General features: G+C 43.0%; 1 long non-coding RNA gene and 1 pseudogene across 1 annotated transcript; one reads left to right on the top strand and one right to left on the bottom strand.

Annotated features, from left to right (window-relative positions):
• Positions 1-17,496: 17,496 nt before the first annotated feature.
• On the top strand, positions 17,497-52,769 carry LOC112255411 (annotated as a pseudogene).
• A 9,740-nt stretch (positions 52,770-62,509) lies between these two features.
• On the bottom strand, positions 62,510-68,191 carry LOC112255410. The gene is made up of 5 exons (XR_006083681.1): positions 68,001-68,191; positions 67,154-67,521; positions 65,919-66,060; positions 65,176-65,272; positions 62,510-63,158 (listed from the first exon to the last, which is right to left on the bottom strand). It is a non-coding gene; the product is annotated as an uncharacterized LOC112255410 (long non-coding RNA).
• Between the last annotated feature and the right edge of the window lie 3,898 nt (positions 68,192-72,089).

Genomic DNA, 72,089 nt, shown 5'->3' on the forward strand with positions numbered 1-72,089 from the left:
CGTTTTGTTCAGTGTTCAGTTATTTTATAAAAATTATGGACACTTACCACGCTGCGCATTGGTCCTCCTCGCCTTCTCACAACGAATATCATTACAGTAGATGGATGGAACACTCCTTCTAGGCCCGGGGAGAGAGAGAGAGACCCAGAGAGAGACTCAGAGAGACAGTGTAGTCTTTTTAATTGTTTGTGGTGTTAGTTGGCCTGGCTCTATAGACTCCACGCTGCAGGCTGGTTCTCAGGGGACCGGCACCCGAAAGCAGGTCGTGACCCCGGTGCTAGCGGTGGAGCCTGACACACGGCAGGATCGAACTCAGGTACATATCAATTAACTCCCCAATTAACAGACACAAACAGAGATGCTGGGCCCAGATACTGAAGGGACAGGACAGGAAGCTGGGTGCAGGAGAACAACACTGAGCTGTTTGTCTATATGGAACCAGTATGCTCTTAAGGGCTGTTCAGCTCTAGCCGAGGTGACATTGATTGTGAATGGAGCATTGGTCTTGAGAGGGCAGGTACATGAAGGTTAAGAGATAGACTCAATCTGGCCATTAGGAAATATATGCTTCAGCTAGTGTTCCAGAAGCTTTTTTGTCAAAGAATGGCCAATAAATTTAGCCGACATATTGAGCTTGTAGACTACAGCCTATAAAGGACAATGTTGCTATGCTAAAAGCTGAAACATTGTTTACCATGTGAAGATGCTCTTTAAAATACAATCTATGCACTTTATAGTCACTCTATGTGACAGGAGGTTGGGTACTCAGTTAAGAAGCACTGCCATTTCTGTGGGACATTCAATGCCCACGTCTGTTGTTTGGAAAGGCCTGTCTGTCAGGGAAGCACATCTCCTGGTACAGAGGAGAGGGTCATGTGGCTGACAGTGCTCAACTAGTAGTTATGGCAGCCCTGCCACGGCTCACTGACTCCACACAGTCACAAGGAAGGAGATGAGAATCATCAACGGTGTCCTCTTCTGCTCCCCACACACAGGCACGGTCGTGCGTGGCACACACACAGAAAGACAGACATGCATGGACGGATGCATGTCCCACCCAAGCACACACATACTAACAGACACGCGCACATATATGCACCAAAGTAACCCACAGGCAAACACCTTGACTTTGTCTATCAAAATACAAATAAAAATGGCTTGAAATACCTCATCAATATGCCGTAATGAATCAGAAGTATTTAACTTTTACTTTTGCCATTTTCACGGTAAACCACTACACTTTTAAGGCCTTTATATTAATTCAATTGTTTAAGCCAGGCTGTGGCGTAGTCGGCAGACTGCTATCAGACTGAAAATATGTCTCACCCCATGAGTGAATGCCCCAGTTATTAAGAAAAGCCAACAGTCCTTTAATCTCCTTTACTACTTAATGCTCCCAACTAAACGCTCCAGTGTGGAAGGCAGCGAAGCCTTCAAGTATGAAACATGAATATCTGCACTCAGGGGTTGGCCAATAAACTCTATTATAATGCATCGGGATCTATCTGGGGACCACTTTGCACATGGTTCTAAATGTATCATATCATCGCTGTTCGAGACATGACTTCACAATCTTGTGATGTAAGTATTATTGCAATTCATGAAATTCAAATACTTATGTTGGGCCGTTAATTTCAACTGTAAGCCGCAGGGAGAGAGATTTACAACTGGATGCTGTGTGGAGTTGAGGGTCGTTTTAATTTTCTTCCATTAAAGGAGTCAGTAGAAAGAGGGAGAGAAAAGGGGGGGAGGATTGAGCCGTTGCGAGGTGTGACTGGCTGTCTTACTCTGAACTTCCCTATCCATGTCACTGAGGCATTTACTTACATCTGTTTGAATTGCAAAGGTCACATTCCTACACATTTACATGTAGTTGTGATCAAGCAGCTATCCTAGTTAAGGCAGGCTTCTCCTGGCCTCCTGGTGTAGCTTGCTCTGTAGCAAAGCGCTGCATTTTTAATGAGCATTCTATAGTTTTGTTTCCTGTTACGTCCTGAAGGAATCGCGCTACACACACTCTCATGCCTGACAAGACGTGTGTCCTTGTAAGACATTAGAACAGGAACACACAGTGTCCTGGGGTCAAGACAAACAGACAAAGTTCTCTGTTTCAAACTGGCATCATCAGCCACTAGATTAAAGAACCCACAGTGGAAGCTCATGGGTGTTGTGGCCAGCCTATCACAAAACCACATGTCTTCTCAAATCAACCAATAACAGATGATTTCACCCTTGTTAGTGGTAGAAATGATTGTTTGAAGGTTTTAGCCACTGTTACTGTTGCATTCACAAAGTGCGGAAAGAATACACGTGAAGGGCAACATCGTCTTTCAAATTCATTTGTGCTGCTGAAGTTTTACGGTATCTTTTCACAGATCTGTGCTCTTCTGCGTGATTAAAACGTCCCCCTCAGTGATTGCCTTGCAGACAAATCAGCTCATTCTATACCTGCACTGCACCTCCACTTCAAGCCGTGCTCATCCTCCAAAACATTGTCTGGACGGGGATTTCCCGACGGCCTCACCTTAACCCACAATAATCTCCCATAAGTGGCCTGTGATCTCACATTAGCAGTCATTTGTCGGATGACGCGGGCCAATGCTACGGGTTCAAACTGAAATTGGAAATGCCTCAGTGCGCCCCAACAGCCCAGCTGTAGCCTCTCTTTACTCTCTGTAACCCAGGCCAAGATACCATTATCTTCAAGGTATTCTAGGAGAAAGGGCTTCTGAATCTTTTGGTCATTTCAACTGTTTTGGTGAGCTCTTTGTTATCTCTCCAAGGTTCTTTCATTCATGTTCAGGCTCCGAGAGGAATATTTTTAATGAGCACAGATGCAATTCAGAAGTCATTTTGCAGAGAGGCTGGAGAATGAAATCCAGCGGGGTTTTTGAATGTCGTCTCTGGTAGCCAATAGCACTATGGAAAGAAAGGCGTAGCCTAGACTCCATACAGTATGTGCCTTGGGTCCTTTTCTACAGACAGCCTTATGACAGCATGATAATCATCATGAGACTGTGAGTCGTTTAAAAATCAAAAACAAATGAAAATAGAATCAACTGGAACACTCTCCACTCATACAAGGAACATATACACTTGAGTTCAAAAATTTGGGGTCACTTAGAAATGTCCTTGTTTTTGAGGCCAGCGTCCCGGAGTTGCCTCTTCACTGTTGACGTTGATTGACACTGGTGTTTTGCCTCCCACTCCTCTTTCTATTCTGGTTAGAGACAGTTTGAGCTGTTCTGTGAAGGGAGTAGTACAGTACACAGCGTTGTACGAGATCTTCAGTTTCTTGGCAATTACACAACTAGTCTAAAGAACGCCAGTTTTATTGCTTCTTTAATCAGGACAACAGTTTTCAGCTGTGCTAACATAATCACAAAGGGGTTTTCTAATGATCAATTAGCCATTTAAAATGATAAACTTGGATTAGCTAACACAACGTGCCTTTGGAACACAGGAGTGATGGTTGCTGATAATGGGCCTCTGTACACCTATGTAGATATTCCATTAAAAATCAGCTGTTTCCAGCTACAATAGTCATTTACAACATTAACAATGTCTACAATGTATTTCTGATCAATTTGATGTTATTTTAATGGGGGAAAAATGTGCTTTTCTTTAAAAAACAAGGACATTTCTAAGTGACCCCAAACTTTTGAACGGTAATGTATGTTTCTGGTGAAATGTATTATCACTGATTATCACTATAGCAACATTATTTTTCTTTATTTAATCACATTGTATCTACTCCTAGTGTTGCAACACCATTGTTGTTGTGGTTGTGTCTGTATACACATGGTACAGTGTGGACACAGTAGTAGGACACTATCTGAAGACCAGGTACCTTCCCGCTGTGGACCTGCAGCAGTGTTGTACTTTAAGCCCTGTTGAACAGCAGTCTTCATTGGGCCTCAGATATCTGATAGAGTCCATCCAAGTGGAGCGCTATTGAATCAGGAGAGTAAACCTCAGGGACATGGTCTAGCACACCCTGCTATATATATATACACTGCTCAAAAAATAAAGGGAACACTTAAACAACACAATGTAACTCCAAGTCAATCACACTTCTGTGAAATCAAACTGTCCACTTAGGAAGCAACACTGATTGAAAATAAATTTCACATGCTGTTGTGCAAATGGAATAGACAACAGGTGGAAATTATAGGGAATTAGCAAGACACCCCCAATAAAGGAGTGGTTCTGCAGGTGGTGACCACAGACCACTTCTCAGTTCCTATGCTTCCTGGCTGATGTTTTGGTCAATTTTGAATGCTGGTGGTGCTGTCACTCTAGTGGTAGCATGAGACGGAGTCTACAACCCACACAAGTGGCTCAGGTAGTGCAGCTCATCCAGGATGGCACATCAATGCGAGCTGTGGCAAGAAGGTTTGCTGTGTCTGTCTGCGTAGTGTCCAGAGCATGGAGGCGCTACCAGGAGACAGGCCAGTACATCAGGAGACGTGGAGGAGGCCGTAGGAGGGCAACAACCCAGTAGCAGGACCGCTACCTCCGCCTTTGTGCAAGGAGGAGCAGGAGGAGCACTGCAAAATGACCTCCAGCAGGCCACAAATGTGCATGTGTCTGCTCAAACGGTCAGAAACAGACTCCATGATGGTGGTATGAGGGCCCGACGTCCACAGGTGGGGGTTGTGCTTACAGCCCAACACCGTGCAGGACGTTTGGCATTTGCCAGAGAACACCAAGATTGGCAAATTTGCCACTGGCGCCCTGTGCTCTTCACAGATGAAAGCAGGTTCACACTGAGCACATGTGACAGACGTGACAGAGTCTGGAGACGCCATGGAGAACGTTCTGCTGCCTGCAACATCCTCCAGCATGACCGGTTTGGCGGTGGGTCAGTCATGGTGTGGGGTGGCATTTCTTTGGGGAGCTGCACAGCCCTCCATGTGCTCGCCAGAGGTAGCCTGACTGCCATTAGGTACCGAGATGAGATCCTCAGAGAGACCATATGCTGGTGCGGTTGGCCCTGGGTTCCTCCTAATGCAAGACAATGCTAGACCTCATGTGGCTGGAGTGTGTCAGCAGTTCCTGCAAGAGGAAGGCATTGATGCTATGGACTGGCCCGCCCATTCCTCAGACCTGAATCCAATTGAGCACATCTGGGACATCATGTCTCGCTCCATCCACCAACACCACGTTGCACCACAGACTGTCCAGGAGTTGGCGGATGCTTTAGTCCAGGTCTGGGAGGAGATCCCTCAGGAGACCATCCACCACTTCATCAAAAGAATGCCCAGGCGTTGTAGGGAGGTCATACAGGCACGTGGAGGCCACACACACTACTGAGCCTCATTTTGACTTGTTTTAAGGACATTACATCAAAGTTGGAGCAGCCTGTTGTGTGGTTTTCCACTTTAATTTTGAGTGTGACTCCAAATCCAGACCTCCATGGGTTGATAAATTTGATTTCCATTGATCATTTTTGTGTGATTTTGTTGTCAGCACATTCAACTATGTAAAGAAAAAAGTATAATAAGTATAAGTATTAGTATAACTATTATAATAAGTATAATAATAAGAATATTTCATTCATTCAGATCTAGGATGTGTTATTTTATGGTTCCCTTTATTTTTTTTGAGCAGTGAATATATATATTATACATATATATATACATATACACACACACACGCTGAACATACACAGCCCCTTGCTAATTGTGTAGACACATTGGTGACCATGAGATGTTGTGGAGTGCTGCTGTCTGTGCTGCACCAAGCAAAGTAAATATAATACTGTGCTCTCTGTGACCTGTAACCCCCTCGCTGTAACAGCAGGAGGTACACATTCCCATACTGTATGAGCTAGACCTGCAGTGAACTTGTAATAACGCATCACTGAAATACTATATCTCTAAGGACCAAGATGCACAATCCTATAATGTACTAGAACGTTACCTAAAAAAGGTTGAAATTACACATACATTTGGGGCAAGTCAGGATTTGACCCTAATTGAAAGATTTGAGTGTGATACTGTCAAGACAATCATTCACTCACACATTGTTTTATCCCTTGAGATGTTGACCCATTACCAGGCAGAGAATATACAAGATGCCAACTGTTTCAAAGGACTGCACCACGTCTGCCAAATGGCATATATTACTGTTGTTATCATATGAAAAGGCCAGAGCAGGACTGCATCATGTGAAAAGGCCAGGCCAGAGCAGGACTGCATCATGTGAAAAGGCCAGGCCAGAGCAGGACTGCATCATGTGAAAAGGCCACGCCAGAGCAGAACTGCATCATGTGAAAGGCCAGGCCAGAGCAGGACTGCATCATGTGAAAAGGGTCAGGCCAGAGCAGGACTGCATCATGTGAAAAGGGTCAGGCCAGAGCAGGACTGCATCATGGGAAAGGGCCAGGCCAGAGCAGAACTGCATCATGTGAAAAGGCCAGGCCAGAGCAGAACTGCATCATGTGAAAGGCCAGGCCAGAGCAGGACTGCATCATGTGAAAAGGGTCAGGCCAGAGCAGGACTGCATCATGTGAAAAGGGTCAGGCCAGAGCAGAACTGCATCATGGGAAAGGGCCAGGCCAGAGCAGAACTGCATCATGTGAAAGGCCAGGCCAGAGCAGGACTGCATCATGTGAAAAGGGTCAGGCCAGAGCAGGACTGCATCATGTGAAAAGGGTCAGGCCAGAGCAGAACTGCATCATGGGAAAGGGCCAGGCCAGAGCAGAACTGCATCATGTGAAAAGGCCAGGCCAGAGCAGAACTGCATCATGTGAAAAGGCCAGGCCAGAGCAGAACTGCATCATGTGAAAAGGCCAGGCCAGAGCAGAACTGCATCATGTGAAAAGGACAGAGCAGAACTGCATCATGTGAAAAGGACAGAGCAGAACTGCATCATGTGAAAAGGACAGAGCAGAACTGCATCATGTGAAAAGGACAGAGCAGAACTGCATCATGTGAAAAGGCCAGGCCAGAGCAGAACTGCATCATGTGAAAAGGCCAGGCCAGAGCAGAACTGCATCATGTGAAAAGGCCAGAGCAGAACTGCATCATGTGAAAAGGCCAGGCCAGAGCAGAACTGCATCATGTGAAAGGCCAGGCCAGAGCAGGACTGCATCATGTGAAAAGGGTCAGGCCAGAGCAGGACTGCATCATGTGAAAAGGGTCAGGCCAGAGCAGAACTGCATCATGGGAAAGGGCCAGGCCAGAGCAGAACTGCATCATGTGAAAGGCCAGGCCAGAGCAGGACTGCATCATGTGAAAAGGGTCAGGCCAGAGCAGGACTGCATCATGTGAAAAGGGTCAGGCCAGAGCAGAACTGCATCATGGGAAAGGGCCAGGCCAGAGCAGAACTGCATCATGTGAAAAGGACAGAGCAGAACTGCATCATGTGAAAAGGACAGAGCAGAACTGCATCATGTGAAAAGGACAGAGCAGAACTGCATCATGTGAAAAGGACAGAGCAGAACTGCATCATGTGAAAAGGCCAGGCCAGAGCAGAACTGCATCATGTGAAAAGGCCAGGCCAGAGCAGAACTGCATCATGTGAAAAGGACAGAGCAGAACTGCATCATGTGAAAAGGACAGAGCAGAACTGCATCATGTGAAAAGGACAGAGCAGAACTGCATCATGTGAAAAGGACAGAGCAGAACTGCATCATGTGAAAAGGCCAGGCCAGAGCAGAACTGCATCATGTGAAAAGGACAGAGCAGAACTGCATCATGTGAAAAGGACAGAGCAGAACTGCATCATGTGAAAAGGACAGAGCAGAACTGCATCATGTGAAAAGGACAGAGCAGAACTGCATCATGGGAAAAGGCCAGGCCAGAGCAGAACTGCATCATATGAAAAGGCCTAGATAGGAGACAGAGAGCCATGGCGGTCAATGACGCCAGCACTCTCCCACTCTCAATTAAGGACGAACTCAAGAATAGACCTTTCAAGTAGTTAATTAGATGAAGCCAGTCGTTCATTCAGCGGAAGACTTCGCCACAAACAATGAGGTGGTTACCAGCCATGAGCGGCGTTCAAAAAAAATATGGCTTATCACCATGGAGATGTGAGTTGGCTTCGATATCCCAACGTAAAAAGAGTCGTCAGGTTGAAATGCAGATAGGATGTCATTATAATTTTTGGGGGCCTAATGATGGTCATTATGTGCCAGCCCTGATTGAATTCCATTTGTTAGTTCCACATTTGAGCCGAGTTGGAATAATTACCATTTAAGTGTCTCCATTAAAATTAATGTAAAATTGTTCATGGCCCAGACGTCTCTGGCTTTTTTGAGACTAACATGTTATTCTTTGATTGAGAACTGTTAAGAGGATGTACTTTAGTTTTAGTTATAATATAGAATGAAGGAGAATGTGAAATGGACAGGTGGTTTTATGTTGATTTAATTTGAATACATTTAAATTATTGCATAGTGTTAAATCAAATATCATATTAATTAATGTAATTTAATCATTAAAGCATACCACATGGAAAACGTTAGACTATTTAAATGTCTGCAATGATGAATTTACTGTGTTAAATGAGGCCTCACCTCCTGGTTACACCCGTGCATCCCGCTAAGGCAGAGGTGTTGCTAACATTTACGATAGCAAATTTCAATTTACAAAAAAAAACAATGACGTTTTCGTCTTTTGAGCTACTAGTCATGAAATCTATGCAACCTACTCAATCACTTTTTATAGCTACTGTTTACAGGCCTCCTGGGCCATATACAGCATTCCTCATTGAGTTCCCTGAATTCCTATCGGACCTTGTAGTCATAGCAGATAATATTCTAATTTTTGGTTACTTTAATATTCACATGGAAAAGTCCACAGACCCAATCCAAAAGGCTTTCGGAGCCATCATCGACTCAGTGGGTTTTGTCCAACATGTCTCTGGACCTACTCACTGTCACAGTCATACTCTGGACCTAGTTTTGTCCCATGGAATAAATGTTGTGGATCTTAATGTTTTTCCTCATAATCCTGGACTATCGGACCACCATTTTATTATATTTGCATTGCAACAAATAATCTGCTCAGACCCCAACCAAGGAGCATCAAAAGTGCTATAAATTCTCAGACAACACAAAGATTCCTTGATGCCCTTCCAGGACAAAAATCAGTAACTGAGGAACTTAATTTAACCTTGCGCAATACCCTAAACGGACCCCTAAAAACTAAAATCATTTGTCATAAGAAACTAGCTCCTTCGTATACAGAAAAAAAACAGAGCTCTGAAGCAAGCTTCCAAAAAATTGGAACGGAAATGGCGCCACAACAAACTGGAAGTCTTCCGACTAGCTTGGAATGACAGTACCGTGCAGTATCGAAGAGCCCTCACTGCTGCTCATCATCCAATTTTTCCAACTTATTTGAGGAAAATAAGAACGATCTGAAATGTATTTTTGATACTGTCGCAAAGTTAACTAAAAAGCAGCATTCCCTAAGTGAGGATGGCTTTCACTTCAGTAGTAATAAATTCATGAACTTTTTTGAGGAAAAGATCATGATTATTGGAAGGCAAATTACGGACTCCTCTTTAAATCTGCGTATTCCTCCAAAGCTCAGTTGTCCTGAGTCTGCACAACTCTGCCAGGACCTCAAGCTGCATACTGGACCCTATTCCAACTAAACTACTGAAAGAGCTGCTTCCTGTGCTTGGCCCTCCTATGTTGAACATAATAAATGGCTCTCTATCCACCGGATGTGTACCAAACTCACTACAAGGGGCAGTAATAAAGCCTCTCTTGGAAAAGCCAAACCTTGACCCAGAAAACATAAAAAACTATTGGCCTATATCGAATCTTCCATTCCTCTCAAAAATGTTAGAAAAGGCTGTTGCACAGCAGCTCACTGCCTTCCTGAAGACAAACAATGTATACGAAATGCTTCAGTCTGGTTTTAGACCCCATCATAGCACTGAGACTGTACTTGTGAAAGTGGTAAATTACCTTTTAATGGCATCAGACCGAGGCTCTACATCTGCCCTCGTGCTCCTAGACCTTAGTGCTGCTTTTGATACCACCAATCACCACATTCTTTTGGAGAGACTGGAAACCCAAATTGGTCTACACGAACAAGTTCTGGCCTGGTTTAGATCTTATCTGTCAAAAAGATATCAGTTTGTCTCGGTGGATGGTTTGTCCTCTGACAAATCAACTGTCAATTTCGGTGTTCCTCAAGGTTCCGTTTTAGGACCACTATTGTTTGCACTATATATTTTACCTCTTGGGGATGTCATTTGTAAACGTAATGTTAACTTTCACTGCTATGAGGATGACACACAGCTGTACATTTCAATGAAACATGGTGAAGCCCCAAAATTGCCCTCGCTAGAAGCCTGTGTTTCAGACATAAGGAAGTGGATGGCTGCAAACGTTCTACTTTTAAACTCGGACAAAACAGAGATGCTTGTTCTAGGTCCCAAGAAACAAAGATATCTTCTGTTGAATCTGACAATTAATCTTGATGGTTGTTCAGTCGTCTCAAATAAAACTGTGAAGGACCTCGGCGTTACTCTGGACCCTGATCTCTCTTTTGACTAACATATCAAGACTGTTTCAAGGACAGCTTTTTTCCATCTACGTAACATTGCAAAAATCAGAAACTTTCTGTCCAAAAATGATTAAGAAAAATTAATCCATGCTTTTGTTATTTCTAGGTTAGACTACTACAATGCTCTACTTTCCGGCTACCCGGATAAAGCACAAAATACATTTCAGTTAGTGCTAAATACGGCTGCTAGAATCCTGACTAGAACCAACAAATTTTATCATATTACTCCAGTGCTAGCCTCCCTACACTGGCTTCCTGTTAAGGCAAGGGCTGATTGCAAGGTTTTACTGCTAACCTACAAAGCATTACCTGGGCTTGCTCCTACCTATCTTTCTGATTTAGTCCTGCCGTACATACCTACACGTATGCTACAAGATGCATGCCTCCTAATTGTCCTTAGAAATTCTAAGCAAACAGCTGGAGGCAGGGCTTTCTCCTATAGAGCTCCATTTTTATGGAATGGTCTGCCTACCAATGTGAGAGACACAGACTCGGTCTCAACCTTTAAGTCTTTACAGAAGACTCATCTCTTCAGTGGGTCATATGATTGAGTGTAGTCTGGCCCAGGAGTGTGAAGGAGGAACGGAAAGGCTCTGGAGCAACGAACCACCCTTGCTGTCTCTGCCTGGCCGGTTCCCCTCTTTCCACTGGGATTCTCTGTCTCTAACCCTATTACAGGGGCTGAGTCACTGGCTCTGTCGCAGCCAGCCGCGACCGGGAGGTCCGAGGGGCGACGCACAATTGGCGTAGCGTCGTCCGGGTTAGGGAGGGTTTGGCCGGTAGGGATATCCTTGTCTCATCACGCACTAGCGATTCCTGTGGCGGGCCGGGCGCAGTGCACGCTAACCAGGTTGCCAGGTGCACGGTGTTTCCTCCGACACATTGGTGCGGCTGGCTTCCGGGTTGGATGCGGCTTGGTTGGGTTGTGTTTCGGAGGACGCATGGCTTTCGACCTTCATCTCTCCCGAGCCCGTACGGGAGTTGTAGCGATGAGACAAGATAGTAACTACTAACAATTGGATACCACGAAATTGGGGAGAAAAGGGGGTAAAAAAAATAAGAAACAAAAAAAAGGAATAAGGCTGGAACGTAACAAAATGTGGAAGTGGTCTGGATACTTTCCCTAATGCACTGTGTTGACTTCACTATGCATGCTTAACAAGTCTGACCTTATCATGTATGGATTAGACTGCAATCTAATTGGCAAACACTTCTCAATGTGATCATCTTTCCACTATGCTCTGAGTGATCCACTGTGCTGTATTGATGCCATGTGCTGTATTATAAATAATCCAATCAACAGCAGCAACGACACTTATTAGCTACCACCTGAAATCTGACTGACACAACATGTCTGCATGTTTATGAAAAGGACATGTTTTGTCTGTCTGGTTTCGCAGGCCTAAAAAGCATGTTTCTATCGTGCAGCAATAACAAACAGCAGCATGTATGTTGTCCTTGCCCGCTGCAGTGGGAGTCCTCTCATGAGCCTGTCCACCTGAGTGGATGTAAGTGTGTGTTTGTGTAGCAGGCAGCGTTAACACACACGCACATGCACACACACACACACACACACGTGCACACACACTCCCCTAATACAGCCATTCCCTTGCACATTCACACTGCAGCAGCAGCGGGCGGCCAGCCTACCAATGCACTCGGTGAGGGGATTTGGCCAGCACCTAATCAATCAATGACAGATTACCTCGAAAGCCACTTCCACAGCCATTAAGGCAGGACAAATGCAGAAATGCAACTGAACAACTTGGAGTTTTAAGCCAACAGTGGGACTTCCTGGTTATTTGTCAAAGTCACTACTGCTGAGCCGCATGACTGGGTGCACAGAATGAGTGTGTGGGGCGACTCACGTAGCAGACAGAGGCAAACCAACCAGGCGGGAGAGAGAGCGAGTGTGTGTGTGCCTGAATGTGTGTGTGTGTGGGTGTGTGCGCGCGCTCGTGTGTCTCTATGTGTTTGCGCCTCTATAGCCGTGACTCAGTGGGCCCAGTGGCGTTTACAGTAAATCACATTGCCTTTATTGCCAGATTTAGTAGCTTATTCTCAATAGGCTCCGTTCAATCTAAGCTCCGACCCATCAGGGTCTTAGTCTCAGTCCATAAAGGACAGCAGACCACACACCAGCAGAGACACACAGACCTTTCAGCCTGTCTACTCAGTCTATTTACTTCCTGATTCTCTGAACACTAGGCACTATGGAACAGTGACTGGGTTTCATTGTAAATACTCTCATTTTTCTCCCTTAGGCTTTCATTGCTTTTTGAGGGGGTTCTTTTTATATCAGTGTTCTCTATTCACTGGGGGTTTCTATGCAATGTAACTGCACTTAATAAGACACACCAACACAATCTTATTTCACATAGGTACTATTATCAAGGGAACGTATTGTATTGTAGGGAATTTAGAAAGGTGAGATTTTTATGTTAGATTTCAGCTTCATTCAAATTGTACTTGACATCTTTATTTGTTAATAAGAATGGCAGGTTAAATGTTTGCATAATGATTTATAAATGAGGAATACAATTATATCTGTGATTTGAGGATTATAGACATCAAGGAAAGAAAATAGATTTGTATTCTTAATGTATGTAAAACACATTCTCTCAATTTAAATGTTTGATCTGTGTGACAGTTGATAAAACTACTTTGCCTTTATACAAAGCTGCTTGTTTTGTTTTTAAGGACGAGAAGCATCTCAAATTAAGCTTTTTAAGATGTTTTTGGATCCGGCACTTCAGTGGCCTACTAAATAATGCATAATCCAATCATAATATGACACCAGACAATGTTTTTCTTTTCATTTTCAGGATGACTGGGGAAAAAAAACAGACATTCCTCCTGTAATTGATGTAAAACAAAAGTACAGCTTGTGGTCTTGAAGTGATGAAGGGTGACATCAAAGTCCTCGGGCGGAGGGGCTGTAATCCAGACAGTCACGTGACTAGGAACCCCTTCTCTAACCCCTGTGAGTGTAAGGAAGGAAAAACGTTGTCAACGTCGAGGGCGTGCATGTGTGTGTGCGTCACCAAATGTCACATGCATGTGTGTGTCGACGTGTGTGTGTGGTAGGATGGAAACAAGGAGGGTGGAGCGAACGTCTACTGTGGGTTTAGCATCACTGTACACCCCCTCCTATTCAATTAAGAGCTAAAGCTCATTAGTGGCAGCACCACATCATTACCTCTGAAATGGTTAATGACTTCAAATCCATTTAGATTAATGTAGCAGTAAAATCACGGCTAGGCCTGCTCAAATTCAACAAGGCCATGCTTACACATACAGTATACACACACACACACGCACACACACACACACACACACACACAGTCTATCTAGCCTATCCATTACTCTTAGGGAATCATGTTGGTGGTGGCGGACTGAGCTTTCTTGCAAATTCCCTTTCAAATTGGACTTGTGGTTAATTTGAAAACTAAATCCGAATGATAGATGACTTTGGGAGATTCGTACACTAGGTGGTATTTTACCGATTAGTGTCAAATATTTCATGCCATCGTTGAATATTCAGTATCCCCTGAATTGCTGTCTTCACTGCAATTTGCAAATTAGATGCAAATATTCTGCCTACCACAGGAGGGTATTTTATGTGTGGAGACTACACACTACTTTCTACATCAAGTCTGAAGTACTCTAGGTACTCCACCATTTCCTGCAAAAAAAATAATAGTGTAGTGGATCAAACGGAAAGGGACAAAGATATTACGCAAGTAGGGAGAAACCAACACAATTCGGAAGAAATTTCGGAGTGTATGTGAAGTGTGGATATTATAGGGGAAGAAAAGGAGACAAATGTCATGTGTCCTGCCTGCTGACACAAGGACAAAAGGTGTGTGTGTCCTTGCGTGCGTATTTTCATGTATGTGTGTGCACTGTATGTGTATGCATGTGTTTGTGTATTTTTGTGTGTATTTTGTGTGTTTGTATATGTGTGTATTTGTGTGTGTGTGTGTGAGTGTGTGTTTACACACCCACAGCACCGTCAAGAATCACAGCATGGCTGTATCTCAGAATGACCTCCAAGCCAGTCGGCAGCTGTGTGGACCTCACAGCCACGTAGGTACACCATCACGGTGGCTGGCACACACAAGGCGAGCCAAACCCCCTCCATTCTCAGCCCCCAAACCCTCCTAATGATTCAACGCTCTGTCTCTGTTGCATCACTTTCTATCACCACAGCAATACCACTCCTAGTAGTGTGACTCACATTCAGCTGTGGCCTCCTACCGGCCTCAGTCCAGTTTAGAGTCCAGGTTTCAACATAATGGGGGGGACATTCTCTCAATGTGTCAAGTACTTTTTTGCAACAAAATAATAAGATTTACTCAGCATGTGAAGAAAATATGCAAATACGTTGAGTGCACAAAACATTAAGAACATCTTCCTAATATTGAGTTGCACCTCGCCTTTTGCCCTCAGAACAGACTCAATTTGTCGGGGCATGGACTCTACAAGGTGTCGAAAACGGTCAATGTTGACTCCAATGCTTCCCACAGCTGTGTCAAGTTGGTTGGATGTCCAACTTGACGTAAAACTGTTGAGCGTGAAAAACCCAGCAGCATTGCCGTTCTTGACACACTCAAACCAGTGTATCTGGCACCTACTACCATACCCCATTCAAAGGCACTTAAATATTTTGTCTTGCCCATTCAACCTCTGAATGTCACACATACACAATACATGTCTCAATTGTCTCAAGATCTTTTTCTAACCTGTCTCCTCCCCTTCAGCTACACTGAATGAAGTTGATTTAACAGGTGACATTAATAAGGGATCATAGCTTTCAACTGGATTCACCTGGCCAGTCTATGGCATGGAAAGAGCAGGTGTTCCTAATGTTTTGTACACTCAGTGTAAATTGCACCTCTTATTTTTAGCGTGGAAAATGTCTGTATATCTGCTTGTCTGTTGGTCTATCTGTTTGCTTGACTATCTGTTGGTCTGTCTGTCTGCTTGGCTACATTGGAACCTGTTTTGGGAGGTGTGATGGGAACTGGAGCACTGGGATTTGGAATAGCTCCATGCTGAACTGATGATGTCCAAACCAGAGGTCCCCGTAAAAGGCCAGTGAAACCCTACAGTATAGAGCCAGCCCTAGCCAGTCAGTCAGCCAGCCAGGCCATGTGTGATCAGGGGCTAAATTGAAGGGGAACAGAGTGGAACAGATGGGAGCATACAGTGGGAATTGAAGCGATTCTCTGTTAAAAATGGTCATCGAAATTGCAACCCCTTTTGGGGACAGTTTTATAGCACTTTAAAAAATAATTCCCAATTGGACCTCTTTGTGCGTCTAGGTGTGTGCGCGCGTGCACACTCACACATGCGCGCCTGTGCAAGTTTGTGTGCGTGTGTGCGTGCGCGCGCAAGTGTGCACTCAGTGTCGTCAACTGTTCTTTTGTGAGCACTGAAGACCATCTCACTATTTTTTAAATTAACGTATTCTCTTTATTTCAACTGTATACAAATCAAATTCCTGGCTCTTATTTGATTGTGTAAATAAATAAAAGATATCAGCCATGATAATTGGGATGTTTCAATTGAGCCTTTATTTGACACACTGAACTTCATCTGACAGTTGTTCCATCTTTGATGTCTTGTTTAAATGTGATCTCCCTACTGATGCTCTGATAGTGTGTTAACTGGGACAGCTCAGCTCTAATTAGGACTCAGATAGATAATTCTACATTGGCGCTATAATTATCATTGGGAGACACAGCACTAGGGCTAGTGGAATGAGTGCGTGTGTCTGTGTGTGAGCGCGCGTGTGTCACACAGCAATCACACATGCACACGATAGGCTACATTCCCAGATTGTTCTCTAAATATGGGACAATGGTTATTGATTTCTTATTTTCAATTGGTCTTTTTTATCAGCACGCTATTATAAATGACACATAGATTAAAAGTATCTGCTTAGACAGATCCAATCTCATAGCCTACAATAGTCTACTGTAGATTTTACTTGAACACAATCACGAGCTTCTGCTTATTTCCCAATACAATGCCGCCTCGATGTCTATTGGTATAACAAGATAATAACCTTGCATAATTACCCCTTTACGCGGGACTTTGAATTTCTGCTCTTTGCAGCTAGACGCATGCGCAATGCAAGGCATACTGGTCAGTCTCCGAAGCAGCTGTTTTAGGGTTTGAAATTCCAACATGGCAGTGGCTGTGGTCAGTGTTGCCTGCGCTAACTTGGAATGGTTTTAAATCGCAGGCAGCCTCGCTTAACCCACCGCACACTCATTCATCAGCAAGCTCTACCGTGGATCGATGTTGCTCTAACCCCAGAGGTCGACCTGTCGCACATACAGGTAAGCCTTTGCAGAACTAGTTTCGAGATGTCCGCAATTAAAGTAGCAGATATTAGGCGAGTCTTGCTTTAGCAAGGAACCCAAGCGCTTTATCCGTAAAGACACCACCACCCTCTGAGACGCAATGGATCATACGGGATTTAAGCATTCACAGTTAAAAACAAGTTTTAGTGGTTTTGCAAATCATTTATCAACGAGTTTGTTCGTTTTAGAATTGTAAAGTAGCGCATTTGCGTTTTGGATTAGTGGATTACTTAAAAACGCATGGGTATGTTGTGTTCTTATTTAGGTTTCAAAGTAGCCAACTTTTATACATGCACACGGTGATTACAACAAGTATCCATCCCTATGCATCTTATCGTTCGCATGAGCGGATGTCCTTACAGTCCTTACGACACGCTATCTATTGTTAAAGCACGAGAGTAGCCTATGCTAGAGCTTGTATATTTTTATTAGGCGAGAGCGAATTCACCACATGTAACTTTCTCGATAACATAATAACAGTAATCAATCCGCAAATGATCTGGTGTGAACCAAGTGCGTGCACCATCATATGATTTGCCCCCCCCCCTCTCTCTCTCTACCTCTCTCTACAGCGCTATCCAACAGCGTTTTGCTGCCAGGGTCCACTTTCCCTGTAATAGTATGCATGTAGGTTAGATGAGTATTGAGTAGCCCTGACTAGAAGGACTCACGTTAAACTGAAATGTGAGAGTGGAGAGTATTGCTTCTTATGTAAAAACAACCTTTGGAATTCCTCCTCGTCCAAATTCCAATTCCAATGCTCTCCCCTCTTCTTCCCCGTTATTCGCAGCGAGACATGATCAGTAGCAGCAGCGTCTATGGTAGGTTCTTTTTTTCCCCAATCTTTCATTTGATGAACTGTTGTTGTTATTTATTAAATTGTGGTTGTTTTGACCGTGCTTGTTTTCAAGCATGCGTTTTGTGTCAGTTTCTTTTAAACAATATCAGGAAATATTACTGATGTACGATGAGATATGTTACATGCGTGTACATTGTTTTGTGAGAGTTTAGCAATGTAGGCCTACATGTTGATTTTTCCACGCTATTAGGTCTATCATCCTCAGGCTTGTTGTCCAAGTTAAAACGATTAAAACATCAAAATGATTTTGCATCATACTCCCATCTTGGCCGAATTGTTGCCACTCTCGGAAAACAAATGATTACTATAGTATACCTAATGGAATATGCCTCGCATCAGATGGTCGCCGTGATGGCAAACGGACCCTTGACGTCTGTCTGTCTGTGCTGGTTTTGAATGCACATCACTATGACGCCGATATGTTTTCTGAATTGCTGCACCCAGAACCCCTTTCACACGCTGTGCTTGGGCAATAGTAGGCTAACAGGAATGTCTCCCAGGTCCACTTGTTATGTAGGCTATATTCAGAATATATTAGTCTGCTTAAATTATGACTAATATACCGGTACACGTGTTATACTAATCTTCAGACGTTGTTATTATGGATATACTACTAGTAAATGAGTATAATCAAATTATTAGGAGAATAGACTGTAAGGTTAGCTTTTGTTAGTCTCAGGTGTGGCAAACAATCTGTAATGTAATCACAATATATCAGTCGTTTAACAGTAATTTGCTTTAATAGAATGTTTCTTGTACCAGAAACCTACCCTACAAATAAGAATTATAGATAGTAATTTATTATAAACCTCATCATAAATGACAAACAGCAGTTTTAAGCAGCTATTAATAGCACATTAAGAGGTCATCTTTGTCACCATTAGGCCTTTATCAACATGGAACACTGAAATATATAGCCTAGTTAGGCTATTAGACACATCATTCAAATTGATAAAAGACTATTGAGATATTTTGCATCAAAACCAAAATATCCCAAATGAGCATGACAATAATTCCACTTTGTCCTGAATATGTGATTGTAGAAGATTTCGGCCTTATCCCATTTCTGGACTGGCTTTGTGACGTTGATCCGTATGCATCGTACAAAACTGTAATGTGAGGTGTGCGATTCAAAAAGGGACAAGAATTAACTTTTTTGAGGTCACCAAAAAAAGAGTGTTTGTTCTTTAGATAATGTAGTGGAACAGTCATCACAAGGTTGGCCAGACAGAATGTTATGCACCAAGTCTAATTTGTATTTCTCTGTGTGTTCCGAGAAATAACAAATAAGGACTTAGCCTACTTTCTTCAACATCAACATTTTAATTTGTCATTTTAATTTGTCACTGTTTTCACTTGTTGTTTTATACCTTAGTATAGAGATGAATGTTAATATTAGCCTCTCTCTCTCTCTCTCTCTCTCTGAAACGCAACTCAGCTCGTGGTCACATATGTCGATTGATTATCCATTTCCACCCCCTTACTTTACTAATTCATTAATTTCATGTAAATCCACTGTATATTTGCTGAATGATAGAATAGATTAGTTTTCATTAGATTAGCCCACATAATGCAGCTTGTTATAGTGTAGGCTAATACAGCCAAGAACTTCTCTGGAATGAAGATGAAGACTGTTTCAGAAGGAGATATTTCCGCTGCATTGTAAAAATGTCCCCTTGCTATAGTGCTGTTGTTTGATTCATTCTCAAATGTATTTTGCTTGATTCATACAGTACATCTGTATTCTGTTTTCGATTCTATTACGCACATCATGGAGCCTGTTTGCAAATCCAAATATCTCCATTTGGGCCCCTACAGATGAGTGGTCTCTTGTCGCATAAGTCAAGGCAAAAGCCCGTGTGAACATTAAACACGATTTATTCCTTAAAAACAAAAAAAATCAGGACAACTATCTGTACTGATATTTACTGGATTTAATTAGGTTATTTCCTAAATAAGGAAGTTGACGTTCTACGTCATTTAGTGTAGTGATGGATAGCTGGTATGCACCGAGTAGTCTCTTAGTGGTGTTTCTACCCGGTGGTTCTCCTGATAAATTGATGGAGAGAGGGAAGTTGTGGAGGCTACAGGCACAGAGAATGACTTATACCCCGTGTCATTTATACTGGCTGTTGCTGATGTAATGAGAGTTGTGTGTGTGGGACGGGGGGTGGGGGGGGGGTGTGTGTGTGGGTGTGTTGGATGTATATGTGTGTGCATGTGTGGGTGTGTTGGATGTATGTGTGTGCGTGTGTGCATTCACTCTCACATAGTATTATCATGTTGTACTAAAGATCTAAACACTAAAGATCACTATCCACTACACATCCCTACTATATTAGAAACTGAAACTGACAGCACCAATGATTCCCCTCATTATGTACATATTGTCTCATTTTATGTCTTTGTCAGAAGCGCCGTAATAGTTGCTCAAAGAGATAATGAAGGGGAAAGTAGAGATATTAGAGAGGGTTCAAGAAAACGGTCTTCACAAACAGAGACACTAATATATAACAGTCTCCTCGCGATTACTTTGTTTATCTAGCTAGTGATTTTCCCTCTGACTCAGAGTGAATACAGAGAGTGGTTTGGCGTTAAGGCTAGCTGGACTATTCCCTGTGGGACTAAAGACAGGAATTAGCCTGACAGTTTCTATCCGTCTGTAATGTTTACCATTAAAGAAGCCCTCTCTCTTATTAACGTTCCAAAATGACTCCCTTGCATATACTGAACCCTGGGGAATTACTGCTCAGGAAGATGTATGTAGATGGATTCCTTGTAATGTTAAAGAAAGAGACACTTGTCAGACGCTCTCTCTCTCTCTCTCTCTCGCAAATATCAGTGGACTTCTCTCGTCTGCAGCTCCTGACAAAGGCCGGCTTCAAATGAGATCTAGGTAGGGTTGTCATCTTTTAGCAAATATGTTAAGTGTTGTCTTTTGTGCTCTCCCCGTTTCAGCGAGCGAGGAATGACCCCAAGGGAGCCTGGCTCATGCAAATCCCCCTCTCTCTCTCTCTCTCGCTCTCTCTCTCTCTCCAAAAACTAGTCCCTAGACTTGTGGCAGCTGGCTATGTTGTCTTTGTGCGTGTCTCTCTGTGTGTGCTGACAACCCTCTCAGTGATCTAAGTTAGAGAGGCACACAGCGCTGGAAACGGGAGGCAGCTGTCTGTTGCTATACTGTCTGCGAGACGAAGAAGCATTCGTTCTACTGCTGCAAAGATGAACGGCCGCCAATCCGTAAATCCTTGACATCCAGCCTGCCCCTCCTCGCTCTCCTCCTGCACCCCCTCCTCATCTTCCTCCTCCTTCATTTCTTTGGATCCGTCTGTCAGCTCTGGCTGTCTGTTTAGATGTTTTTGTGTGTTTGGTGTTCCCCTGACTGACAGTGTATGGGCAAAGGCATTCTTTTGGAAAGTATGATAGTCCCAGAGACAAACGCCTAAATCCTTCCTCTAGCCATTTGAACGGTGATCTGTTTATTCTTCCCCTCTGTCATCATACTGTTATCATTCTGAGTGCTGACAGCCCTGTGTCTTGTGGGGGTTTAGGAGTGAAAGAGGCCTCCTGATGTACAGTATCTGGTTTAGTACAGTAATACTTGTTACTGTATCTGTATAGGCTGGGTTTCTGTACAGCACTTTGAGATATCAGCTGATGTACGAAGGGCTATATAAATACATTTGATTTGATTTGATTTGGTCTAGGAGCATATATACAATACATTGCCCTCAGAAAGTTTTCACACCCCTTTACTTTTTCTAAATTTTGTTGTGTTACAGCCTGAATTTAAAATGAATTCAATTTAGATTTGTTGTCACTGGCCCACACACAATACACCATTATGTCAAAGTGGAATTATGTTTTTTTGACATTTTTACAAATTAATAAAAAATGGAAAGCTGTAATGCCTTGAGTCAATAAGTATTCAATCCCTTTTCTATGGCAAGTCTAAATAAGGAGTAAAAATAAGGAGTAAAAATGTGCTTAAGAAGTCACATAATAAAACAAGCACACATTTGATACACACCTTGGATGGTGTATCAATATATCCAGTCACTACAAAGGTACAGGTGTCCTTCCTAACTCAGTTGCCGGAGAGGAAGGAAACTGCTCAGGAATTTCACCATGAGGTGACTTTAAAAAACTTACAGAGTTTAATATCTGTTATAGGAGAAAACTGAGGATGGATCAAAAACATTGTATTTACTCAACAACACTAACCTAACTGACAGAGGGAAAAGAAGGAAGCATGTACAGAATAATAATATTCCAAAACATGTATTCTGTTTGCAATAAGGCACTAAAGTAATGCTGCATAAAATGTGGCAAAGCAATTCATTTTTTGCGTTAATACAACACATTACTGAGTACCACTCTCCATATTTTCAAGCATAGTGGTGGCTGTATCATGTTATGGGTATGCTTGTAACCGTTAAGGACTGGGGAGTTTTTCAGGATAAAAAATAAATAGAATTGAGCTAAGCACAGGCAAAATCCTAGATGAAAACCTGATTCAGTCTGCTTTCCACCAGACATTGAGAGATGAATTCACCTTTCAGAAGGACAATAACCTAAAACACAAGGCCAAATCTACACTGGAGTTGCTTACCAAGATAACAGTGGATGTTCCTGAGTGTCCAAGTTACAGTTTTGACTTAAATCTACTTGAAAATGTATTGCAAGAGCTACAAATTATTGTCTAGCAATAACCAACAACCAATTTGACAGAGCTTAATTAATTTTAAAAATAATAATGGGCAAATGTTGCACAATCCAGGTGTGCAAAGCTCTTAGAGACGAAACCAGAAAGAGTCACAGCTGTAATCTTTGCAGGTGCTTCTACAAATTAAAGACTCAGGGGTGTGAATACTTATGTAAATCAGACATGAATGTATTTCATTTTCAATACATTTGCAAAAAATGTCTAAAAACATGTTTTCACAATGTCATTATGGGGTATAAATGAAAATAAATAAATGTAATACATTTTGAATTCAAGCTGTTACACAACGGAATGTGGAACAGTGTAAGTCAAGAGGTATGAATACTTTCTGAAGGCACAGTACTTTACGTATCACCATATACCCAGTAATAAGGGGAGGGATATCTTTTTTGAATGTGTGGATGTTTTCATTATGGTGACGATAATCTGCACTTTGTATTCATTAGCCTATTTAGTATTTTGAGTATGCTATTTTAAGTGGGCCCCATTATTGTAAAATCTATTGTTATAATTGTTTTTAACATAAAATACTTTCCCCACCATTCAACATTACAAGTGGGTTTCAGGGAGGTTTTTTTCTGACGTTGTAATTGGCGCAGAAAGACACGTGTGAGAGCTCAGGTGTGTGTTGAGATTTGTGGTAGTAAATGAGTAGACAAGTAAAGGGATCAGTATGGGGCCTGGAAGGAGAAGCAGAAACAGACAACAGTCCACTAGTGACCATCCACCGTTTAAAACACTTTTACCCATCATGCAATTATACTCATCTGTGAACACTGAGACAGTCAGCACACATCTCAGGAACATCGCACTGTTTCTTCATCCCGAGTTCAGCTAAATTCACCTTGGTGTGAATACAGGAATTAAGAGAATATCTTCCCTGTGCTTGGTAAGTGCTCAAAGTGTTTGAAGTTCCCCTGTTTTTGATGTCATGCGCCATTTTCATAGGTTTAATCAAATCGAAGCTATGGATTTTTCCCCTCCTTTTTTCAGTGCCCATCCAGAATTTGAATCAGTCATTTCTCACCCCGCGTGGCTTCTCTCCTGCTCAATCTCTCCATACTACTCGTGGCTAAGATTCTCCTAGATATTAACACATTCTACCGAGATGATGGGTAAAGTTAGATATGCTAAAGACTTATTAAAGCTAACGTCCCGCTACCGGATATTCGGCTTCGTTAGATCCACTATAGACCACGGCTTATCCTGTACATTGTATTTTCAAATGAGACCTTCGATGGTTCTAATTGAGTTATTGATATGGACATCTGAGTTAAACGGTGCGTTGATATGCGAATTGCCTGATGAGGGAACCAGTTATTAAACGATGACTGCTTTTTTCAGGGCTGCTGGGGGGAGAGAAAAAGACAGCAGCAGAGAGAGAGAGAGAGAGAGAATTGAGTCATCTCTCATCTGCCTGTGATCTGATCCTATATCTTACTCTATGCGTCTCGGCTGGTGTACAGCTTGATTAGGCAGACGATCATTGGAGAATCGCGCAATCCCTCTCTTTCTCTCTCTCTCTCTCTCTCTCTTTCTCTCTCTCTCTTTCTCTCTCTCTCTCTCTCTCTCTCTCTCTCTTTCTCTCTCTCTCTCTCTCTCTCTTTCTCTCTCTCTCTCTCTCTCTCTCTCTCTCTCTCTCTCTCTCTCTCTCTCTTTCTCTTGTCAGCCACGGTCAAGTAAGTCCCTGCCTGGCATATTCATTCACCCAGCCCCTCTCTCTCCGCAGAGCTGTGTGTGTGTGTGTGTGTGTCTGACAGCTTGGCAGGCTGCCAGGGGGTGGCACAAAGGACCTTGAGTGGCTGGGCTGGGTGTGTTATGTGTGTGTGTGTGCGGCACGGCCAGCACGGCAGCCTGTGGCCTGTCTCTGGGAGGGAGGGGAGAGAAACAGACAGCGAGGACGGAGGAGAGTGGTGTTTTGTAAAGTGCCGCGTCCAGCAGAAGCGTGTGCATAATCAGGTTGATCTGCGGGGGACCTGTGGAGAAGGGTGTGTGTCTGTGTGTGGCAATGTGTACGCAAGCATGTTTTTGTCTTGTGTGTGCTTGCTAATTTGTGTGTTAGAGTCTCTATCAGTTTTTGTGTGTTTGTGTCGGCTGCGGGTTTGGCTGTGTTTGAGAATGTAGACTCTGCTAAGGATGGTACTGTATGCACTGGGTAATGAGATGCAGCTCTGAGCTCCTCAACCTGGTTTCATACATTATCCATATAGGCAGATACACGCGTGGTATTGACTTTAGAGTGGGTGCGCATCAGTAGTGGGAGTTGTTTTGGGTCAAAGAGGAAGATTTGTTTTTCAAACCCAACCGATGCAATTGCTTCCATTATTTTCAGAAGGTTTTGTTTGACATGTAGAAACTATATCCTCTTATACTTGTAACTCACCACTCGCTTGTTTTAGTCTTATTAGATAGAAAACATGCAAAAATCAGTGTGTGTGTGTGTGTGTGTGTGTGTGTGTGTGTGTGTGTTCTTCTTGTATGTGTTTGTGTTCTTAGAGTGTGTATGGCAAAAGAACCTCATCACATTTAGACAGAGTGTTGAATTGAGAGACTTGGCCAACTTCCACCCTCCACCAGGTCCACACATTAATCCTGTTCTCCACACTCCTCCGGGCCAATGAGAACCCTGGGGGGTCTCAATGACATGATTACTAATGTGTGCTTTTGGAATAAAGACTGCCGTTGTGTCCTGCAAAGCTCATAAACCACTGTATGATTTGCCCATTGTTGTCAAATCACTTTGCTTTCGCCAGGAACTAGGCATTTCACTGAGGGCTTAATGCTTTTGAAACCGTCAGCGACGTATTCGAGTTCCTCTTTTGTTACTTTGGCCGGGAAACTGCCAAGAGCGCTGCGCTGAATATTGTTGTCAGGATAGAAAAGGGGGGTTTTGCCAGAAGAGTCCATTGAGCAGACTGAATGGACCATTCATATTTAAGAAGAATTACAGAGGCGCCATATTGTTGGCGCAACAAGGCTAAACGCTCTCCAACAAGGGAGAGATTGTGCGTATTTTGACGAGTTGTGAAAGTGTAGAAAGCATGGGTCCTTAAAAAAGTTTCAAAAAGGACTGCGGTGGGCCGTATGAATGGAAGTAAATCATTTGTTGCAATGTTATGAAAAGTGGTGTGAGTATTTTGAAAGTGGTAGTAGATAGGGCTGGTAATTGGCAGGGACCTCACGGTACAATATTATCACCATACTTAGGTGTCGATACAATATGTATTGTGATTCTCACGATTCTATATGTATTGCGATTCGAAGATGGAGAACAAGCTATGAAGGGAAAATACTGGAGTTTTAGTGCAGGTACAGCCAACTAGCGCAAAAATAATATTGTAGTTTTGTCAACACGGTACGATGCGAAATATCTTCAAAAATAATATCCCGATATGTAACTGTATCGATCCCCCCCCCCCCATTACTAACTGGTAGCTGTAGATTTATCTCAGGGTCGAACACATTTGTCATTTTAGAGACGGCTAGAGGTGATAGTTTTATGGTTGTACTTCAAAGCACCATATTAAATACACAATGTATTGTTAAGAAAGCAAAAGGTTCACTTACTGTTCTCCAGAATGGGTTTTATTGAAGCTCGTGATACTGCAACATTTCAACTGACCCATATTTGTCATGTGCCAGTGTCAGTTATCCCTCTCTTTCCATGACTTTTGCAATGTAACCCAGTTATTTGGTACAGACACCTTTCCCCCAGCATTCTCCACTGATAATTCTAACAGCAGAATATTCTTAACAACAGACACAACCTTTAGGAGGTACTACCCAGCCCAACACATTTTGATTCCAAGAACGTTGTAGGAAAACCAAAGGAGAACCTTTCGGGAATGTTATGGGAATGCTCTGTGCTAGCTGGGTACAGTACCACACCCTTTCATTTGTTCTGTAAGCACTAGAATCTCTGCTCCCTTGGAAGGCAGTCCAGTCCTGTTTACAGTACGGTATTAGCTCGCTAGGCTATCCCTTAGCATAGTGTCATCTGGTCTAGAGCCTTTATGTCACCCTGGCCATGCATTCACCCGGGTATTAATCACCACTGTGGATCTGCGTATTAGAGGATTATCAAATTTATTGTTTGGCTGCCTGGGACTGTAATGGGTGTTTAATTACTCAATAAAAGCGCTTTTATGGATTCCAGTCCTCCCGTGTATCGAGCAAATGGTATTGATCTGGCTCTCCGCTGCAACATGATCGCCTGTGAAGGAGAATTAGAGATGCCCGCCTGCCTGCCAATGGGCCTGCTCGTTCATTAGTAGCACATTACATACGGGGTTGGTTCAGACATAAGATTGGTAAGATCAGGGTCTAGACAAGACAAACAGTTAGCTTCTGTACCTTAAATGTGTAGATTTCCTGATATTATACATTTTCCGGAAGTTAGTCTGATTTCAATAGTATCATTATGAATATGGTTATGTGGTGTTCTGATAGCAAAATTAAGACTCTCTCCTATGACTTGCTATAGTCTAGCTGAGATAGAATTAAGCTCTGAGATGTCTACCAGCTAAACAGCTTGTTTCTGTAATCTGTATGCCCATTGTGGTCTCCCAGGCACAATGCTCATAATGCTGTATTTCTCCCAGCCCTCCCCCCGAACGATTACAGGGGTGTGAAATCATCCTAACACGAGGGAAAATGTATGTGTATTAGGAGATTATAGGAGTTGAGTGCTATCTTTAAGTAGGTCTTTCATTGTGTGTTCGCGCATGCGCACATGCGTGGAACGACAGTACCAAATATCTGATTTGGAAATCTCTTGGTTTTTAGGCCACACCTGAATAACGTGACAAAGTCTACATCTAATCCTTAATACTGTAAGTTTATAGGTCACCTAAGGCAAATCAATCGTAGTCTCTCTCATATCTTCAAGCATTTGAAATGAATGTTTCCCCAGTTAACAGTGAGACAGAGGAGTCAGTGTGGAGACGTTAGTGGAAAAAAGAGAGGGCCGCGTAGCGTGGGGGAGACGGACCTCGACAGACCATAATAGCAGCACTGTCCAATATGGACTACAGTGCCTTCGTAGATAAAGGGATTTTCATGGCGATTCACTTGAACACAGACATGAGTGAAATGTGCTCGGACTGTGGATAATATGAAGTTATTCTCACCTCTCGCTGTGCCGGTGGTCAGGGGGAGATATTGTACGGTTGTATTTAATAGATATTAGATTTAGAGCTTAGTATCCATGTGCGGCCACATCAATCATCAACCACACTCTATCACTTGTAAATAACCTGAGATGATCATTACTTCAGTCCTGGGGTCATGGTTTTCCACCATTTTCACATTGAGGACCACAACATATCTTTCAGACTGTCAAATATCCCTAGCTTCCATTAAACATCATATAGATTACTATATAGTTAGCAGCCAAATTATTATTTTGATGAAAAGAAAAACGAGGTTAATTTGACATAGAATGGGCTATCTACATACTTATGTGCACTTGCATTCGTCTATGTCTGATTAATGTAAATGAGCAATCTGTAAACATAAAGATATGCATATTCCCTCCCATTTTACCCTCATGTACCCCCTCCCCCAGTACCATCTCTGTGGTCAGAGTGAGTGTTGGAGAAGACTATTCATTCCGTGCTGAACCGGTGAACTAAGTCATCTGAATGTGCAAGAGGGACAGGCCTATTGGTTTACAAATCAATTGGCTGCATGTCCATGCCATTAGGTTGACATGTTACGGACGCAGTAAGAAGTGGTCGTAGAGGCAGGCTGTGGTTTGTTCCCCTGCTCCCCTGGACCTAGTCCAGCTACTAGACTCGCTTATCTCTGTTTCCATTCATTCTCTCTGTCTTTTCTTCGCTCCACCACTGTTTGGCTATTCTCAGTGGATGAGTGCTTCAGGGGATATTGCTTACGGGAAAGTGTTTGTGTGTGTGTGTGTGTGTGTGTGTGTGTGTGTGTGTGTGTGTAGAGGAGATATTTTGGCCAATGAACCCTTGTTTAGCTCCATCCTCCAGCTCTGCTTTCTTGGAGTGAGTAAGTGCTCCCCAGGGAGAGAGGGCTGTAGTTTACCCAGGCTTAATGCACACACACACACACACACACACACACACACACACACACACACACACACACACACACACACACACACACACACACACACACACATACACAGCATACACAGGCTGGCTCAGTGATGTGTGGTGCTGTGGGATAGAAAAGAAAAGTAATCTTAAGAGATTCCCATGTTGGACACTGCCTCATAGCCTCATTTCTCTTGGCTGAAGTCAATTTAGGAATGTGTTTGAATAGCTAATTTAATACACAGTTCAAAATTGCCCCCACCTCTATAAAAAATCAAATCAAATTTTATTGGTCACATACACATGGTTAGCAGATGCTAATGCGAGTGTAGCGAAATGCTTGTGCTTCTAGTTCCAACAGTGCAGTAATATCTAATAAGTAATCTAACAATTCCCCAACAACTACCAAATACACACAAATCTAAAGGGGTGAATGAGAATATGTACATATAAGTATATGGATGAGTGATGGCAGAGCGGCATAGGCAAGGTGCAATAGATGGTATATAATACAGTATATACATGTGATATGAGTAATGTAAGGTATGTAAACATTATTAAAGTGGCATTATTTAAAGTGACCAGTGATCCATTTATTAAAGTGTCCAGTGATTGGCTCTCAATACAGTATATACATGTGATATGAGTAATGTAATATATGTAAACATTATTTAAGTGGAATTATTTAGAGCGGCATTGTTTAAGGTGACTAGTGATCCATTTATTAAAGTGTCCAGTGATCGGGTCTCAATGTAGCCAACAGCCTCTCTGAGTTAGTGATTGCTGTTTAGCAGTCGGATGGCCTTGAGATAGAAGCTGTTTCTCAATCTCTCGGTCCCAGCTTTGATGCACCTGTACTGACCTCGCCTTCTGGATGATAGCGGTGTGAACAGGCAGTGGCTTGGGTGGTTGTTGTCCTATAATAAGGCCCATTGCAAAATTGTATATGTAATTCACTACAGGTACCTGTGTGATCTAGTCTAGCTGGGCTAGGATGTTGTAATTCACTGCAGGTTGTCATGTACACATTTTCCCAGGGTGGAATAGTTCTCAATCGTTCTAATTGTGGAGTCATATTGTAAAAAAATTCACAGAGTGGAAATGTTCCCAGTCAATAATTGCATGCGCACCTCTGTGGGTGGCTGAGCTTGTGCAGATGGATTCTTTCACACCTCCTCGATCTTGATTATGCTAGCTAGCATAATTAGCTGTAAACTGGTCAAGATGACTTGTTCTCAGAGGTGTGCCATTTTAATTTGTTTGTATAGCTAGCTAACTAACTAACAAACAAATATATGCACTGTCAATCGAAAACGTGGTGCCCAAGTCTTTGCAATCGCAAAAAGTCTCTCCTCACATCAACCCTCAGCACTTTGATGCGCGAGTCCGGGTATTTATATGCTGAACTCACGCCTCAACAAGCTTCTGATTGGTCAGAGTCAACACTCCTGGCCACCGTTGATTGGCAGATGTGTGAAGCAAATGCACATGCCCACAGAAGAGTTTTTCGAGGTCGAGGCAGGGTGTGAAAGAAACATCCACACGAGCTCAGCCATCCACATAAAGAGACGAGCTCAGCCATCCACATAAAGAGACAAGCTCAGCCATCCACATAAAGAGACGAGCTCAGCCATCCACATAAAGAGACAAGCTCAGCCATCCACATAAAGAAACGAGCTCAGCCATCCACATGAAGAGACGAGCTCAGCCATCCACATAAAGAGACGAGCTCAGCCATCTACAAAAAGAGACAAGCTCAGCCATCCACATGAAGAGACGAGCTCAGCCATCCACATAAAGAGACGAGCTCAGCCATCTACAAAAAGAGACAAACTCAGCCATCCAAATGAAGAGACAAGCTCAGCCATCCACATGAAGAGACGAGCTCAGCCATCCACAAAAGAGACGAGCTCAGCCATCCACATGAAGAGACAAGCTCAGCCATCCACATAAAGAGACGAGCTCAGCCATCTACAAAAAGAGACAAGCTCAGCCATCCACATAAAGAGACGAGCTCAGCCATCCACATAAAGAGACGAGCTCAGCCATCTACAAAAAGAGACAAGCTCAGCCATCCACATGAAGAGACGAGCCCAGCCATCCACATAAAGAGACGACCTCAGCCATCCATTAAGAGACGAGCTCAGGCGTCTACATAAAGAGACAAGCCCAGCCGTCCACATAAACAGACGAGCTCAGCCATCCACATGAAGAGACGAGCTCAGCCATCCACATGAAGAGACGAGCTCAGCCATCCACATAAAGAGATGAGCTCAGCCATCCACATGAAGAGACGAGCTCAGCCATCCACATGAAGAGACAAGCTCAGCCATCCACATAAAGAGACAAGCTCAGCCATCCACATAAAGAGACGAGCTCAGCCATCCACATGAAGAGACGAGCTCAGCCATACACATAAAGAGACAAGCTCAGCCATCCACATGAAGAGACGACCTCAGCCATCCACATGAAGAGACGACCTCAGCCATCCATTAAGAGACGAGCTCAGCCGTCCACATAAAGAGATGAGCCCAGCCGTCCACATAAACAGACGAGCTCAGCCATCCACATAAAGAGACGAGCTCAGCCATCCACATGAAGAGACGAGCTCAGCCATCCACATAAAGAGACAAGCTCAGCCATCCACATAAAGAGACGAGCTCAGCCATCTACAAAAAGAGACAAGCTCAGCCATCCACATGAAGAGACGAGCTCAGCCATCCACATAAAGAGACGAGGTCAGCCATCTACATAAAGAGACAAGCTCAGCCATCCACTTAAAGAGACGAGCTCAGCCATCCACATAAAGAGACGAGCTCAGCCATCCATTAAGAGACGAGCCCAGCCATCCACATAAAGAGACGACCTCAGCCATCCATTAAGAGACGAGCTCAGGCGTCTACATAAAGAGACAAGCCCAGCCGTCCACATAAACAGACGAGCTCAGCCATCCACATGAAGAGACGAGCTCAGCCATCCACATGAAGAGACGAGCTCAGCCATCCAAATAAAGAGACAAGCTCAGCCATCCACATGAAGAGATGAGCTCAGCCGTCCACATAAAGAGACGAGCTTAGCCATCCACATAAAGAGACGAGCTCAGCCATCTACAAAAAGAAACAAGCTCAGCCATCCACATGAGGGAGCTCAGCCATCTAGAGACAAGCCAGCCATCCACAGAGAGACGAGCTCAGCCATCCACATAAAGAGACGAGCTCAGCCATCCACATAAAGAGACAGCCCAGCCATCCACATAAAGAGACGAGCCCAGCCATCCACATGAAGAGACGAGCTCAGCCATCCACATAAAGAGACAAGCTCAGCCATCCACATAAAGAGACGAGCTCAGCCATCCACATAAAGAGACGAGCTCAGCCATCCACATGAAGAGACAAGCTCAGCCATCCACATAAAGAGACAAGCTCAGCCATCCACATGAAGAGACGAGCTCAGCCATCCACATGAAGAGACAAGCTCAGCCATCCACATAAAGAGACAAGCTCAGCCATCCACATAAAGAGACGAGCTCAGCCATCCACATAAAGAGACGAGCTCAGCCATCCACAGGAAGAGACGAGCTCAGCCATCCACATAAAGAGACAAGCTCAGCAATCCACATAAAGAGACGAGCTCAGCCATCTACAAAAAGAGACAAGCTCAGGCATCCACATGAAGAGACGAGCTCAGCCATCTACAAAAAGAGATGAGCTCAGCCATCTACCAAAAGAGACAAGCTCAGCCATCCACATGAAGAGACGAGCTCAGCCATCCACATGAAGAGACGAGCTCAGCCATCCACATAAAGAGACAAGCTCAGCCATCCACATGAAGAGACGAGCTCAGCCATCCACATGAAGAGACAAGCTCAGCCATCCACATAAAGAGACAAGCTCAGCCATCCACATAAAGAGACGAGCTCAGCCATCTACAAAAAGAGACAAGCTCAGCCATCCACATGAAGAGATGAGCTCAGCCATCCACATAAAGAGATGTGCGTGCAATTATTTAACTGGGAACTATTTCACACTGGGAAGATTATTACATGACACAGGTACCTGTGTGAGCAAGGCTAGCTGGGCTAGCATGTTGCTCCATCCTCCAGCTCACACAGGTACCTGTAGTGGATTACAACATGCTAGCCCAGCAAGCCTTGCTCACACAGGTACATGTGTCGTGTAGCCCAATGTACATGGTCATTGAACACTTGCTCCCTTTAATAATGTTTACATAATGTTTTACCCATTTCATATCTATATATGCTGTTTCTAGTCAAGGCTCATTTAATATAACTACTGCTGTACACACCTTTGATATTAATTTCACACCTTTGATGTCCTTACGGTCAATATACAACATTATATACATTGTATATATTTATATATAGCTCGGGGCGGCAGGTAGCCTAGTGGTTAGAGCGTTGGGCCAGTAACCGAAAGGTTGCTAGATTGAATCCCTGAGCTGACAAGGTAAAAGTCTGTCGTTCTGCCCCTGAACAAGGCAGTTAACCCACTGTTCTTAGACGGTCATTGTAAATGAGAATTTGTCCTTAACTGACTTGCCTAGTTAAATAAAGGTTAAATAAAAAATACTTTCAACTCTGACATTGCTCGTTCTATTTCTTAATTTTTATTTTGGGGATTTGTGTGTATTATTACGTATATTGCACTGTTGGAGCTAGAAACATGAGCATTTCGCTGCACCTGCGATAACATCTGCAAAATATGTCTAGGGACCAGTAACATTTGATTTGTAATTGGGTGTGAGCTAGGCTAGCATGGCTATCATGTTGTAATTGGGCTAATGTGTAGAGCTAGGCTAGCATGGCTATCATGTTGTAATTGGGCTAATGTGTAAAGCTAGGCTAGCATGGCTATCATGTTGTAATTGGGTTAATGTGTAAAGCTAGGCTAGCATGGCTATCATGTTGTAATTGGGTGTGAGCTAGGCTAGCATGGCTATCATGTTGTAATTGGGCTAATGTGTAGAGCTAGGCTACCTGGGCTATCATGTTGTAATTGGGCTAATGTGTAGAGCTAGGCTACCTGGGCTATCATGTTGTAATTGGGCTAATGTGTAGAGCTAGGCTAGCATGGCTATCATGTTGTAATTGGGCTAATGTGTAGAGCTAGGCTACCTGGGCTATCATGTTGTAATTGGGTTAATGTGTTCCTGGTCTTGGAGGGTCAGTCAAGTGGTGTGTCGCATTTCCTTTCCTTTATTTTCCCCTCTCTCTCTCTCTCTCTCTCTCTCACTCTCTCTCTCTCTCTCTCTCTCTGATTGTCTGAAAGTGTGATCACAGTAAGGTAGGGGATGACTGACTTATTGCAGTACTGTGTTGTCCAGAGGAAGGAGGTAGACGTTGCCCATAGCAACTGATTTAGGGTCAGATATTTTCACCGAAGCTAATGATGTCATCTCCTCAGCACCGTTAAGGTTCATTGCACTCTTTCACTTTTACCATTACGAAGCCATTTTAGGCGTTCTCATTGAAATCAATGTCCTTGTTTTTTGAAGTGAGATACTGGTCAAACGTTTGACGGTGCTCACAAGAAAAGTGTGTTTCTAATATCCGCTTTACACTGGTTTATCTGTAGTACAGCTTAGACCACTCTAACACCTTTCGGGTACATTAACGGTGAATGTGATTAAAGCCAGAGATCGATAGAGACTGACACACTGCTGGTGGGTGTCACCAGAGGTGTGTGTGTTTACGTGTGCTTGTGTGTGTTTGTGTGTGTGTGTGTGTGTGTATGTGTGTGTATGTGTGTGTGTGTGTGTGTATGTGTGTGTGTGTGTGTGTGTGTGTGTGTGTGTGTGTGTGTGTGTGTGTGTGTGTGTGTGTGTGTGTGTGTGTGTGTGTCACGGTGCACCCACCCCAGTAATATGAGAGCAGACGCTGCCTGTTAACAGGCCTACAGCTGCTGTCAGGCACTCTCTCTAACTCTGTTAGGGCCCTTATTGATTGCTCATTATTACTGTTCCCTGAAAGATGAGCTTCCCTTATGATTACATTAAATCTGCTCTCTCTTATTCCTCTGAGACACCGTCTGGCTTATTGCTACCCCCCATCACGCACCAACCGCCGAGATGCCATATTAAGTAGGAGGTAGGCGTTTTGTAATCGCCGTGGTTTTGCCTGTTTAGTTTGATGCTTCCAAATACCTGTCTGGAAATTGTTTGAGGAATTGACTAACCTGGTCTCTCTGTGAAATGGAAATAAGCGATGATTGATATTCTTTTTGTCAATTGTAATTATACTTAAAATAACAATTTCTTTATTTCCTCCCCACTAATTTGATGTAATACTACAACACTTATTGTAAAACAAAAGGGAAAATAGAGGATAAGAGATGAAATTATGACTAATGACATTAAAGATATTTTCTTTGTCAATGAAGCAGGTATCTGTGTCTTTCCTCTTTCTGTGGTGTGATATCATGAGTGAGTTGTCTGAAACATATATTGATCAGTCAGTCACGGGCTGGTTCTTGTAAAGTTTGGACTTTTCCAAATCTACCCCTCAGTCTCAGAGCTGCATCAGAGGCCATCTTATCACTCAGTCCCAATGAATTATTCAAAGGAATCGACGGCGTCAGTTCAGTCTGAGAACCTGTGATGATGTTACGCTGACTGCCTAGCTGGCTTGATATTCACTCAGAGAACTGTAATGGATGTCCTCATAGAGTTAAACTAACAGCTTATTCCAACTTCCAAAAGCACAAATGTCTCGGGAGCAAAGAGGCTGAAATATGTGTGGTGTAGTTTGGTTGGAGTTATTTATATTTTGAGAGTGTGTGTGTGTGTGTGGTGTGGGGGGGGGGGCTCCTCAGAGGTAGACTGGGGAACGTTAGTGAGAATCTCTTGCCCCCTCGACACGTCTGGCTCAGTCTCAATGCCACAGATCGATGGCCATATTGATCCACTGTTTGAGTGTTTAGACAACCTGTGTGAATTCCACCAGAATGAAATCCACATTGAATTCAAAGTAGAGGTATTTTAGACTACAAATTAGTCTGTAATTAACCAATGGTTTTTGTCATGTTTTACCAAATTGTAAAATATTATTAGCAATATTAAAGTAAACACATTTTTTAAATTCCGTATAATTTCAGATGTGAATGAAATAATTGCAAACTGTCAATAATGTCCTTTTATTTGGTGTGTCTGTATCCCTTCGTGTAGATTTTTGTTGGATGAAAAACCCGCCTGAGCTGGCAGTGCCTGATGTGAAGTGTGAAAGACTTGACACCTTTGACGTCCAAACTGATCCCATGCATTTACAGTTCAATATGGAGGTTGGGGTTATTTCAGAATGGTGCTGTTCAGTAGTAGAGACAGGCTGTGCTCTGCTGACAGCAGTTTTTAATCTGAGCCAACTCCTGTTTGGAGCGGGCCTTTCTGACCCCCATCTCACCAACACGCGGTCGCCCGCCTTTTCCTTTTTTGGAGGATTGTCAGGGTGGCTATCGTCAGATAATTAGCTGCAGCAGAACTCTTAACTGGTGACTCCTCTCTCTGTTGGAGGGGTTTGCACTGTTGCACTATGGCAGTGTATAATTTATTCTGACACAAACCACTATCAAGAAGCGCATGCATTCGATGCACACAAGCACGCACGCACGCACGCATACACACTCATTCACAAACAGTGTCACTTTGACAGCCATGCCTGGCTCGTCCGTTACCGTGCCTGCCGCAGCACACACACACACAGACAGAAAGCCAGTGACAACAGACAACGTGATGCATCAATGGCTGGTGTTCAATAACCATTCAAGAGGAAACTCTGGTTCCACTGTTGTCAGAAGGTTAAAAGTTATGTGACAAAACTCTTTCAAATGAAGATAATAGTAATTGTAGGTATTTCTTGTCTGTGAAATGTACCAAATTGGCTTTAATTGACATTTGATTTCCATGAACAATATTTTTCAAGTCGACACCAGACTGGCACTCAAGGAATCACATATCTCGAGTCCACGTTCGTTGTAGGGGACTTTAACATAATAAATCTAAGGAAATTCCCAAAATTCCACCAACACATCTCTTGCCTCTTGCAGGAAAAATAAGTTGGACAATTCTCCATTCCGAGACGGGCATAAAGCCCTCCTTCAACCCCCTTCGGAAAATTAGTCCACACCTTCATTCTGATCCTGCAAATCAACAAACAGAAATTAAAACAGGAAAACCCATGGTAAGATTTGTTAAACGCTGGTCTGACCAATCAGAATTTATTCTCCAAGACTGAGGCATTTTCTGGGTTGCCTCTGACAATAGCATCAACGAGTACACAGACTCAGTCACAGGGTTCATCAGGAAATGCATAGAGGATGTTATCCCAACAATGACTATTCATACATATCCCAAACAGAAACTGTAGTTCAATAGCAACATCCGTGCAAAACTGAGAGCGCGAACCAGCGCATTCAACTTGGATTTCTGGGAATATGGATGAATACAAAAAGACCAGCTACGACCTCCAGAAATAAAACCAAAGACGAAAAGAGACAGTACAGGGATTACATTTAGACGGATCTGGTGCTAGACGCATGTGGCAAGGACTACAAACCATTACGGACTACAAGGGGAAAACTGTCAGCATGGCGAACACAGATGACTTTCTCCTAGACAAGCTAAACAACCTCTTCTGTAGGCCCGTTTCGAGGTAATCAACATTGATCCCTCTACGAGGCCCCCTACTGCTGTAGAGGACTGAGCTCTCAATCTCTGTGACTGATGTCAGTAGGACCTTCAAGCATGTGAATACTCGCAGAGCAGCCGGCCCAGACGGCATCCCCGGCCGCGTCCTCAGAGCATGTGCAGACCAGCTTGCTGGAGTATTCAAACTCTCCCTGTCCCAGTCTGTGGTGCCCACATGCTTCAAGATGTCCATCACTGTCCCTTTACCCAAGCAAACTAAGGCAACTCGCCTAGATTACTATCACCCTTGTAAGAATATTCAACAATAAATACAAAACTCAGAGAACTAGAGATCAATGGAGCGAGTTGTTTTTCTGTTCAACATCTGTTTAGAATCTGTGTATGGGTTCCAGTTCGGGACTCATAGCTGCGTGTGGCAAGTTCTCATTGGTCCAAACTATATATACATTGAAGCCTGAAACAGGATACTTTGTATTTGGCCATTGGCCCAATTTTACTGCAGTGAATTCTAGTTAGTCAACCACAGGCTAGGCGTCGGTATAAACTACATCCTGTCTCAGTGGAGAAACAATGAGAACAGGGAAGAATGAACATCGAACATCCACTTTCAAGCATAACAACTATGAAATGTTCTCTTTGAATAAATCTACAGTATCCCCCCCCTGATTTGCTTTGGGGTCTGTGTTGTTGAAGAATAACATCAACTGCTAACATCCTGTAGCACTCACTTCTGTCATCATGAAGTGCTTCAACAGGCGGGTCAAGGACCACATCAGCTCCACCTTACCTGACACCCTGGACCCACTCTAATTTGCATACCTCCCCAACAGATCCACAGATGACGCAATCACCATTGCGCTACACACTACCCTCTCCCACCTGGACAATAGGAACACCTATGTGAGAATGCTGTTCATTGCTTACAGCTCAGCGTTCAACACCATAGTCCCCTTCAAGCTTGACACTAAGCTCAAGGCCCTGGATATGAGGACCATCTGCAATTGGATCCTGGACTTCCTGACAGGCAGACCCCAGGTGGTGAGGGTAGGCAACAACACCTCTGCCACGCTGACCCTCAACACGGGGGCCCCATACGGGTGCATGCTCAGTCCCCTCCTCTGCTGCCTATGGTACCAGGGAAACAGCCTCTCCCTCAGCGTCAGCCAAACCAAGGAGCTGATAGTGGACTACAGGAAACAGGGGGAGGAGCCCTCCCCTATTGTCATTGACAGGGTTGCAGTGGAGAGGGCCAAAAGCTCCAAGTTCCTCAGCATCCACATCACAGAGAACCTGACATGGTCCGATTACACTACCACCGTAGGCGCCTGAAGAAATTTGGCATGGGTTCTCGGATCTTAATGAAGTTCTACAGCTGCACATTCGACAGCCTGGTACGGCAACTGCTTCGCCCAAAACCAGAAGGCCCTATACATCACTTTGGGCGACCTTCCTGCCTTTCAGGACATCTGAACCAGGCGGTGCTTGAGGAAGGCCCAAAAGATCATCAAGGACTCCAGTCGCCCGAGCCACAGACTTTTCACTCTGTTTACCATCCGGCAAGCGGTATTGGAATATCGGGTCACGGACCAACAGGCTCCGAGACAGCTTCTACCACCAGGCCATCAGACTGCTGAAAAACTCAACCTAGCTCTCCCTGCACAGACCTGCACATTAGAGACTATTTGCACCGGAGAGACTATATATGGACCATAGAAATTATTTGCACTGACTACCCACATATCCAACCACACACACACACACACACACACACAGAACTCACACGCACAAACAGTCAACGCTGCTGTTCTATTATATACTATTGATCTCACTACCCACTTAATATTAGTAAATACTGTGTAAATCCAGTCCATTATCAATGTACAAATACCTCTATTACATCTACTATTTTGGACTCTTCTCATTGTTATTACTGATCACTGGTTAATGTACTGCATTGTTATTATTGATCACTAGTTAATGTACTGCATTGTTATTATTGATCACTGGTTAATGTACTACATTGTTATTATTGATCACTGGTTAATGTACTGCATTGTTATTATTGATCACTGGGTAATGTACTGCATTGTTATTATTAATCACTGGTTAATGTACTGCATTGTTATTACTGATCGCTGGTTAATGTACAGCATTGTTATTATTGATTGTTGGTTAATGTACTGCATTGTTATTATTGATTGTTGGTTAATGTACTGCATTGTTATTACTGATCGCTGGTTAATGTACTGCATTGTTATTATTAATCACTGGTTAATGTACTGCATTGTTATTATTGATCACTGGTTAATGTACTGCATTGTTATTATTGATTGCTGGTTAATGTACTGCATTGTTATTATTAATCACTGGTTAATGTTCTGCATTGTTATTATTGATCACTGGTTAATGTACTGCATTGTTATTATTAATCACTGGTTAATGTACTGCATTGTTATTATTAATCACTGGTTAATGTACTGCATTGTTATTATTGATTGCTGGTTAATGTTCTGCATTGTTGAGGGAGCTAGGACATAAGCATTTCGCTGCATCTTTTATACCTGCTGTAAATTGTGTTTGGGACAAATACATTTGATTTGACAGTGAGATGTATGCATATTAGAGGTCGACCGATTATGATTAATCGGCCAATTTTCTACATTTGTAATAATGACAATTACAACAATACTGAATTAAAACTTATTTTGACTTAATATAAAACATCAATAAAATCAATTTAGCCTCAAATAAATAATGAAACATGTTAAATTTGGTTTAAATAATGCAAAAACAAAGTGTTGGAGAAGAAAGTAATATGTGCTATGTAAGAAAGCTAACGTTTAAGTTCCTTGCTCAGAACATGAGAACATTAGAAAGCTGCTGGTTCCTTTTAACATGAGTCTTCAATATTCCCAGGTAAGAAGTTTTAGGTTGTAGTTAATATAGTATTTATAGAACTATTTCTCTCTGTACCATTTGTAATTAATTTACCTTTGACTATTGGAAGTTCTTATAGGAACTTTAGTATTGCCAGTGTAACGGTATAGCTTCCGTCCCCCTCCTCGCCCCTACCTGGGCTCGAACCAGGAACACATCGACAACAGCCACACTCAAAGCAGCGTTACCCATCGCTCCACAAAAGCCGCGGCGCTGCAAGGGGAGTAACTACTCCAAATCTAAAAGCGAGTGACGTTTGAAACGCTATTAGCGCACACCCAGCTAACTAGCTAGCCATTTCACATTGGTTACACCAGCCATTAGGCTGATAGGCTTGAAGTCATAAACAGCGCTGTGCTTGCGAAGAGCTGCTGAAAAAAACGCACAAAAGTGCTGTTTGAATGAATGATTACGGGCCTGCTGCTGCTCAGTCAGACTGCTCTATCAAATCAGACTTAATTATAACATAATAACACACAGAATCCGGAAACTATCATTTCGAAAATAAAACGTTTATTATTTCAGTGAAATATGGAACCGTTCGGTATTTTATCTAACGGGTATCCCTAAGTCTAAATATTCTTGTTACATTGCACAACCTTCAATGTATGTCATAATTACGTAAAATTCTGGCAAATTAGTTCGCAATGAGCAGGCAGCCCAAACTGTTGCATATACCCTGACTCTGCGTGCAATGAACGCTAGAGAAATGACACAATTTCACCTGGTTAATATTGCCTGCTAAACTGGATTAGTAGTTATAACTAGTGATTATGATTGATTGTTTTTTCTAAGATAAGTTTCATGCAAGCTAGCAATTTACCTTGACTTCTACTGCATTCGCGTAACAGGCAGGCTACTCGTGGAGTGCAATGGTTAGAGCATTGGACTAGTTAACTGTGCGGTTGCAAGAACGGAACCCCTGAGCTGACAAGGTGAAAATCTGTCGTTCCGCCCCTGAACAAGGCAGTTAACCCACAGTTCCTAGGCAGTCTTTGAAAATAAGAATGTGGTCTTAACTGACTTGCCTAGTTAAATAGAAGGTATAAAAAAAATATTAATAAAATAATAATAATCGGAAATCTGCGCCCAAAAATACCGATTTCCGATTGTTATGAAAACTTGAAATCGGCCCAAATATATCGGCCATTCCGATTAATCTGCCGACCTCTAATGCATATGTTGATATTGTGTCTCATTTAGCACCTACGGACCGTGAATCCGATGGCCTGCTCTGTGATTTCGTTGCGTTTGTACGCGTCATCATGTGGATTATTCTCTGACTAGTACATTAGAATAATGAGCCTTTCTCTTCTAGTGTCTCTTTGTGCTGCTGCGGTAACAACCCTGTGAATAGTTATTTTGGATTACCTATCAAAGTCTTCTTTCCCCAAGCACCCAATAGATGGTACTTCTAGAAATGAGTCACTTGAAAATGATCATCGTCCAACACCGTATAAGGTAATGGATAACCATCACACTCCATTTCCCTGCCTCCTCACCCACACAAACGCAGCACTCTTGAAATATGATGCATCTACTGTGCTTAGCGGGCACTTAATGTCTGAAAGCACCCTGTTTGCGTTGATTTACCGACCGCAACGGTAAAAAAAAGAGTGCGCCTCGCGACGTTTAGTGTCTCGCCACTTGTTCACTCAATAATTATCTCATTTTATTTACGCAGACAGACAGCTTTAGACGAGGTGAGAGCCTTCCCCTCCATTATCTGTAGGTGGGCCTCTCTCGCTGCCTTTCTACTGCACCCCCACCCTCAGAGTCCACAGTCCCTTAATGACGTCCTCCACGTCGAGGACTTTTCCAAGTTTCGATTTCACGAGGAACACACAGTGCACATAGATATGTAGGCACGCACGCACGCGCACACACACACACACACACACACACACACACACACACACACACACACACACACACACACACACCACCTGTGTTAAAAAATAAACGTTGAACTGAATGACACAATGACTCTCCTCTGCCGGTCGTCCAATCAATGTGGTTTCTAAAAGGATTAGGGCCTTCAGTCTGAAATCTATTTTAATTACTTAACAAGCAGGTAAACAAAGTCGCGGTGGCACCGCCAGTATAGATCCAGGCTGGGGTGTATCAATACCACCTAGCCCTATGTTAACCCCTGCAGACCCCCTAAAGAAAGGAGATCTTGGGCCCCTCCCAAATTGTAGCTTATTACCTTTAAAGTGCACTACGTTTGAACAGGGCCCATATAGCACTGGTGAAAAGTAGTGCACTGTATAGGGAATAGGGTGCCATTTGGAACAAAGTCCTGGACTACGCCACCAGGAGGATCCCATCACCTCTAAGAGGTTTAGAATATATGTAGATGAGGTCCCTCAGCAGTGGCTTACTGTTTTAAATGAGCCCTGTTTTTCCTACCGTCCTGAGTGTCAGCACATTCTGGGGACGTATTAGGACATGTCCATGCTTGTTAAGGTGAATCTGCAGGATTGCAGTTTGTGTGTGTTCGTGTGTGTGGAAGGTGTTGGAGAAGAGGGAGGAGTAAGAGCGAAGAGTCATTATGTTGGCTAACAGCGGTGAAAGACATTGTCAGTGTTAACACTGGGTTAAAATGATGTCTCAGTGGGCTACAGGCCCGGTGTGTGTTTATGTATGTGTGTGCTGTGTCTTTGAGAGTGCCATCGTGGGTATAACCGGGTGATTAGGCACGGTGCGCCAGTCACAGGAAATGGACTGTCTGAATGACAGGCCCGACTGCATTAAAGATGAATGGCGAGGCGCTAGGGCGTTAGCGTCCCCGTGTCACCGCGGCGGCGGCTTAGAGCTCACTCTGAATATCTCTCAATTTCCTCCCTGACTGACACGTGAAGCCATGCACAATTTCCTTGATCCGGAGCATTTGTTTAACTGCGCTCTCCATTTAACCCAGAGCTCCGATAGTAGGTCTAGTAAAAGGCAATTTATCCCGTGTCAATTTATTATACAGCTCGGGGGAAAGTGTCACTATATTTGCCTAGGTAGATTTGTTGGTGCTCAATGGAGTAATCAAAAGTGTCTGTATTGTCATGTATCTGTATTGTCATGTGTCTATATTGACATGTGTCTGTATTGTCATGTGTCTGTATTGTCATGTGTCTGTATTGACATGTGTCTGTATTGTCATGTGTCTGTATTGTCATGTGTCTGTATTGACATGTGTCTGTATTGTCATGTGTCTGTATTGACATGTGTCTGTATTGTCAAGTATCTGTATTGTCATGTGTCTGTATTGACATGTGTCTGTATTGTCATGTGTCTGTATTGTCATGTCTGTATTGTCAAGTATCTGTATTGTCATGTATCTGTATTGTCATGTGTCTATATTGACATGTGTCTGTATTGTCATGTGTCTGTATTGTCATGTGTCTGTATTGACATGTGTCTGTATTGTCATGTGTCTGTATTGTCATGTGTCTGTATTGACATGTGTCTGTATTGTCATGTGTCTGTATTGACATGTGTCTGTATTGTCAAGTATCTGTATTGTCATGTGTCTGTATTGTCAAGTATCTGTATTGTCATGTGTCTGTATTGTCATGTGTCTGTATTGACATGTGTCTGTATTGTCATGTGTCTGTATTGTCATGTCTGTATTGTCAAGTATCTGTATTGTCATGTGTCTGTATTGTCATGTGTCTGTATTGTCATGTGTCTGTATTGTCATGTGTCTGTATTGACATGTGTCTGTATTGACATGTGTCTGTATTGTCATGTGTCTGTATTGACACGTGTCTGTATTGTCAAGTGTCTGTATTGTCATGTGTCTGTATTGTCATGTGTCTGTATTGTCATGTGTCTGTATTGTCATGTGTCTGTATTGTCATGTGTCTGTATTGACATGTGTCTGTATTGACATGTGTCTGTATTGACACGTGTCTGTATTGTCAAGTGTCTGTATTGACATGGACTCTTCACAACATTAGCTCACTTTTAAGGTCTGAAAACATCTGGCAAACTTTTACTGGAGAGTGAACTATCACTTTAACTATCCCTGAAAACTGGTGGGTTACAGTTTCAAGAGCAAATCCATACATGACGGAGAATTAGTAGGGATGAGGGATCACCAAATTACTAGGAATATTTAAAGGATATCTGTTGGATTTTCTAAAATGACGTGTCACTCAGAATTTCCCGAATTCCAGTTGGTGTTATGTTTTTTAATATAAAATCTAATTTTGGTTGATGACCGTTTATCTTTTGTGTCTGTATTGTCATGTGTCTGTATTGTCATGTGTCTGTATTGTCATGTGTCTGTATTGTCATGTGTCTATATTGACATGTGTCTGTATTGTCATGTGTCTGTATTGTCATGTGTCTGTATTGACATGTGTCTGTATTGTCATGTGTCTGTATTGTCATGTGTCTGTATTGTCATGTCTCTGTATTGACATGTGTCTGTATTGTCATGTGTCTGTATTGTCATGTGTCTGTATTGTCATGTGTCTGTATTGTCATGTGTCTGTATTGTCATGTGTCTGTATTGTCATGTGTCTGTATTGTCATGTGTCTGTATTGACATGTGTCTGTATTGTCATGTGTCTGTATTGTCATGTGTCTGTATTGTCATGTGTCTGTATTGTCATGTGTCTGTATTGACATGTGTCTGTATTGTCATGTGTCTGTATTGTCATGTGTCTGTATTGTCATGTGTCTGTATTGAAAGTGGAAAGTCACTGCTCACTGTCTGTACTTTTAACTCGCTCTGTTTTTGTGGTTGTTGTTTTCCCTCAGTCTAGTTGTTATCATGGTAGGCCACCGAACAGCGGTTGGGCTTCAAAGGCTGCAACGCTTGGTTTTTGTTTATCTTTACAGTTTCAGAGGAAATGTGTGTAGTGGTGGTGGTGGAGGTGTGGGGGGGTGCTTGGTCTTTGCTTGGACTGTGGGGGTTCGTAACTAATTGGTCAGGTTTTGGGTTCAAGCTATTTTATTTTAATATTGTTTTATATATATTTCTGTTTTGGAAGGGATCTGTGGAGTGACCGATAATATTTTTGGGATGAAATGATCTGATCCTCAGACATTGGAACATTGACGCGAGGTGTTCCAGCTCTATCTTCTCAGACACAAAGTACCTATTTAAATCTGCATTTACATACCAACAGAAGAGAAACAAATACTTCAAATATAACTTCATTTGTTTCTGTCGTCTTTGAGGTTGAACCCCAGACTCCCAAGTCCTCGCTTTCCCTTCCGTTTCAAGCTCTATAACAGGCAGCTTGATTCTAAGTGGAGTTTTCTGCCTGACAATCTATGGTATACAGGTACCCACATTTCTGAACAGCACTATGAGTAGTAGTGGGCCACCACACAATAGTTACCTTCATTAGAAGTACACGTTTAGGATTCCAGATGACAACATTGATGCAATGTTATGGTTGGGTCATACGCTAAGAGTCAAACTGTAACTTCTTAGCTTAGGGACCTGACATCAGTATTTGTAAGTGCAGCGGTTCAATCAATTAACCAAAACACTGAAGCAATTTTGATTGCAGTGTCTGACACTCATTCACGACTAATTACTTAATTAATTGCATTTTAGAGGGCTTAATCACATTATTTTACACGGCAGGTAGCGTGCCAATACGCCATCGCCACTGGCTTAGTAACAGTGTCAATGTGGCAGCCTCATTAACAAGGTGACGCACACACACACACGCACGTACACACACACACACAATATCTCGCTGAATTCGAGGTTAAATGATGCCCTCTGCTCTATTTCAGTAATTGCTGTGACCATTTCCTCATGAAATTTAATTGGTCTCTTATTCTCATTTGATGAAGTTAGATCACTTGTCAATCAGTTGCTGCCACAAATTCAGTCGTTCACCACATTTCATTCCAAAACCCGCCACCGAACATGTTCTGAATATATTGCGGCATAACTTGTTTGGCGTGCATAGTACGAGATGACTCGTCGGAAGAGAAGGCTCTTTGGATGTGTGTTTGTTCACGTCTGTCTCTGTAAACGCACGGGTCTGAATTATGACAGGGCTGAAATAGGCCGTCGCTCACACACTACACTCTCTGTGCAGAATCACACAGCAGACGGACTTCAAAGAGCTCATTAGTGTAAAGACCTGTTTACTCCACAAACACAGTCACACACGCACGCACGCATACACACACACACACACACCCCTTTCTGATATGCAGCCGCGTTGATGCCAGAAGCAGAAATGAGTTTGATTTGACCTTCTATATGACGGACAGAAAGGACACAGACATGCCTTGATGCTCTCTGGACGTATCCAGATGTTGTTGGATGTTGTTGCAGATGAGTGCATTAATGCTCGGCCAGACTCACACACTCTCACTCTCTCTCAGAGAGCGCACACACACACACACATACACACAGTTCCTGATCAAAGTCTAGTTGCTCTTGACAATTTTGCTACACGGTCATTCATGGTGATCCATATTCTTGCATTGGATGTTATTATTAAGAATGTTTTCAATTAGAGTGGCATAATAGTTTTTCTAAGATTAGAGATTTGTGTATTCCATGTTTTAACCATCACGTAGACTACAATGTATGATTCAAGTGCCAGTCGTAGGGCCTGATCCATGTCTTTGTGGAAGTGCATGAGGTTCAAAGAGTTGAGTTCAAACTCATATACCCTCATCTGAATAACGGGAGAGTAATCAGTGTTACCTGATTTAAATAGTGCAAGTTATCATTTGGCCCTTATTTGCATAGTGGAGGTAATCACTGTGGATGCGTCTCAAATAGGACCCTATTCCCTATAAATTGCACCTCTGGACCAGGGCCTATAGGGCTATGGTCAAAAGTAGTGCACCATGTAGGGAATAGGACACCATTGAGACGCATGCTGTGGCTTTACATTAACCCCCTGATTGGAGAGATGAAGGCACTGATGGAGCCTGACACGTCTCTTAGAAGTGTTGGCTTTATTGATGATGGAATTATAAAGATTCCATGTTTTCTAAATGGATTTAAATAAGATAGGGGTGATTGAGGTTTTCTATGTTAATATTACGGTGATAAAAGGGAGGTTAGGTGGTTGTTTTAAGTGGGCTGGAATTTGGAAGATGTGTTTTATTTTTTTACTTCATAGAAGGTCGTGTGGGTGTGTATTTATTTGTGTGTGTGTGTGTGTGCTTGAATCCGTTGGCACTGCATACCCTCTCTCTCACCCTCTATTTCCCCTATAGCTTCTTTCTCTCCCTTTGTCCCTCTCCCCCTCTGTCATCCCCCCTCTCTTTCCCTCCTTCCCTCCTGTGTGTTTCTCTCCATTGACATGCTGGCAGCTGAACCGTGGTCCCCAGAGCGAGGCCCAGTACACAGTACTAGGAGTCAGACTGTGAATTATCCAACACAGGCAGGGAGGAGGGAGGGAGGGAGGCATCTCTAGTTAATAATGACTCTGTGAGGGGAGAGACTAGCTAGCACTCCAAGGAGAGAGACCATGCTGCTGTGAAGAGAGAGAACGAGAGAGATGTTGTTTTGGTAGACCAGGGTATTGTGAGAGAGCTACAAGAAGATATACTGTTGTGTTGAAATATTGAAGATTCTATATTTTTAAGAGAGTACAGAAGGGTCTTTATCCCACCCAAACTGTTACTACCATAACCTCTGAACTACTTAATACTCTGCTATCTACAATTGAAATGATCATTCTTCCAATAAATTATATTTATCGGGTGTAATGTCTTGCTGGGTACAAGACATAACCTTCTCCATTAGCTAACCATGACAAATATTATTATGAACCGGAAAATCACAGAGTTGAGAAGAATATTTTCTGCTGATGCTTTTTTAAATGTAAATCTATTTAAATCCGGATGCATTATGTTTTAGAATTCTCAAATGAGCTGCATTGGCAAATGAATACCTTTTTGTTTTTAACTCCCATCCTTACCTAAACTTCAACTTTTTTACATTTTGGCAATTAGTTCACTTCTGTGTCGAACCTCTAAGCCCCAAATATACGTTGAGTATATCCAAACACGTTTTACTGTGCAGAAGTTTCGTTTTTTTTACAAAACAAGAAAATAATACAGATGCTATATGATTAATTATCAGTGACAAAAATTATTCCCATCATGCAGCAGTTCTTTTTCAGAAACCACTGTCAATGAAACGTCATGTCATGAAACACACCACCCTGTTCCGTTAGCTGATTGCTGTTTATTGATCAATTTGATCCAGGTTGAAGTATTTCCAAGCCCTTTCTGTCCGTCGAGGTTCATATAGTCATTACAATAAGGAGCGTGACATGCGTGCCAGCCCCGGCAAGACTCCCCTCGGCTAAAACCTTGTAAATGAACACAATTAGCAAATCGTCATCCTGCTAATTAGCTGCTGGTGTCTGGCGAGACGTCTGGGAGAGAGAATCAGAGAGGAGTCTGGGGGATTTCCCCCGCTCTATTACCAAGCAAACACCATGCTATGCTGACACGCCGAACGTACTGGAGATGTGTGTTTGTGAATATGTGTGTTAGTGAATGTGTGTGTGTGTGTTCACGCCAGTTCCACTTAAAAAAATTCAAAAGGAACGTCCGTGATACGGTAATTGTAAGGCATACAGTGCTTAAACGGCCTCCGACAGTGGATTCATAAGACATGCTACTGAGACTGAAGAAAGGACAGAGGATGGTCATAAATGATCCTCATAATCCGCTGTGTGTTAAATCAAATCAAACAGAGTCCGATCTGAGAGGAGGCTCCTACGATGATGTGGGTCTGGCCTTTGATAGCACCATGCTTTGATAGTGAGATGACTGTGTGTGTGTGTGTGTGTGTTAGTATTTGCAGATAGTCTTCGGGGATTATATAAAATAGTGGCTCTTGAGCCTCAGAGGCAACAAAGGGAGCTAGGTGACTGAAGTGTGTGTGAGATGTAGCGAACGAGCCAGAGGAGGGGGGAGAGGGATGAGGACAAAGATGGGAGGGGGTAATGAGAGAGGGTGGACAGGGAAAAGGTGCGAGAGAGAAAGGGAAAGAGAAAGGTAGGAGAAAATGGAGATGGAAAGGCAGAGAGAGAAAGAGAGGTGACGGGGTGGAGGTGCAGTCCGGCACTGTGCGGTGTATAGCGGAGGCCTCATACACAGGGTGTTGTAATTCATAGCCAGCTGTGACTCTGGTGTGTGTGTGTGTGTGTATTGATGAAAGCAGCAGAACACTGACGACGGGGGGAGATTGCTTTGCTGCACTCGGCGAGGCGCGTTCTGAAACCATCTCCGGCCGCCTGAGATGAGAGAGGGATTATGGAGTGACCTGCCATGTCTGTGTCATATTGTTCTGTGCAGGGTGCATTATTTTGTCCTAACCTGGTAGCGACCAGCCCGGTCCCATGGCAGAGAGACAGTGTCCTTCATGTGATCTGTCAGTACTCGTGTCATATTTACCATCCGTGTTCCTAGAAACAAAAGAACTGCGTGAGGCCGAAAAGAATCAGACGACTTAAATGTCAAGAATGCTCTTTAGTTAGTCATTTTCATGAATGTAATATTTTACGTTTATTAAAGATTCACTTTGCAGAAATCGCTCTGCCATTTCCTGGCTGCAAAAATGATAATAGTTCGCCTAATTTCAGTTTATGTGACAAAACAAGCAAGTATAGTATAGAGAATATAGAGAATCAATGTACCATCTAAACCGCTGTGTAATATATTTTCCAGAACCAAAATATTGTATTTTTAGCTGTTTGAAGTTGGTGAACAAAACCGAAAGTAAAAGATGCAAAAACTAAGGTTATGAACAGAAAGCATGAAAATAGCCACATAGAACAGATCTACCGCTTCTTAGACTTGCTTTCAATGAGAATGACAGAGCTATAAAATACATTTCTATGTGAATTTGGTCGGGTCGCCCAAAATGTTACATATTGCCGCTTTAAGCCATTCACTAAATGAAACTGATGGACGTCAAAAATAAAATATACAATTATTATTCACAGTAATTATTATTCAATATACAGTAGCACGTAATGTAACATTTCATTAAACTAGAACACATTTTGCTCAGTAGTACATTAGTCATCATGGATGTTAATTATTGATCATGATGTGTGAATCATGTCATAAATGACCCACTGTATAACCTCATAAATGACCCATTGTTTAACCCCCGAGCTCAGATTCATATACACATTCATGAGTTGTATTCTCAATTTTATATTGAAGAAATGGCAGCAGTAAATCTCCATGATTAAGCAAAATACAGTGAGTACTATCATAAGCATGACAGTGTTTGATCACTCCCAATAAACTGTCATCACATCACAGCCATTATAATCAATCCGTTGACAGCATAGCGAAGACCAATTGACAGAGAGCCTAAGTGAAGAGATGCTGAATTTTGAGTGGCTGTACCTTGTCTTATAAATAAGACCAACCTAACTGTCCTGTCTGTCTCTATGCTCTTGCCGTTGCAGGCCTAAAGATGCAGTGGACTCCAGAGCACGCGCAGTGGGCGGAGCAGCACTTTGACATCACCTCCACCACGCGCTCGCCGGCCCACAAGGCCGAGGCTTACCGGGGTCACCTGCAGCGCGGCAGCAGCACATACCAGTACGCCTGGGCCAACGACGACATTTCTGCGCTCACCGCCTCCAACCTGCTCAAGAAGTACGCTGAGAAGTACTCTGGCATCCTGGAGATGCCAGGTGAAAGGGCCCTGCTGAACTCCTACGCCGAGGCCGGGATGAACGGCAGGAAGGGGGAGGGCGAGGCCTGGCAGGAGGGGGTCTACTGCGTCCCCGAGGGGATGTCTATGAGGAAAGGAGGGGTGGCGGCGGAGGTGGCTGGTATGTGCAGCTCTCCGTCCCCGAGCCTGGCCTCCAGCGGCCTAACAGAGCCTGGTTACTCCAGCAGCAGCTGTGGTAGTCACACCGCCACGGCCCTCCACTCCTCTGCAGGCTCCTCTCAGGAATACGGCCACAGCTATAGTGGCTCCTACCTGGGCTACAGCTCCCAGGTCACCACCTCCCCGCTGCACAGCTCCGGTCTCTTGCAGCCCCCTCCTCCGCCCCCACACCCCTCCCTGGTCCCGACCTACAATGGGGGATCCTCCAACCTCTCTGGCTACAATTACCCACATGCCGGGTACCCCTCCCAGAGCTCTGTGGGGCCAGGCTACAGCCCTGGGGGAGCCCCCCCTCCATCCTCCTACCTACCGTCAGGGATCGCCGCTCCCACCCCCCTGCCCCCCGCCTCCACGCTCCCGGGTACCCCTACCAGTCGCACAACCTCGGCCCCATCGCGCCCACGCCTCTGAATGGCAGCTCGTCCAACTCTCTGAAGAGAAAAGCCTTCTACATGACAGGGCAAGGAGAGATGGACTCCACTTATGGAAATTTTGTCTATGGCCAGGCGCGCAGCTCCGCAGAGAGCCCCATGTACAGGGTACCGGACAGCAGCATCTCAAATGCGGGCGGAGGGAACAGTTTTGACAGGATCGCTGACAAGTCATCTTTGCCGTTTAATCCCCACAAGCAGCCTATGGCCTCTGAGCAGTCTGCAGGCGGAGCACTCACCCCTCCGTCCTATGCCTCCACCCTGGGTGGCTCGCGCTCGGCCGACTCCCTGGGCAGCTTCACCTCTCCCTCCCTAAGCGACCAAGGGGACGAGCACCGCGTGCACCATTCCCACCTCTCCCTGACGGGGGCGACCTCATCCTCCCGGCCCGCTGAGGAGCAGCTGAAGAGCAGTGACCCCCACCTCCTGGACATGGTGACCTCTGAGATCCTGCAGCAGGGACCCCCGGTGGACTGGAGTGACATTGCAGGCCTGGAGCTGGCCAAGGCCACTCTGAAGGAGGAGGTTCTCTGGCCCATGCTACGTCCGGACATGTTCAGGGGCCTAGGCTCGGCCCCGAGGTGTATTCTACTGTTTGGTCCCAGAGGGACGGGCCGGACGTTGCTGGGCCGCTGCATGGCCAGCCAGCTGGGGGCGCCCTTCCTGCAGCTCAGAGGCTCCACCTTGGCCACCAAGTGGCTGGCAGAGGGTGACAAGATCCTGCAGGCCTCCTTCCTGGTGGCGCGCTGCCGCCAGCCCTCAGTGCTGTTCATCAGCGACGTGGACATGCTGCTATCGGCCCAGCTCAACAACGAGAGCCCCGTTCACCGGCTCAAGGCCGAGCTCCTAGCCCAGCTTGATGCGTTGCTCCTTGGGCCGGCCGATGACTCCAACAACCACGTCCTGGTGGTCTGCTCCACCAGCAAGCCTCAGGACATGGACGAAGGGCTGCGACGGTACTTTGGCCGGCGGGTCCTGGTGCCGCTGCCTGACGGTTCGTCCCGCCACCACATGCTGAGCCAGCTGCTGTCCCAGTCCCAGCGCAAGTACTGCCTCAGTGAGGAGGAGCTGGTGCTGCTGGTCCAGCGCACCGAGGGCTTCTCCGGCCTGGACGTGGCAAGGCTGTGCCAGGAGGCCCTGGTGGGCATGCTGCACACCTCCTCCCAAGGCCTGGACCTCTCGGTGAGCATTATGCCCACAGGCCAGATGCGACCCCTCACCTACCAGGACTTTGACAGTGTTTTTTGCAAATTCCAGCCCAGTATATCGCAGAAAGAGATCGACACATACACCGAGTGGAACAAAATGTTTGGGTGCGGTCAGTGAACCTCGGGGGCGGGGGGGAGGGGGGGTCCTCAAGAAAGAGGCGTTGGGAATTCTTTGACCTGGCTGTGGTGCTAACCAGAGAGGAAGTCACACAAGAGGGGCGATGTAAACCCCCACACATGAGACCTGACACCAGAGGTGGAGAAACATCAAGAGACTTGGTTGGAGTGATACCTGATGGTTTGGCAGGTAACGAGCAGAGGTTTCATTAGGATGCTTGACACTGCTAAAGCCAGGCATTGTTTACAAATTTTGAAGGGGTCAACTTGAGACAGAGGAGGACCCTGTGTGTATATATATATATACCTTTGTTGTTGTCCCCTAAAATGTAGTTGGCTAACCAAGTGCCTGTAGTGGTGCTTTCTAAATTCTAATTTCTTTTTTTATGTATAATGATTTTGTTTGCCTCACAATCTACATTAATGGCATGTGCTGATATTAAGAGCTTTAAACTTCAACATCGAGATTAAAATTAGAGTGGCGGTTGCCAATGGAGATGGTCAATCTTTTTCTCCTGCCATTTCACCAAGTATCAACAGTATTCCTCAGGGGGTGACAGTAATCTGGACCCCCGATCCATACACTTCATCTCTTTTGATCCTCTGTCTGCAAAAAAAACTCAGGAAAGTGTTTGTGAATTGTACAGTACCTCAACGACATCACCACACATAAGCACTATGATCCTCTGAGAGTATTAAGACCAGGATTTTTGTCATTTATATAATATCTAGAGAAACAGTGTTAGGTTTACCTCAAACCTTCTAGGCGAGACGGTCAAGGAGATGAAAATGAATGTAACCAGATTTAGTTCTGGAACGACGGGACAAATAAGTCAATATGGAGGTGCTTAAAGTGAAGAATTTGGTGATGAGTTCCATTTCCATTTGAAGGTTTTTCGAAAATGCGATGCCCTAGTGTGTTTTTCTGATCCTGCCTTGTGTATTGATTGAATCAAGAGCGTTGTTCACCTGGTGTTTTAATGAGGCACTGATGACCACGTATAGTGGATTATATTGTTGTCAACAACCCACAACCCTTTAGATGGAACGGTGGACTTCGGTTGCTATTGCGTTATCACAGGAAGCCATAGAACTGCTGTACTTGACGATGAAGCAGAAACCAAATGAAAGAAAGCGAACGGTGCCGTGACACAGTTGTGTGACTCCGTATATTCACAGAATAAATGCAACATCAGGATCACACATACTTTCTGTTCCACCTTGGTTGGTTTTAACTCACCTAGGAGGCAGCAGAGCCTCAGACCCAAAATGGCTAGTTGCTAATGACTGCTGTATGTCAGCCAGTTGAGTCAGTTTGAATGAGAAAAGGCTGCCATCTTTATTCATCACCGAGGTCAGAGGTTCAGCACCAGAGGCTCAATTCCAAACCGGTTTTCAGTTCCTTACCAGAGGTCCTCATTGGCTTAACCAGGTACAGATCTGACATGATTGGATTGTTCACAGCAGTATGGCTGTAGAGCCACCTAGAAATCTGGAATTCTCTGGGGATTTTCGGTCATATTGCTAACACCTATCCAGTTGTGTCATATCTGCAAGGAGACTCGACAAGGGCTTGTGGGTAGGAGCTAGAAATTGTTTTAAGATATTTGGCCAATCGCATCTTCATTGTACAGTATGTGCACACATTACCCCAAGAACATGGTCAGGGTGAATATACTACTAATTTGACACTCGTCCTGGCTCTTAAAGGCCCAGTACAGTCAAAAATTAGATTTTTCTGTGTTTTATATATATTTCCACACTATGAGGTTGGAATAATACTGGGAAATTGTGAAAATTATGATAATGTCATTTTAGTGTAAGAGCTGTTTGAAAAGACTGCCTGAAATTTCTGCCTGTTTTGGTGGGATGGAGTTTTGGCCATTCGTGGTGATATCACCATGGGGTAAATTAGTTATTAGACCAATAAGAAAGAGAGTACCAAACCTCTCTGCCAATAACAGCACATGTTCTGTGTTCCACTCCACACTCAGACCACTCCCAGGATGTCCTAGCAAAATTCTTGCTTGAGAAATTGCCCTTTGCTGAGAGCTATATATATATATATATATATATATATATATATATATATATATATATATATATATATATATATATATAAAAAAATATATAAAAAATGTTATATATATATATATATATATAACATTTAAAAAAAAAAAAATTTAACCATTTTATTTGAAAGCAATCACAGTAAGGTACTTCAATGTTACCCAGAAATGATTTGATATTGACATAAAAACAGCTGCATTGCACCTTTAAGAAACGTTCAGTCAATCTACTGTGGTCAGTTCCTAAAGACCCACAGAACAGTGATTCATAGCTCATTGTGTGGCATTTGAATGTATTTTGTTGCTCTTCTTTTGTTCTCTGTGCGTGACTGTTGCTAAGCACCACAATGGTGATGTTGAAGTACTGTAGGTGTATTATTATTATTGTACAACAGCTGCACTAGAGCATTCCTTTGTGTGTATTTCTGTCTCGTCTTTAATAATCACGGGTTTGCAATCCCCGAGCACTGAGATTGCCAGTACCATGTTGCTTGCCTTTACGTTTTTGTTTGTTTTGTCAACTTGTGACCAGTGTAACGTTTATCTCTTCCTTTGATTGGTATTATTTCCAATTCTGGTTTGCATACCTTTTCCATTTTAGCACTCAAAGGAATTTAGATGTAACTTGCTGTGACTACACAGGCGCTAGTCTACCACGACGTCTCAGATATTTAAGATTGAACACTTCTCCAATGTCTCTCACTTGGGTAGATTAAAGGGTAGATCCACGGAAGTAACATGACCATAATATAACCGCTTACATGGCCTTTGAAACTTTGACTCAAATTATACTTCACTCATATAAAATAATGGTAGGTGGGTGAAATGTACAATGTTTTATTGATATACTACAAACAAACAAACCTTAAAACACAAAACATCCATGTTGATCTCTCCGCTTTTGTTTACCTCTGGAGTTACTTAAGAATTAGCTGGATGCACTTTCACGTAACTTTAATTCATCGGAATGTTCAAATGTTTCACAAACCTGATACGGTGTCAACAGACTAATACACACAGCCTGAGTGTGCTGTATGTGTAAAAGCTCATCGCTAGAAGGCTTATTCTCGAAATAGAAAATGTAGTCTCCTACATTCTCCTTGACCCGCAGCCCAGGCGTGTGAATCTCACTTCTCCATTCACTCTCACTGAGGAGAGGAAAGGACACGCTGAGGTGTGTGTGTGTGTGTGTGTGTGTGTGTGTGACAACGTGGCAACAGCACATGGAAACTGCAGTGCAGTCTGTCAACAGCCTGACCAGAACGCGGTCTATCCCATAATTCAGTCTGCCATCTCTAAACTGGTGTACATGAGAGCACAAAAAGCCCATTCCTTCACATATACAGTACTTTCGACACAACCAAATCACTTGAATTGTACTTTCCAACCAATCTTATTTACTTTGTTTTGTTGCTATGTACTTGGCATTTTTGTCTTTATACCAGAACTGGGAAGCAATGTTATTGGTGGTTTCTGTGTTTTTTTATTTTTCCTTTTCTATTCAATCATTTTATTATAGTGTTCTTTAAAACATTTCTACCTCATGGCTACATATTATACATGTAGTATTTCATTTATGTCTTTTGAATGTCCTACATTTGTTGACAAATCGAACAAAAGAAAAACAAAAAGGAAATGGGTGGGAGCAGGAAATCACAGGTCCCTGAGTCTACCTCAGAGGCACTGAGCAGAGGAGATGGTGGTACAGTCTAACGTGTGTCTGACAAAACCGGATGCACACTCACTCAAGACACCGAGCGACATATAGACACACAACACCCGCAAGGGAACATTTCTGGTGGACGGGAGAAAACTGTTGGACTTTGCAGGTCCTCTCCGAGGTTTCTCTTGATGCATCAACCAATGCGTTGCTTTAATCTTTGGTGAACTGTAGTTGTGTGATTGTGTATATTACGTGGGCACACATGAATATGATTTGGTTTGTGTGGGATTTTATATATAATTAGTATATATAAAACACACATGCACAAAACTTTAACTGAGTGTAACGTGTTTCTGTTGTACATATTTATATACATAAATACAAACAAAATGCACCACATACATGTTTATATGTGTGAATATGTTGCCATACTTGCAGTCGACTTAAATGTATTTTCATGTAATCTGTCTGAGGTACAAAAGACAACAACTGATTCATTAAAGATGTTTTCTTGAAATAACAGTTTCTGGTTGTATTTTTTAAGATCTAAGGTCTTCAATTGGGTTTTTGTGTTCCTTGAAAATAAAGCTTGTTTTCATGACATCCTCTAACTGTGTTGAATGCCAACATAACAGTAGAGTTTACACTCTTAGAAAAAAAGGTGCTACGTAGAACCATACAGGGTTCTCCGGTTTGTCCCCATAGGGGAACCTTTTTTGGTGATAGGTAGAACCCTTTACCTAAAACCCTATATGTAGGACTCTTAAAAAGAACCCCCTGTATATGGTTCTACTTTATCATCTAAAGGTTCTTCCTAGAACCCTTTATGAATGCTTCCACCAGCCTTTAAATTAATTATAACAATACACTGATTGTACAACACATTACGAACACCTTCTTACTAATGAGTTGCACCCCCTCCCCCCTTTTGCCCTCAGAAGCGCCTTCATTTGTCAGGGCATGGACTCTACAAGGTGACGAAAGCGTTCCAAAGGGATGCTGGCCCATGTTGACTCCAATGCTTCCCACAGTTGTGTAAAGTTAGCTGGATGCTCTTCTTGATACACACAGGAAGCTGTTGAGTGGGATGAACCCAGCAGCGCTGCAGTTCTTGACACACTCAAACCGGTGTGCCTGGCGCCTACTATCATATCCCGTTCAAATGCACTTCAATCTTTTGTTTTGCCCATTCACCCTCTGAATGGCACACATACACAATCCATGTCTCAATTGTCTCAAAAATCCTTATTTAACCTGTCTCCTCCCCTTGAAGTGGTTTTAACTGTTGACATCAATAAGGGATCATAGCTTTCACTTGGTCAGTCTATGTACACTGTATATATCATGAGGCCTTTCATTGAGGTCATAGTTATACCCTAACAGAGTGGTGTTAGGAAACCCTGGTTTACAGGCACTTCAGGCCTACAATTCACATTATGCTATCTTGCAAAGTGATGTGTAATTCCTAATGGAATCCAGACAGAGTTAGGATATCCAACAAGTCACATTTTTATCACCCGCAACATTCATTCAGAATTAGGGAAGATTGAATACTGAGACTACCTCAATGATCTAAACTGTAACAACCATCTCTTTAACGTGGGCAATAAGTCCAACGACTAACAGATTGGCTTAGTTAAAACATATGTTATTTGTCTTTGTGTAGCATAAAATTAAATCAACCAATCAATGTACATGCAAGAACACATTTGAAAAAATTCTAAAAATCCCCCTGAAATAGAACATGCTGGAAAATATGATATATGGTTCCATGTAGAATCCCTCTTGCCTTCAAAAGATCCCTTATTGCCTTTCCGAAGAATCATTGCCTTCCAAAGATCCCTTATTGCCTTTCCGAAGAATCATTGCCTTCCAAAGATCCCTTATTGCCTTTCCGAAGAATCATCAAAGAACCCTTTCTTCCAAAAACGGTTCTTAGGATGTTATAATTCTAGGTAGAACTCTGCCTTACAAAGAAATGTTGTCTTCCTAAAGGGGTTCTTCAGATCAAAACAGTTCTTGGTAGAACCCTATCCCTCTGCAAAGAACCCTTTTTTCTAAAAGTGTAGTTTCGATTTAAATCAAGGCTGTACTTTTGAAAAAACAAAGTCCCTGCTCTGCGAGATCTTAGTAATATTTTTTATTTTTGGGGGGAGGGGGCTAATTGAATTGTTTAAATATACTTTAATGTTAAATGTTGTTTTTACACAATGTACATTTCCTGTAGTGCAAATGATTTGATATCAAACACAGATAAAATGGAATATCTTCACACCAAGATGCACTGTGTATGCAGTATACAGTAGATAATGCACATTTTTTTAACAAACCTTGTGCCACCTCAACCTACAATGTGTGCAATTAAAATATTTCTGTTGTTGCAGTGCACCAAAAGTGTAGTCATACATTTCTCTCATTAAAATGTAACAATTCATTTATTTTTGTGGGGAAAGTGTCAAGTAAAAACACTAAAACCTTACCTCACACAAAGAATTCACATAAAATGACTACCATGAATGTAAATTAGGTGCTTTTTTCTCTACCATTTTTGAAAGCATCATTATATGGTTGATGGTAAGCGTAGGAAGCTAGCTACAGTGTAATTAGCTGTGCAAAGCAGACGGAGATTTCAGGTTGCTGAGCAATGGAGTTTCTGCTTGGTCTTTGTCTATTGTACTTTGCTACATGTTATCTCTATGAGGTCTGTGAGATTTGAGGTTCAGCCACTGCTCCTTTTTCTTGCCTTGTTTTTAAAACAAAACATGAAATGTTAAGTTGATTTGAAAAGCTACAACCAGTCCCATCCTTACTGCGTGTATGTACATTCTATTACAGTTTGGCCCAATATGTTGCAGGTCCAAGGTCTTCTCAATACAATACGAACCTTGGATGGGCTTATAGATACAGTACATAATGTTAGATCATTCAGGTTTCATTGAAACAGTTATATACGTATGTATTGTTATGGTAATCTTATGAGTACCGGTAGATCATTGGTGGAGCTCTGTTAAATCAATGTGTTGTCATTTTGTTGATATCAAAGAGGCACTTACTCCTGTGCTCTTCATTTGCATTGCAAATATTGGTGTGTGCATGCCTGCGTGCGTGTGTGTGTGTGTGTGTGTGTTTGTGTACATGTATGTGTGAACTTGGAGGGTTACTCTGGTCACCACTGCACACCTAGAATCACCTGGCCAGAGCAAGACTCAATAGGATACACCTAACATACCTCTCCCCGCACAACAATTCCAATATGCAACGTGATAATTCTCTTTATGTAGCCTTAAATGTGCAATAGATTCAAATTGTGAGAGGAAATTGCCCAAAGCTCTAGAAGAGGTGGATGGAAAGAATACATTATGCAAATAACACAAAGGACTGAAGCACTTGAAAGCCTAATTCCACTATAATCAGCATACTGTGTCGTTTAATATGTTTTCACCTCTTATTAAAAGTGACTGTTCTTCTGCACTGTCAGCCGGCTGGATCTGACATTGGACTGAGACAACGGACAGACCATCACGCTTTCGCATTCCGCCGCCAGAGCTTTTAGATGATGGTTACATATTCCACCCCCCCCACAAGTAATTATGCGCCGGAGAGTCCAGAAATAAGGTTTAATTACACAGTAATCGCCTCTGATGGACACTAGGAAGTGGTGAGCACTGCCAGACTGCAATCCATCAATGACAAACCTCTGTCCACTTTTAATTCCTCCTCATTTGCATCATAACCTCCGCACCAAGTTGCACAACCGCTGTTAAATGCTAATGGGACCTGTCTCTCCACTCAAAATGAATGCTTAAGCCCCATTTCACTCCCTCGCTCTTTTATCCCACTCTATCCTTTCTCTCTCTTTTTTTCTCTCTCACTGTCCATCGCTTCTCCCTTTCTCTCCCTCCCTGCTCTTCCCCCTCCCTCCCTCTCTCAGCCAGCGTTAACGGGTGAAGAGAACCCACAGCGTGGTCAGTGATGCGCTAATTGGGAGCAGTTTTATCTCTCCAGCACTAATAGCGGCCCTGCACCGACAACCCTCAGCATGGGTGGTGTGGAGGGTGTGAGAGGAGGATGGAGAGAAGAGGCGAGGAAAGGAGGAGAGTAGTGGGCATGTCCTGTATAGGAAATGTAGATCACAGCACAGATCTAAGTATGATTGGCCCCTCCAGTCATAGTTAATGCGAGTCTGGAGGGACCCCGTACACAATTTCCAGCTTCATTAATTGAAAATTGTGTGTTTTTTTTCCTTTGGGTGGGGGGGGGGTGAATAAAATAAAACACCTTGGCCATTTATCAAGCATTTTGTCTGTTTTATTCCCACCATTCATTGACGATGAAGTGTTGGACTATCTAATAATCGGTGCCGTCATGAAGAGTCGCTATAATCCAAGCCCTGATTGTTTCACTGCTCTAACAGAGAAGTAAATACCCACAATGTTTTGCTGTGTTGATGCAGACACTGTGTGGAAAATAAATAATTTGAAGTCTCATCACAACACACATCATGGAAATAAATCTGATATTAAATATTCCACACTGGCTCTTGATAGCGCACACAAACACCTTCTTTTTTCATCATTAGCGCATCTTGTTCATTGCATTTTACCGTAATTGGAATCAACATGTATTGTTCGAATTCGTGACCTCCTACTTGTTTTCCCTCAGATGCACAAAAACAATATATTACTGTTGAGAGGGACTGATAGCGAAGAACACAAGGTACTATTTTTTTAAATTAGCATTTGTTTTATTAGCGTCGTGTTTCTTTAAGCAAAGTGTTGTTGAAAGAGGCCCTTAGTGGTTCAAATTCCTATTTTAATCCATTTCAGTGTTTTAGAATAAGAATTTTGCATTCTTAAGAAAATACATTCAACTACTTAATCTATCATCTGTGTGTCTGTTTTCAAACAGGTAATATTTTTAAGCAAATTATTTGGGGTGTAGGTTTTTAGAACAAAACGTAAGACACATTCTTAAGTATAATCTTGAAGAGTGCACAGACTTTGTTTCCTCAACAATGTCTGTTTTCCTAGAGCTGGTCTCTTCCCAACACTGTCACTCCTCAGGCAGCCTCGATGCCTCCCTGCCTCGCTCTCAGAAGACATAACAGTAATTTGTGCCCTTTAAAAACAAGCGTGCTTGGAGGTTTCAGAGAGACATCGCAAAACAACATATATCTTAGAATGTTTTTAAAGGGATAGTTCACCCAAATTACAAAAAGCGATTTTTTTTGTCATTTGAGTGAACAATCCCTTTAAGGTTGTCAGGACTGGATATTTTTTGCTGATGCTTAATATGTAACTCTGGTTTATTAGTCCTTTCCCTATGCAAATTATACATTATTAATAATGTATTCTTTTTATGATAATACATGATTATGATAATGAGAGACATCTTTAATGCATGACATTGACATTGAGATATTGATAACACGTTGCATTTTGTCATGCAAATTGTATGTCTGGAACTTATGGAGTAAGCCTAATTGACACTTACTTCAGGTTGTCGATAAATACATGGACAGTTCAGTCTCAGAGATAACCGCCATTTGTTATACTCAAGCCAATACACCATTCACTTATTCAGTTTCATTCATGATGCCTTATCATATCCGATAGAGACAAGATCAAATGTTCTCTCTCTTCACTATAGCACTGCTATTCATAGATGTACAGTATCTTCATTGACTATCATCACAAGTCATCGGAGATGTAGCCTATCCGTATCCCTGCCCATACATTTTAGATTAGAGTTGATAGAGCTAATAGAAAATATGGCGGGTATAACGTCCCTTATCAGTGCGGCGGTCCATCTATTACTGAGCCCCAAACGTTCGCTAATGACTCAAACAAGCGGAGATCAGTTTCATCCAGTCCCCCTCAATGACGGGGAGTCAGATGCTGATGTCTTCATTTCATCTCCCTTCTCACACCTTTAATGCTTAAAAGGGACTCTGTTGAGTCGGTCGTCACAGGAGAGTAGAGCTTTATTAAAAACAATGGCTATGAAGTAGAGCTTTATTCAAAACAATGGCTATAGAGTAGAGCTTTATTAAAACAATGGTTATAGAGTAGAGCTTTATTAAAACAATGGTTATAGAGTAGAGCTTTATTAAAACAATGGGTACAGAGTAGAGCTTTTTTTAAACAATGGTTATAGAGTAGAGCTTTATTAAAACAATGGGTACAGAGTAGAGCTTTATTAAAACAATGGTTATAGAGTAGAGCTTTATTAAAACAATGGCTATAGAGTAGAGCTTTTTTTAAACAATGGTTATAGAGTAGAGCTTTATAAAACAATGGGTACAGAGTAGAGCTTTCATAGTTATTTTAGAGCTCTTACTGCTTTGTGTTGTCAGATTACACTGTGCTTTAACGCTCTCAGACACACAGGCAGAGGCTGTCATGTTTGACTCAGCCGTGACTGATGGACAGGCAGACAGATATGCAGCAGAGGCCTACTGTGGGGCATCAGCGTGCGTTCACAAAGGGTGATAGCAGCGCTAGATAGCCTGACAAAAGACAGACTGTGAGGTTCTGAAGGGATTTTTGGTGGGTTTCTCCTCGAATCTATCGTCTGGTGTGTGTGTTTGTCAGACTGACTGCTTGACTGCTTTTTGTTCAGATCATTTCACAATAGTCTTTCCATCGTTTCTTCCTTTCTGTAGACAGTGGAGTAAAATAGTTGGGAGAAAGACCAAAAAAAAACCTAGCACATGGAATTGAAGCTGAAGCAAAGGACATTCGTTATCCTTCCCCACCTGGTCTCAGAGCATTTCGTATTATTTTGTATGTACAGTTGAAGACGGAAGTTTACATACACTTAGGTTGGAGTCATTAAAACTCGTTTTTCAACCACTCCACAAATTTCTTGTTAACAACCTATAGTTTTGCCAAGTTGGTTAGGACATCTACTTTGTACATGCCACAAGTAAATTTTCCAACGATTGTTTACAGACAGATTATTTCACTTATAATTCACGGTATCACAATTCCAGTGGGTCAGAAGTTGGGTCCAATTCCAGTGGGTCATAAAATGATGTCTTGGCTTCTGATAGGCTAATTGACATCATTTGAGTCAATTGGAGGTGTACCTGTGGATGTATTTCAAGGCCTACCTTCAAACTCAGTGCCTCTTTGCTTGACATCATGGGAAAATCAAAAGAAATCAGCAAAGACCTCAGAAAAAGAACTGTAGACCTCCACAAGTCTGGTTCATTCTTGGGAGCAATTTCCAAATGCCTGAAGGTACCACGTTCATCTGTACAAACAATAGTATGCAAGTATAAACACCATGGGACCATGCAGTCATCATACCGCTCAGGAAGGAGACGTGTTCTGTCTCCTAGAGATTAATGTTCTTTGGTGCGAAAAGTGCAAACCAATCACAGAACAGCAAAGGACCTTGTGAAGATGCTGGAGGAAACAGGTACAAACGTATCTATATCCACAGTAAAACGAGTCCTATATCGACACAACCTGAAAGGCCGCTCAGCAAGGAAGAAGCCACTGCTCCAAAACTGCCATAAAAAGACAGACTACGGTTTGCAACTGCATATGGGGGGACAAAGATCAAATCTTTTGGAGAAATGTCCTCTGGTCTGATGAAACCAAAATAGAACTGTTTGGCTTTAATGACCATCGTTATGTTTGGAGGAAAAAGGGGGAGGCTTGCAAGCCGAAGAACACCATCCCAACCGTGAAGCACGGGGTGGCAGCATCATGTAGTGGGGGTGCTTTGCTGCAGAAGGGACTGGTGCACTTTACAAAATAGATGGCATCATGAGGAAAGGAAATTTATGTGGATCTATTGAAGCAACATCTCAAGACATCAGTCAGGAAGTTAAAGCTTGGTTAAAGCTGGGTCGCAAATGGGTCTTCCAAATGGACAATGACCCCAAGCATACTTCCACAAAGTTGTGGAAAAATGGCTTAAGGACAACAAAGTCAAGGTATTGGAGTGGCCATCACAAATCCCTGACCTCAATCCTATAGAAAATGTGTGGGCAGAATTGAAAAAGTGCGAGCAAGGAAGCCTACAAACCTGACTAAGTTACACCAGCTCTGTCAGGAGGAATGGGCCAAAATTCACCCAACTTATTGTGGGAAGCTTGTGGAAGGCTACGTTTGTCCCAAGTTAAACAATTTAAAGTCAATGCTACCAAATACTAATTGAGTGTATGTAAACTTCTGACCCACTGGGAATGTGATGAAAGAAATGAAAGCTGAAATAAATCATTCTCTCTACTATTATTCTGACATTTCACATTCTTAAAATAAAGTGGTGATCCTAACTAAGAAAGCAAATTTTTACTAGGATTAAATGTCAGGAATTGTGAAACTGAATTTAAATGTATTTGGCTAATGTGTATGTAAACTTCTGAAGGTGTATGTAAACTTCAACTGTAAATATCTGAATTTACATTTACAGTGTTACGCGAGATCTGGCTGTCAACATAGGCGGTTTGGTGCCACTTTCTATGAGGACCTCTGTTCATAGCAGTGGAGGCTGGTGACTTGAATAACTGAGGATGATGGGAGACCCACGGTATAGGCGCAGAATGTACGGAGACAACAAAGTGTGGTTTAAAAAATCGTCAAAGATAAATTACTTTAACCTAAAGCATTTAATAAAGTAATTTATGGTACAATATTATGGGGAATGAGGGGGCTACTTACACCATGTTGGAAAGGGATTACAGCAGTGATTGAATGAAGGTATGAGGCATGAGTTGAGTTGAGGTATGAGGCTTGACCAGTGCAGGACAGGATTTGACTGGGAAGACAAAACAATAACACAACACACTACACAGTTAGACAAAAGAGCTAAGAATGAGTTAGTCCAAGCAAGGAGAAAATCATTGGCCTCCTGGGTGGCGCAGTGGTTAAGGGTGCTGTACTGCAGCGCCAACTGTGCCATCAGAGTCCCTGGGTTCGCGCCCAGGCTCTGTCGTAACCGGCCTCGAAGGGGTAGTCCGTGGGGCAACGCACAATTGGCCTAGCGTCGTCTGGGTTAGGGAGGGCTTGGTCGGTAGGGATGTCCTTGTCTCATCGCGCACCAGCGACTCCTGTGGCGGGCCGGGCGCAGTGCGTGCTAACCAAGGTTGCCAGGTGCACGGTGTACCCTCCACGGTGTACCCTCCGACACATTGGTGCGGCTGGCTTCCGGGTTGGATGCGCGCTGTGTTAAGAAGCAGTACGGCTGGTTGTGTTGTGTATCGGAGGACGCATGACTTTCAACCTTCGTCTCTCCCGAGCCCGTAGCGATGAGACAAGATAGTAGCTACTACAACAATTGGATACCACGAAATTGGGGAGAAAAAGGGGTAAAATTCAAAAAAAAAAGGAGTAAAATCATTGATGTGTACTAATGTGATTGTCTCTACATACAGTAGTGGGAGAAAACTGATAGGGGTACTCACAGTGCCTGGAGGGGAAGTATTCAATGTGCCAGTGTAAGAGCGGGCACATGAGAAGGGGCTTCAGTTAATGTCAGGAGAAAGTTGACAATGGTAGTGAAGTGGAGTCATCACCTCTTAAATCAGGGAACAGGAGGGGACTTGGCTGTAAATACAAATATCAGATACATTCCATTACAGCTACGCATCGCGCTCACGTGACACATCAAAGTATCCAAAGAAATGTTCCTGAATAAAGCCCTGATCATCCACATACCTGATGATAACTGACAACTGCAAGCAGACTGGTGGCACCATAGGTCCCAGAGCGATGGGGCAATTTTTACCCACTGAGACCTGGAGTTTTTCCTTATATAACTAGGAAAACTCTATGACAGTGATTAATCAGTTGTAAAAAAGGTTTTATATGGGCTATGATGTGACCAGTTTTCCTAATCAGGTCACATGGTTTGAAAAAAACTCCTGGCCCTGAAAACCCTGTCAAACTGCAGCTACCTTATATTTGTTCATCTAAATTATATTTAGACAAGATTAGGAGTGGGATTTTGTCGACCCAGACACATAGATAACAACTGATAGACAATAGAACTCACAGGGCTGAGCTTGCTTTATGCATGTTTTCATCATGCAGGCCTATGCAACTGTAGGCCTTATAAAAAATTTACTCAAATCTGTCATCACTATTATGTTGATTAATTAATTCCAGTTAATCGTTTTGGATTTTAAAAATATAGGCAGCCAAGCCAGCCCAATTTTGAATAGAAACTCAATTTGATCACATACATATTTTCTCCTGACACACAAATGGACTATAAATACATAACGTTACCAATTAGTTTACCCTGACCAGATGGACAGGGTGCATAGGCTGTATGCATCTGCTCTTATTAGTAGCCTACAGTTGATCAGACTGAAACATAGTCTCGTTTTCAACCCAGATTTCTCATGTTTAGGTGTAGCCTAGGCTGCTGCAACATTTATGTAATGACTTTTTGCTTGTGTCTGTTCGGAGTGATTATGTGTTATCATTTTTGCTAAATAAATAGCGGAAGAAAGTGGAAAGTCTACTTGAGTGTACAAGAAAAAAATGCGCTGTGTCAACCGCTCTCTTTAATCTAACTTGTAATGGATGATGCGATGGAAGCTATCAAATCGTTCGGAATTGTTTTCGACAAAGCAGAAAAGACAGAAAGTTCCATATGTTCAGCAAGTGTTAGTCCATCGTAACGTGCAATTACCTCTGCAAGCTCCTTGTAGTAGTTGCCCTTGTTGGTGGAACTTTACCTCTCGTCGTATCCTCTAAAAGTACATTATTGCATGCCCAAAAACGCAGTTGTGTTGATAAGCAGCTTGATAACATCCCTGTTTCTTCTTACTTTCTCGTTGTGTTGCGCAGTTTGAATACGCAGACCTTTGTCATAATCGATGCAGCTTTTTCCCAGAAGCTTGAATCTGATGTGGGCATTTATATGCTCCCTGCTTCTGTTTTGCCATTTAGCTGAACGATCAATGTTCTTCAGGTCACTGTACCCACCTTTCGACCAAGGCTCAGACTTTCCAAAAAGCAGGTAAGGTCAGCGATAAATGCGGCTTCGATTAAAGTTCCCTGTGTAGAGAAATGCTATTTCTTATACAGGTGACCAAACTATTGTTAATACAGGGCTACAACTCAAAGTAAAGCTTATGGGGTCCCCTACAGGATAGCTCCCGCATTACACTAATTGCCAAAACCAGCGCGCACACACATAATCTCCTTTGTAGCTGAACATTGTGTGCCCGAAGAGGATTCTACGATGACGGACAGACAACTGAGCCAATGGCGGAAGACTACAGACTACACCCCAGCTGAACCAATCCAAAGATCCGATCTTCCAGAATCAACCTACTTTCTGTTCTATATATAAGTGGTGTATTGATTGTAACGGTCTCTTTGCCTGCAGTTCCGTACGAACTAGCGGAGGAGCCGTATTTACGCTGTTCTAGATATCTTCACTCTGAATAAACTGTCGCTTGTCATACAATTTACCACCTTGTCTGAATCGATCCTTGACCAACTCGCCCGTCTACATATCTAATTTCTAACACCTGTTAACCAGATATACTTTTGATACCAGTTGGTATTGAACGCCCTCAACTTTTGATCCTTCATGAAGCTGAGCTCAGGCAGAGGTCGACCCCTGCATTTAATTTGCAACTTACTTTTCCATGTACCCCAGAAAATAAAAGGGGTTCTTCAACAAAAAGTCCATAACATTTTCGGCAGCATTGGCCATTCAACCATTCTTTTTTTTTTTTTTTTATAAAAAATAATTTATTACCTTCAATACCATTCATTCTTTACAACTCATAATTTTCATACATACTCCAACAATGGTATTATCCATTCAACCATTCTGGCAGAGAAAACTACACATTCGCGCTGGTAGCTAGCTAGCTACTGAAGTTAGCAAGGCAAATTTAAATAAATTGCACTAACTGGACACAAAAATAAAGTTCTAAAACCAAGAAAACAATTCATAATATACCTCCTCCATCTCCTGTAATCTGAAAAAACTAATTTGAATGGAATAATATCCCCAAAATGCTAAACTATCATTCTTCACTTTTAATCCAACAGTGTCACCAAATTTCTCAACACATAGAATACCCATAATGCTCTGTGACACAATCCCAATTCAACACACTAGGTTTATTCTCTGATTGGATGGACAACATGTCAGTTTACACTGCAAAAGCTTTGATTGGTTGGAGGGCGTCCTCAGGAAGTGGTCATAATTACCATGTATGTCTATGGAAGGATGTGAGGCCTACGAGCCTCCTAGGTTTTGTATTGAAGTCAATGTAGCCAGAGGAGGACAGACGCTAGCTGACCTCAGGCTACACCATGGCGCTACCCCAGACAGTGCTTTTGAAGTTACTGCAGACCTTCATTGCAAAACAATGTATTTCAATAAATTATTTGGTGACATAGGAATATATTTGGTTTAGTTTTATCTAAAAAGGATAACTTTTTTAATGTTTCACAATAATAATAATAAATGAATTTCACTGAGGAGGATGGTCCACCCCTTCCTCCTCTGAGGAGCCTCCATTGGTTCATAGAGGTTAGACAATGTGACTACTCTCTCGGCTACAGAATCACACCATGTATGACTACCAATGGTTACATCCAATTAATAGTTTTCCTGGTTGTTTTATGTTAGTTAAGACAACTTACAGTCCACATTATCACCACCCACTTGTCTTACATTTTCCACACGAGTTCACCTGTGTTAGTCCAGTGGGTAGTGGGGATGGGTGGATGGAGGACCGCAATGGACAAAGAAGGGGGAGAGGGGATGTCAATGTCAACCAATCAGGTGTGGATGGAATGACTTCATTACAACCAGTAGGATTCCAGACCAGACCCTGGAATTGTGTGTGGTTGGGAATGGGGGGTCAGTAGGGAGTGAGGGATGGAGGGATAGGCAGAAGAGGAATGAGATGGGAATCCCTGTTTTATCCTCTGTGTGATGGAGAGATCCAAATTGATATCTGCCTGCCTGTCTACCTGTCTGTCTCTGTAGTTTGATAGCCTTCCAGTTACATTTACCAAGACCCAGCCCAAAATGTACAAACCTAGTAAAGAAGATGGAAACAGACTTAGTAGTGCTGTTTCAATAGGACAAAAGTAGAAGTACAATAGAGGTTTGTGTTCAAAGACAAACACACGCAGCCGTCTCTCTCAACGCCCTCCGAGGACAGTGACGAACAGCAGAGGAGAGGCAGACAGAGGCCGGCGAGTGTCAACAGACCAAGGTCATTTCAGATTGAGAAGTTTGTCAAAATGTGATGACATCAGCAGCAGTCCGTAAAGCGTTATTGCACCTTGCTGCAGGTGCCACTGTGAAACAGTCTGAAATTACAAAAACGCACAAGCTGCCGGAGCACTGCCAAGAATGATTGCCCCTGGAGTTTTTTCTTTCCTCTCTCTCGTTCTTGCTCTCTCTCTATTCCCCCTACCTTCTCTCTCTCTCCCCCACCCCAGACCCCCCCCGCCCCTCCTCTCTCTATCTCCTCTCTCTTACACACATGGATAACTGCCAGATGTGAAATGGAGGGAAGGAGGGAGAAATAGGAGGGGGATACAGATCTAGATTTAATGATATTAAACATGTTTCTTGATGCTCAATAAGAAGCCTATTATGATTGATACAAGGCCACTGACACTTTATCTACGCAGTAACAGAATCATCTGTCACCCAACTGTATTGAATCATTAATATCCGCTCTCTCACTGTGTTTTTTTCCCTACTGTTAACAGTGACTAATCATCTGTCTAGTTGCCGATGTCTCCGGGTGCTTGATCGGATAGTGTTTGTGAAAACCGACGCAGCCAATCCAACGCCGCTCCTGGGAAGATTGAGAGGGGCCCCATTATGTTCGCTAGCTGCCTGTAGCGATATCCGGCTCTTCTTCTCTCTACATAATACAATGCCAGTAAATAAGTCACGGAGTGTCCAGCGCCACTTCCACTCTTTTATTTTGAGTGCTTCTGGTGAGTTGTTCTCCACCGGATGAAATGCTGTTTTATATGTTGGGTGCCTGTCAAGACACTCCAGTGGCAGACTAAGAGAGGCTGGTGTACAGTAGACTCTTCTAGGCTGAGCTGCATGCTCTATAAGGATACTGCCACGGATCCCTCCGGAACTTTCAACACGCACACCTGTCCCCTATTCCAACTGATTAGTGTTTGTATATATGTGCCCTTTGATTTCCATGGTCTTGTCGATTATTGTTACAATGTCCGTTGGTGCGTGAGTACCTGTGCTGTGTGTTTTGGGCTTTCGTACCCTTGTGGATTGCGCAGATGATTATGGGTCTCGTCCCATGTGTTAATCATTGTGCACTAGTGTTATTTATTCGAGGTATTCCTCGCTCTTTTGTTTGGGTTTCAACCCTGTGTTTTTGTAACGTGTTTGGTCTTTGTCCCCGTGCCTTAACACGGCACACCGCAATTTGGGTAAAATAAAAAACCCTGTTACGCTTTCCTGTGCCTCTCTCCCGAATCATTGTTACCAACGTGGCAGAATAATTGACCATTGAGGGAGACAGCGGGAATGACCCGTCCGACGACGCTTCGACTGGTCCGTCCAGCGTCGCCGCAACTTCAGCAGCTGCATCTGGGTCGTCCGACGTCGCCACAACGGGTCCGTCAGACGACGTAACTTCAGCAGCTACAACTGGCCCGTTGCTCTTTGCTCTTTTGTTTGGGTTTCAACCCTGTGTTTTGTGTACGTGTGTGTTTGTTCTCCGTCCCCGTGCCCTTACACGGCACGTCGTAATTCGGGGTATAATAAAAAAACACTATTACGCATTCCTGTGCCTGTCTCCCGTATCTCTTCATACCAACGTTGACAGATACAGTGTAGGCTACAGTATCATAGTACTTTACATGATTTGTTTGAACGTTGAATTGGCAAAAAAATATGTGTAGCCAGCCGAGGGAAAAACCTTCACTTCGTCAGATTTGGACTTTTAGATTTTTGCTAACTGAGATATCTTTATCAGAACCCGAGTTCTGAGATTTTAAAGTTGACTGCAGCCAAAAAGTTAAAACTGACGAAACAGCATTCAAAGATGTTTTCTAATTCCGCTGAGGCATGAGAGAAAAACACCAACACTCAGCTTGTTTCAAAAGAGATTGTCACTAGATTTATTATTTTGAAAGTAGCAACTGCTGGTATTGTTTGCATGAAATAATCATTACTAGAACACATTATTATACTGTACAATAATAGATACAAATATTTGAATTGGAGCTGAAATTATGTCAATTTTAGTCTGATTATGAATCATCAACAAGAAATCCTTAAAAAGAAAAATATTATAGAAAGATCTGATTGATTTGACTATCTACAACACTGGATGGCATGAAAGATGACAAAAATTATGATAATAATTTCAATTCAGCTGTCAGGAACGGGTATTAGAATGAGTTGCCAACGTCTCCATGGCCAGGAGGGACAATCTCATTTGCTGCGCGATGAGATTAGTTTGTCATAAAGGCAAAGTAAAAACAATGCAATACTCACAACACTACAAGAAGTAAGCAAAATAGTACAGCACTAGTGTGCAAAAGCCAATAAAGTGACTGTGTAGTGTCGTGTGTTGACTGAGACCTGGTGTTGTTGA

Source organism: Oncorhynchus tshawytscha, linkage group LG07 (genome assembly GCF_018296145.1).
Source record: "Oncorhynchus tshawytscha isolate Ot180627B linkage group LG07, Otsh_v2.0, whole genome shotgun sequence".
Lineage (NCBI taxonomy): Eukaryota > Metazoa > Chordata > Actinopteri > Salmoniformes > Salmonidae > Oncorhynchus > Oncorhynchus tshawytscha.